This window comes from Coptis chinensis, chromosome 8, assembly GCF_015680905.1.
Source record: "Coptis chinensis isolate HL-2020 chromosome 8, ASM1568090v1, whole genome shotgun sequence".
NCBI lineage: Eukaryota > Viridiplantae > Streptophyta > Magnoliopsida > Ranunculales > Ranunculaceae > Coptis > Coptis chinensis.
The window spans coordinates 25,535,901-25,607,989 of NC_141463.1; the positions used below are offsets into that span (position 1 = coordinate 25,535,901).

Genomic DNA, 72,089 nt, shown 5'->3' on the forward strand with positions numbered 1-72,089 from the left:
GATTCGAAATCAGCCACTAATTTTGTCGACAATGCAATTCTGAATCAACCACTCCAACTCTTTGAATCATGAAATGAAGCTATAGACAATTGTAGAGCGAAGAGTATCAAAGCAAGAATGCAAATTGAGTATACTAAAGACAAAATCACGGTTGTATAAGAAACTAAAAATCAGTGTTTTCTATATTGATATAAAGTTGAATCGCGAATAAATATAATTCAAAGTAGTTTAACGAAATCTGGTCCAAATATGTTATTTCTATTGTTTCGAGCTATAGACAATTGTAGAAAGCGAAGAGTATCAAAGCAAGAATGCAAATTGAGTATACTACAGACAAAATCATAGTTGTATAAGAAACTAAAAATTAGTTTTGTCCATATTGATATAAAGTTGAATCGCGAATAATTATAATTAAAAGTAGTTTTACCAAATTTGGTTCAAATATGTTATTTCTATTGTTTATCGACAAAAGCGAAACAATTTTGAACAGTTCAACCATAAAACTCAAATCAATTATATCGAAGGATAGACTTAATTGACCAAAGTCACCAACAATATAAGATCAGGCCTCATAGTCATAATTAAAATCCAATGATTGCCCAGGAAGAGAAATTGAGAAATGAGACCTAGATCGTGTAAGATATTTCAACAGATTAAGCGTGGCCTTTTCGGGTGGTCTTTTGGCTGGTTTTAAAATTCGACATCTAACGCCTTCACTTTTGAGTTCTCCGTGTGTGGCGAATTGGCGTGAACCTTAATACCACTTTTACATTATCAGCCCCTGTCTAAACTAATAATAAGCAGGAAGCTTATATAAGATAAAAATTAAAAAGGATACTTGTATTAATAGCAAATAGGTTATGTGTTACATAGTGTTAAAAATATATATCAAGTTCCAAGGAGAATTAAAAGGAAGCTTTGTTAGACTTCACTCTTTTATATTTAGTTCAAAAATCTAAAATGAGTGAGTCCATCTACCCACCATTGTGCAGTTCCTTTGGCCATGGCTTTGATGCATAAGCCCTCCCTCTTCAAGTAAGGCTAAGGAGTGCATGAGCTAATGTAGTAGTAGCATCACGATAATACTCAAATATAAGTCCATATTTGGCATGAGTAAAGCGAACCGAAAACAACATATCAAAATTTATAATATAATAAAGAGTTCATGATAGGGTGGGCAGTAAAACTTGAGCAATTTGAATAATATCATATCATTAACTTGGGAAGATAAGATATTAATTAATGAGTGGGTGGGGGCTGCTTATCCTACAATTATTCGAAAAAGAAAGAAAAATAAAACATGAAAACTGCCTACACGAAAATGTGAAAGGAATAATATTAAGATCAAACTATAAAGTCATACCTAAAGGCACAATCGCATACCTGTAGAAGGCTACGGACTTTCTGTACTAACCGTTGAATCTTGATTAAAATACTATGATCTTTTATATTAGCAAATGCATTTATACAATACCCATGGCAGAAATGGCTCCCTATGATTATGGATTGTAAATCAGTGCATGATAAAACAGGTAGTATTGAAGTTATGAACACGTGTTTCTACACTTCGCCAAATATCAAATAATATCAACAACATCATAATTGTCCCTAGAGGAAGAATATTATCACATTTCTTTAAAAAAAAAAAAACTATTCAAACAAATAGTGTATGGTTCCGACATGTTCAGGTTGACCAATACCATAATACTAAAATTTTAATTAAAAGGAAAAAAAAAATTCAGCAGACTATCTATAGTGATGATACAAACTTTACCACCTCTCCTTCAATTAGAGTTGCGATCCGCCATTACCATAACCTAATTCTTCATCTCAATAAAATTAAAGCTAAAATTTTGATAGTAAAATATTTGACTGGTTCTCGTCTATGATCTGTTAAAAATGTCCGATAGAAGGGACATGAAGAAAAATGACAAAAAAAATCTACAATATTAATCATCATGCCATGTATACCTAATTAGAATAGATAATACCGTCAATATGAAGATAAATATTAGCAGAGAATATTTACCCATTAAAACATCACATAACTATACAATAGCATTTAACAAAAATAAGCAATGAATATGATTGCTTTCTCAATGATGGGAGCATATTTGAACACCTTCACACAAAAAAGAAGGAGAACACAAATTATATCCACAAAAAAGCATTAGACATTTCATACCTGGACGTTTTCAATTTATTCAAGAATTCTTGCAACAAAAGATTTGTCATCCTGAGTTCAATGAAGAATAGCTTAATCAGTTATTCAATATAGATTTGATTGTGGTGTGGACTTTCAGGTGAAAACAAAACACATAAGAGGAGATTACTTACTTGTGAGAATACCTTCCAGCGATGGATTGAGATGAATTGCAAAAGAGAGAGGTGAGATTTGATTTAAAGAGATACTACCTGAGAAAAATAATGACTTCAGGATTCAGGCTTTAAGACGAATTTCAATGAGGAGATTGTGAAAGGAATAATATTAAGATCAAACTATAAAGTCATACCTAAAGGCACAATTGCATACCTGTAGAAGGCTACGGACTTTCTGTACTAACCGTTGAATCTTGATTAAAATACTATGATCTCCTTATATTGCGCCAAATGCATTTTATACAATACCCATGGCAGAAACTGCTCCCTATGATTATGGATTGTAAATCGATTGCACGCGATAAAAATAGGTAGTAATGAAGTTATGAACACGTGTTTCTACACTCGCAAATATCAAATAATATCAACAACATCATATTGTCCCTAGAGGAAGAATATTATCACATTTCTTTTAAAAAAACTATTATTGAGATAGTGTATGGTTCCGACATGTTGGTTGACCAATACCATAATACTAAAATTTTAATTAAAAGGAAAAAAAAAAATTCAGCGAGACTACCTATAGTGATGATACAAACTTTACCACCTCTCCTTGAGTAGAGTTGCCACCGCCATTACCATAACCTAATTCTTCCTCTCAATAAAATTAAAGCTAAAAATTTTGATAGTAAAATATTTGGTGGTTCTCGGTCTATGATCCTATTAAAAATGTCCGATAGAAGGGACATGAAGAAAAATGACAAAAAAATCTACAATATTAATCATCGCCATATATACCTAATTATAATAGATAATACCGGTCAATATGAAGATAAATATTAGCAGAGAATATTTACCCATTAAAACATCACATAACTATACAATAGCATTTAACAAAAATAAGCAATGAATATGATTGCTTTTCTCAATGATGGGAGCATATTTGAACACCTTCACAAAAAAGAAGGAGAACACGAATTATATCCACAAAAAGCATTAGACATTTCATACCTGGACGTTTTCAATTTATTCAAGAATTCTTGCAACAAAAGATTTGTCATCCTGAGTTCAATGAAGAATAGCTTAATCAGTAATTCAATATAGATTTGATTGTGGTGTGGACTTTCAGGTGAAAACAAAACACATAAGAGGAGATTACTTACTTGTGAGAATACCTTCCAGCGATGGATTGAGATGAATTGCAAAAGAGAGAGGTGAGATTTGATTTAAAGAGATACTACCTGAGAAAAATAATGACTTCGTGGTTCAGGGCTTTGAGGCTAATTTCAATGAGGAGATTGTAGAATACAACCTATTTCCAAAAAATAAATCAATTCAGATTGAATAGAGAATTTGATGAGAACAAAAAAAGCGAATGAAAGAAAGACACTTCCAATTTTCTGTCATTCTTAGTTCAGTATCCAATAAAACAATGAAAGTAAACGGACAATTATAGAGCACGACAGCAGAGAGAGAAATTACCTGCCTGAAAGAGGAGGGCTTCACAACTGAAATTATTTGTCATTACACATTATCGATCACCTTGAACACATTATCTTAAACAAAGTGTTTCTCCAACTTCAAACATATATTTTGATCAGCCTATAAAACTATACCGGGTAAATATGGCAAACTAATTAACAAATCTTTTAGTGACTGTAACATAGGAAGCCGACATTGCAAATCAGAAGCAAACAAATCTGAACTGACGAACAAATGCGTGTACATTACATTTATAAGCGACTAAGCAAATGGTTTTAATTATTTAACAAATATCTTGCGTTATCGGGTGTGCGTTAGTGAGAGAAGAACTTGCAGACATAGAGTAGGTATTGAAAACACGCGAAATAGTATAAAGACAACAAAATGGTCGACGCACATTGTCCACGCAACTAAAATGGTCTGTGTGAGCCAGATTTTGTGTTTAACCAAAATTTCAGCTCAAAACCAATTAATAAGAAAAATAGTTGACTATTTGGGCGTGATGTGTTAGGCACCCGATAACCACATATAAACATCGGGCTAAAATAAGAAAAGCGTGCCAACCGAAATATTAAGAAGATATACACATTTCAATATCTGGAACAACAAACTCCTCGATGGCATAAGAATTATGACATACCGGAGATATCAAGTAAGCCTCGGGTAGAATGGGGTCATCGACTTCTTTGGAGTTTCAGGCTTAGGCTATCGATCACTTGTTGATATGCATGGTATCTATGTAGGGAATCTTTTGGGCAGTAAAGGGAACTTCACGGGATCATATTTGGCTTCAATGACTTGTAAATATCGACTTGCTTATTCATAGATTGATTACTGTTAGTTGGTTAAGTTAAATTATGAGGGGAAAAAAGAGAAAGGAATGGATTCATAAGTGAATAAGTTTTGATGGATTGCAGGAAGCTAGGAAAGTTGCGGCCGAAGGTACTACTTTTCGTGTGCCCTAGAAGTGTCCTCGGAAAAGAAGAATTTAACACTGGACACTTCTAATATGATGTAACCTTAGCTATTGTACTGACAACACACATTTGGGCCTTAACTTGCTCAAGTATCTCGATAATCTTGAAGATGAACTAACGAAAAATGCAATTTAGTTAGTGAGTGAGAGAGATGATGCAAACAATTGGATTACTCTGCAAGAAGTTGCAAGAGAAAGAATTGGAGTTGGAGCATTCGAACTATAAGAAAAGAAATGGTTGAGAGAATGTATAAGCGGTGGTGACAATGGAAATTTGGATCCGTGTAGCTCAGAAAATTACAAACAAGCAAGAGTGAGTGTCAGAGTTATAACCTCAAGGGAGTCATTACAATTTACACACCGAGGAGCGGACCAACCGAAAAGGGTTGTGGGAGGTAGTGAGGTTGAATATGCAGCTTCCTCTCACATTGACCAAAATAAGTGCCCTATTCAGATTCCACGTAAGTTACACCCACGAGAAAAAAAAACTGAAAGTGTTCGGGTGTATCATTCTTTTTGATAGTTTGAATATTTTATCGAATACACCCTTTATTATCTCTTTCCATCGTTAGAAACCACACCCACGTAATAAATTATGACATACCCGATCCATTAAAAAATCGCCCAAAGCATGTCCAATGATAAAGGTGTTTTCAAAACCTGCATGAAAGAATTCTTTAAAACCCGCATTAAAGAATTTAGAAATTTTGAGAGAGATCTATTGCAAGGGCTGGTCCTTTTTGCAGAATTTAGAATTTAGAAAAACCTCTAAATTTGCAGAGAAATTTAGAAAATGGAAGAAGAAACGAAAATGATCGGTCCTTTTTTGCGCTCCAAGTCCGACCAGAGGTTGCTAGCCATGGTCATCTTCGGCATCAATTTGACGTGATCCAAGAAACAAAAAAAATTACACGAAATAATAGAGGAGATAAGAACAGTACCTGAGTGGAATACAGAGAGTGAAGTACTAACGGTGATTCGAGAAAGATAGAGGGCTGAAGGAGAGGAAGAGCGGGATACGAAGGGTTTTGAGACTTGATATAATTATGCCTAATTAATAAGGGAACTTTTCAATTATATAATTGGTGCTAATTTCTAATCTTGCGCACACTCACTATACCGCGTCCTGACTTTTGATTTATCCACCCTTGGATGGAATCCCAGCCGCGAGTCAGGAAAGCGAGCTATTTTGTTAAGTTGATATCCAACCAAATCTTAGAACAGTTGTAGTATAATATCTGGACCATTTTCCTGGACATATTAAATGCGCACAATTAAAATTGTAGTTAACGATATATGTGTTAAAAGCAGGAGAAATGATAGTTACTTTTCACATGTGAATCAATATGAGATAGTTCTTGTTCAGTTTTTTGTAGAATTGTTGTTGCTTCACGATCAAATGCTATAACTTTTGCGGTAGATGTTTCGTCTTTGATCTCCATTCTTAGATGGTACCTACGCAATATAAGTTAATTATAGCATATCAATAAAGAAGTTGTTAAGCCTTAAACTTACTTTTCTTCTAGTTCAACAAAGCCATGGTTTGCGCATTTGTAACTGCTTTTGGTGTTATCAACTCTTTTTCTGCATTGTGGGCATGCATTGTAAGACCATCCCTAGTCATGAAGTATTTTGGAAATAGTTGCTTCACATGTAAAATGTATTTGATGCAAGTAACATGGTTTGTTGTATAGGACATGGAATAGATAAGAGTTGAAACTATAAATGAATATAATTTGATTGATATATACCTTTGATGAAGGATCATTAACTGAAGCAATTATATCTGATAGCGTTTTTCTGTTCTGCGATGATATGTGTTTAGTGATTCTTGGCAATGTTTGAGGAGGCTCATGTATTGGACTGAAGAGAGACAGAATAGTCGATGGAATAATTGAGCACAAAAACAAATCAATCAACATTTCCATTGTTTATCATATATATAGGATTAATTTATGTTACACAAACTTTCTTATTGAAGATATGATGTAGGCATAAGTATAATAATATTTCTGTAAGGAATTAAAAGTACTTGTTAGTGTTTGGGAAAAAAAACTAACAGTAAGACTTTTGAATAGCTATAGCTTAAGGCCACGTGATTCCTTAGATTAAAAAATAGCATGTAAATGCAAATTGGAAATTTAGTTAAATGGACATTTGTAGTTGAAAGTGCATGTTTATGATATTTGTAACATGGGGAATTTTCAAATTCAGATATAGTCTTGTTGTAGTCGTTGATGACAAAACGAATTCAGCATATTCATCTATAATATGTTAAGCATTGGGTAACTTAAATGATAATTGAATACGATACAATATGATTAATGTTAAATTTCGAGTGAATAAACATACCATTATATTTAACGCTTGTAGAAGTGACAATTAGAGTTGCTGCATTATTCCAATTATTGTTGATTGTTTGATCATTGAGTTGCGTTGCTGAGGAGCTCCACAATGCTATTTTCATCACATATCCCCTACATAAAAATGTAATAATTAGGTAGCATATGGGTGAGCTGTTGAGCATATAGAAATTTGTTCATTTGGTTGGAATGAGATAACTGACTGTTTGTTTCGGAGCTCTATGTGTCTGATTACAGTCTCATGTCCATTTTTTTTGTAACATTTTTCAAATCACTCCATAGGTGTATGCGCTCAACTACATCTGTAAAGAGAAAATTGTGAAACATTAGAATCATTTTGGAAATAGTTTATAAAATATTTTATAGTTACTTACCAGGAAGATGTTTGTTGTCGATTTTCAATGGTATCTGATCAAAATCGACAAACAAAAATGTATGCTCTGGGAAGTTTGTAATTTCAGTTTTCACTGGTTTTATGCTGGTGAACCATTTGAACCTAATAATATATTCTGCAGATGTGACATTATATGCGTTCCCGCTTTTGAACAGAGAAAAGCGGTCCATGGAGTAAATTTCCTTTTCAACTATGCGATGCTTGAACTTGGTGATCAATGATTTATGAACTCTAGCATGTATTTGATGTCCCTAATAAAAGTGCAAATGATGTGATATATATAGAGTTCAATTAAGGGAAAAAACAGAAAAAATAGATAATTATACATACATGTTTGTCAATGAGCAACATGTCTAGACTTTTTACTTCATCTGAGGTGTAGTTAATAGCTTCCCATATTCTACTTACTCTAGCCATTATTTTTCAATCTTTATCGGTGAGTCAAATACGCTATATCGTGGTGGTGTTGAAGAAGCGCCATTTGTATAAGTTCCTACACAATGAAAAATAAGTCTGCATTAAAATACACATGTATGTTGTAGTTAGATTATTTTGGTGGAAAGTATAGCTATTTGGAAGCAATCAAAACTACTTATTGAAGTGTATACTTACTGAAGCAATCAAAATTAGTTACTGAAGTGGAAAGAGCAAAAGGGGCTTTACTATTGGGGGAAGGTTTTGTTTTATATATAAAGATATGCATTAAAATACACATGTATGTCGTAGTTAGATTATTTTGGTGGAAAGTATAGCTATTTGCAAGCAATCAAAACTACTTACTGAAGTTTATACTTACTGAAGCAATAAAAACTACTTACTGAAGTAGAAAGAGCAAAAGGGGCTTTACTATTGGGGGAAGGCTTTGTTTTATATATAGATTGGGTGCAGGCGGTGGAAAGAGACAGAGCATCCAAGTTAAGAAGCATGAGATGTTTATCTTAGATTAGTTGCAATGATTGTTTTATTTTTTTGATTGGTGAAGAAATTTACAGGTAGTAGAGAACAGGTATAACAAAGCTGGAGATTTTTTTTTTTGAATGGCCGGTGAAGAAAGTTATAGGTGGTAGAGAGCAAGAATAAGAAAACTGAGGCGGTCCAACCTAAGAAGCATGCTGAGCTGTTTATTAGCATGAGTTGGTGAGGTGCTAGAATGTTTAGGAAGTGACTTAGGATAATAATGAATTGAGAAAAGCAATATAAGGAAGAAAAATAGAAAGGAAAAATGATTCTAACATGTGCTAATTTTTCAACAGTGGTTTATCTAAGGAATCGGAAAAATGACCATATAAGTTCATAGATGAGATTTAAACATTCATTAATTTCAAAGTCTATGATGCTATAGTCCCTGTTTCTCTATAGCCGTGTTGTCTATCTCATTTTTGACAAAAATAACTTAGTGTTTGTTATAGCAGCTGTTAGAGTAACATATAAACTAAAAATAAAGTAATATACACAACACAATAATCAAATACCATCTGATATAAAAAGAAGTACCACAATCAACCAATTGTTTTGAAAAATTTGGCAAAGATTTCCCTGTTTATTGACATCCAAACTAAACATGTTCCTTTAGAAGCAAGTGAAGATAGAAAATCTACAAAGAACCCAATTGAACAATAGGCAAACACATGTCAGAAATTTAATTTTTACATTGACAGAAGAAACTTTAGGTTTTTCACAAAATGAAGAACATATATTAGGCACTGGAACCTCAAAAACAGAACAAAAAAAAAAACGATTACACATGAAAACATGAAGCTCTAAATTGTAGTTCCAGTTCTGTTTCCCAATAGTGACCTGTCTTCCAAACTCTTGATATCTAACACGGCAGATGTAGTGCACAATGCTTGGCCACTATATGAAGATAAGAGAGTCAATCATCAGTATACAAAAATAGAAAATGAAAATAATGGACGATAGTAGCATTAAGAAAACAAATAATATAGAGGAATGCGTAAACTGATAAATTAACAACACACCTTTGCATGTTATTACGAAGTATGTTAGTGTGACAATTGCTCCAATCATTAGTTGCAAGAGCGAAGTAGGTCAGTGTAGACAACATTTCTTGTGTGAACTACAGAGAAACCAAGCAAAACTCCTTTTTTGACCATAATCTTTGTCGTATTTTTCGATACTCCTCTAGACATGGCGACATATAGTTAACCGTGACTGAAGACATGATTCGGCAAATATATACCAACATGTGGTATTGTCTGCCCCTAGGACTTGTTGATTGTCAGAGCAAACCTTAAACGGATAGGAAACTGTTTTCTTGTAATGACAAAAGGGATTTTAATGTCTTCTGAAGATTTTAGAGGAATTCGAGGTAGGAAAGTTGGCTTGCCACAAAAACTACCAGTGACTATGTCTGTAAGGATTAGAGTTGGATAAAATCTACGACATAATAATTGGGTTCCATTGCATAATCCATTCTTTGGGTCAAGGTTTCTTAGTAACATGACTGGAGAGTCGAGTTTCAAGATTAGTTTATGAGGAGGTAATCCAGCTGGAGATTTGGAATTAAGGAACTCAATTGGATATAACTGGTGGATATCATTTTCAACAGAATCAACAGAGTAGCTAGTAAAATCATCTCCAGTAAATAATTTAATGACTTCTTCATTGATCTCGTTGACATGGTCATTTGTAGGTGTGAGTAATGCTCGTTGCATCATGTACGAAGCGTTATGTGCACAATCATGTGAGTTTGGGAATACTGCATGTATCAAATTGAACAAAGACCAATCATTTTGCCATGGAATAACCATGTCTTCTGGGAGTTTGATCATATCACTGACAATGCATGGCTCAGAGCCATCACGCCTTAGTAAGTCAGAAAATGAGGGATCAGTTTTGGCTCACATATTTTCTCGGAGATGAATGGTTTCTACAGTATCCCAAATGTAGGATCTTGTTAAGCATGCATCTATTATCTGAGCTCTACTTCCACGTACAACAACAGGTAGTGTCTGATGGAAGTCTCCACCTAATACAAACAACTTCCCACCAAACGATAAGACAATCCTAGTAATATCTCTTAGAGTGTAGTCTACGGCTTCAAATGCGTGTCGATGAGCCATTGTTGCTTCGTCCCATATGAATAGAGTTGAGCGATGGAGTAATTTAGCCAGCGGAGAATCCTTATTTATTGTGCAAGTAGATGTTAAATAGGTCGGTATAGGAATCTTGAACCTTAAATGTGTCGTGCGTCCACCTGGTATCATTATTGCAGCAATGCCTGACGTAGTTGTTGCAATTGCAATATGTCATTGGTTTCGAAGATAAGCTAGAATGGCACGATAAAGATAAGTTTTACCTGTACCTCCAGGACCATCAACAAAATAGACTTTGTTCTCATTTTGCATAACAAAGTTTGTTATTTTATTGAAAGCGTATCTTTGATCTTCATTCAATTTGTCAATTGAAGACAGATCATCGAGAGGTATCTGTATTGCTTGTTCTTTGGAGATCAAATCAATTTCATTTGAAACTTTGTTAGCTTGCTCAGAAATAGAAGGCAGATTGTAATCAGATAATTCTTTGTTATATATGTTCAGAGAGAGCAGAGCTTATGTCTTTAAGTAGGTGGTTGGTTGCTTCTTCTGTAGATGATGACAAAGTATAATCCTCTAGCATATAAGTGTAGAATTTATCCCACAAATTGCAAACATGAGGTGGATTACAATGTACTAGTATCATGACAAACAATTTTCGTAACGCATGAGGCATACACATGGCTACAACTTCTTTAAGAATTTCATGTATGTCATTGCCTCCTTCAAGTATTCCTAATTTTTCTACGGCTTCCTTAAATGTGGAGCATATATGTCCATCAACTGTCTGAAGGCTCTCATAGGATGTTGGTCCCCGAACATGATTCAACAATACCTTGAGGTAATACTTCTCGCTATCAGAAGGAGATACAATATGGATTCTGCCAATAACTCTATTGTGACCTCTTCTTGTTTGCCAAAATTTACCTAACTTGATCCATGTATAGTGTTCAGGAATCTCCCTATATAAGTACTGCCTTGCTTGCTGGTCGACACTGTTCAATTTGAAGAACTCAGTTAACATTGAACGCGATGTACTACTATCAGTTAATAGCTCATTAACATGCTGACCTGCACGAAATGTAACTTGATGCATATTTTTTAGGTGAATTTGCAAATCATAAACTGATGGGTACATTCTATTCAGCGGGAATTTGAAGATTCTCCAAACTGCCTCTTGAGGACAAATCCAACGTCCATCAACAAATTGATTGATCTCATCTTCATTAGCTGCTCCACTCAATGAAACCTGTAAAGAGACTCGGTCGACACCTTTGTAGACATACTTATATAAATACTTGACAGATTTGATGCTAGAACATATTTCTACATTGATATGACAATCATACTTCTTGAGGAGCCATGGGTTATAGGGAACAACAAATCCGTCGTTGACATGAAAATCGCCCTTGATGTTGTGAATCAAATATTGATTTATATTTCTTCTCATGTATATTGGGTAGGAGTCATCACCTTGAAGAGTAGAAGATGAGAATGGCTTGGGGAAACTCTTCTTACATTTGTTGTTTTTCATGCAGACACAGGTTGGGTTGAGAGCTCCACATGGCCCATGTATCATGTGGCGCAACACAATTTTATGCAGCTCTGGTTCTAGAAGGGGATCTAGAATCTCTACTCGAACTACTTGGTCATAATGTTCTGGACTCCGCAATTTATCACTGTGATCTAGTATTAACAGAAAATGAGCATGTGGTAGTCCCCGCTTTTGGAATTCAATTACATGAACATGAGCAAGCACTTTTCCTAAGACATGCTTCTTGAATAAGTCATTTTTTAACTCTTCACACTTTGAATGGAAAATTCTTGTAGTTAACTCAGGTCTGTCACTCACTCACTTGCAACTTGTCCAGGTAATAGTTCTTTTCTGATTTCAGGCCAGTTTGGATTGCATGTTATTGTTATAAATAAATCCAGCTTACCAAATTTTTGGGCAATAGCCATTGCATCTTGATATCTCTCATGCATGTCACGTGGGCTACCAGTGTAAGAGGCAGGCAAAACAATCCTCCTTCCAATGTTACCTGTAAGTAAGTCAAGATTGTAAAGATAAAAAATTGACAACCATGTAAATTGATATAGTGTGACAATAATAATGTAAGCATTGTTTGATTGTATATATACCTGTATCTGTTTGTCCTATATTGAATGAATCTTGTAAACCTTGATACAGGTCTGCTCGTATATCATCTTGGTGGTCTCTTAGGTACCTTAGCTGTTGGGTAGAAATTTTTACGTAGTTGTTGACAACATATTGCTGCAGCAGGCGTCTAGCACAAAGTAACAATGATTCATACGTGTCACGAATCTGTGAAAAATGTTAATTTTGGAATAGGTTATTTAGAAAACAGGAGACTATTGATATTATTTAAAAAAGAAGAAAGAGTTATTACCTGAAGCATGTAGGAATAAAAAGCTCGACAACTTACTCGGCGCAGATTTCCACCAAAAACATTTAAGTCCCAGCCAAATGTTTCGTAAGGGAATATCAAAGGGTATTGTAAGGGGTCATAGAAGCCAGCAGTGTCTGGAACATGCAATGAGCGGCCATGTCCTGTCTCAATGATAATATCTCGCTCATTTATATCAAAAGGGTCCTCTGCTCCAACCAAAATTGCTGCAACATGTGATGTTGTTGGCTGGCTATATTGGTGCAGGTCATTCGGATGGTCCTTTATATGCAACCTAACATTATGGAGGTCATCACGTTGAGCTATCTGCCGTAAGATACCAACAAAAGGATTGCATGAATCCAATGTTCTTTTTAAGATGGCTAGAACTTGTCGGTTTAATGAATTATTTTCAGCTAGCCAGTTATCTAGCTCGTGGTCGGTGTCATAGACATACATCTGAAGGTATCTTGGCCTCTTGCCAGCTTTTGGTAGGAGGTCTCCAATTCTATGATATATGGATCCTTGAGCACGATAAGTGTACACTCCATTTCGACCACTAGCCAAGTTTTCATCTATATGCACACCAATAGAAGTGAAAGAATGTACATGGTTATATGAGTGAATGTTTTCTATAAAATGAACTCCTTCAATTGAGCTTGTTGTGAACAGATTCAACAAATCCTGAGGAATAGGTGGTACTGGCAGTGAAACTTGACCATTCAGATGGCATAGTTCTTCAGTTTCATGAGCAAACAATCTGGCATAATGACGGCAAGATCTTGCATTTGGTAGCTCAAAGGGCTGCAATATAGATGAATCAATATAATTTCTTACATAGTTGTGATAAGCACGATGTCGATTAGATGTGGCAGTCCCGCGATGTAAAACTTGTTCAGGAATTTCTGTTTTTACCATAAAAAAGGGATTAGTCTGTAAGACATAATGTTGTAGTGGAAGATCAATGTCAATACAAAATTTTTAAGTATAGCATAATAATTAGTATGATAGGAAAAAAACAGTGAGAAACAATCAAATGAAATGAAATGGCAATAGAAATGGGAAGTCTATAGTACAACTACTACAACTTACAATTAAAAAAAAAAAAAAAAAAAAATGTTACAGAATGTATATACCTCTTTGCCTATGCACATAATTAAAATTGTATACCTTGTCCATGCCGATTCAATGTTGTTGGGGAGTCTATAACACCATTTAAAAGAGCATCAGGAGATTCGGTTTGTGGCATAGCTATATTAAGAGGGTCATGATCAATGACATTGTCTTGGAAGTTTAGATTAGTACTTGTGCCTATTAACATGAGGAAAAATGAAATATCTATACATGCAAAAATGGAAATCGTCGCCATACATATTAAAGTGGTATACCTTGTGTATCGTGAGAGAACGTTGATGGGGAGTCTATAGTAGAATTAATAAGGCTATTGTGAGGTTCGTTATCACTGCAAATCTCGTCATGAATATCATGTATGACATTGAGATCTTCTTCAACATTTAATTCCATGTGAGCCTCTTAAAGGAGATATGAATGATCAGAGGTAAGGTAAAGAAATATCTAGTGAATTACCGAACATAAAAGAAATAGAAACATGAGAATACCAGATGAGCTAGCAAGAGTAACTTGTAAGGTGTTGGTGTTGGCGTTAGTGTTGGTGTTGATATCTAGAGAGGCTCCAGTACTATGACCAGTGAGTTTTAATACTTCTGATTGCAAGTGCTGCTGTATAACTGTAAGGAAGGGGTCTTCAATTGTATCGTTAGTGGTATGTGTGGTAGTATCCCTTGCTGGTTCAGTCTGTTCAACTACATAAGTAATAATTATATAAAAAAATGTTAACATAACTAATGATTATATCAGCATTGAAAACCTTAGTAGGAAGAAAGTAATTTATTTTTTTTAGAGAACCTGTTCTTGTAACGTTGGATGAAAAAGGACAGTCAATTATGAGTACTGTTGGTGAAGCGATGGCAGCAGTTGGTGGGTCAGTGGTGTCAACTACATTACATATAAGTAATAATTATATCAGAATTGTCAACAATTGGTATACCAGCTCTGGAAACTTTAGTAGGAAAACACACCTGTTATCGTATTGAATGGAAGAGGACAGTCTGATGAAGCAATGACACGCTCGAATTCTGAAAGAGCTATTTCATGTTGAATAGAGGCCTGAGACTGTTCCGTAAGTGCATTGGTCCCTCGTGATTGATTAACAGCTCTGCGTTCTCGTGCTTGATTCCTTTTGTGTTGCCTATATAATGTTCTCTGTTCATCAGTCAGTCTCTGCCAACGTTCTATACGTTGACAGCGATCACGTTCCCTAGATACCAAGCGTTGTTCATCAGACATATTCAGTCGACACTGTCGCATTCGAAGACGGTCATATTCTCGATGTGCAATTCTCTGTTCAGTAGTCATATTGTCAATGTGACTTCGATAACGATGACGACGTTGTTGTTGTTGTTGCGTGAGTTCAGACATGTTGCAGGAGATGGAACGAATGATAGAGCAATTGAAGAAGGAACTGAATGAAATTTGAAGCTCAAACAATTAAAGGTAGCCGTTGTTATGTGAGTTCAGACATGTTGCAGGAGATGGAACGAATGATAGAGCAGTTGAAGAAGGAACTGAATGAAATTTGAAGCTCAAACAATTAAAAGTAGCTTGACCATCAATGAAATCTGAATCTGCAACAACAAAATCAATTGAGTGCGAATGATAGAGCAGTTGAAGAAGGAACTAAATGAAATTTGAAGCTCAAACAATTAAAGGTAGCTTGAGCATCAAGCAACAACAAAATCAATTAACGAAAACAAATTGACTACCAATTCAGCACCAACTGGGAATGGCTAACACTGAAGTAGACTTACTTACTTTAGTTGAAGGTGGAAAAACAGATGAACTGAAAGTTTGTTACAGGTAATTCAAGACCAAAGTGAAATACTTTAGCTGAAAGTGGAAAAACAGACGAACCGAAAGTTTATTTCAGGTAATTCAGCACCAAAGCGAAAAAACAAATGAACTGAACAGGTAATACAGGTAATTCAACAAACAGCTGACCCAAAAGTTGATTACAGTTAAACTGCAACAAAAGCTTCAATCTGTAGATATTCGAAAAAGAGCAGTTGAACTGCAAGGAAGAGACGGAAGTGGGGCAGAAAAGGTTAGGTGTTTGAGGCGATGAAAGCTGAACTGCAAGGAAGAGACGGAAGTGGGGAAGTGATAGAATCAACTGGTAGACAAAAGGAGGGATGGTTAGAACCAGAAGTAGGGATGGTTATAAATGAGAGATAGCTAACTATTCGGCTAATTCGTTACACGTGTAAGAAAAGCAGGGCTGGTCAGAACCGAGAGACAACTTATTCGGCTAACTCAACCACGCCACTTATATATATATATATATATATATATATATATATATATATATATATATATATATATATATATATATATATATATATATATATATACTACTACTACTACTACTACTAAAAAAAGGGCTTATAAGCTTAGCTAAAAGGTGAGATGTTAGAGTTTTTACCTCGGTTTTCTAGGAAAAAACAACCGAGGTAAAATCCACTGAGATAATAGAGTTCTATAAAACCGAGATAATAAGCTACTAAATTATCTCAGAAGTCTGACATCTTATTTAAATATATTATCTCGGTTTTCTAAATAAAATCGATATTATATAGAATAAAATCGAGATAAATTGTTGATTGAAACCAATTAGTATAGAAGAAAACTGAGATATTTTTTTTTATTGAAACTGAGATAATATCAAAAAATAACCATGATAAATTCTTTTGGAAAGCGAGATTGTTGGACAACCTTTTATCTCACCCTTTGTCATTTTTTGCTGGTATTGCTCATGACAATTAACCAGCAAATAAAAATATGTCCCAAACCACCACATTCCCTTTGCATATTCATAAACATCAACACCAATTAACAAAAGCAACCTAACATAAGTAAATTTTTTGGAGAACTTATTTCATTAAGATAAGAAAGAACAATGTCAAACATGATCTTAACTTTCAAAGAGTACTAGTGATCAATCATTTATTTATAGAAACTCAAATATTGTATCAACTACTATTCTTCGAACTATAATAAAACATTTTTTAACCTTTCTTTATATATTCAGCAAAGGAGACAGATGGTTCCTGCTGAATTTCGTCCTTAGATGGTTCTTGCTGAATTTCCTACTAAATTTTGTTTTGAGAATCCACAACTCCCAAACCTAAGGTATTCACGTCGGTCGTATGAAGCTTCAGCAATGCCTCCTCATCATTACTTCTGCAAGAATAATGAAGAAATGGCAGATCACTTGTTAGCTAAAGAATTAAACCATAGGCAAGTGATCAATTTGCATTTCATTATACATGCTGACATAATTCCCCATACTGTTGGCAAATTCGACAAACCCAAATCCTTTCCTACCCGAATTCTCACGGATGTAGTCTCTCCATCTTGAGAAAATGTCACTTTGAGATCTTCAAGACTAACACTTGGATCTAATCCTCCAACATAAATCTACAATAAAAGAAAAAATTTCGACACCAAATTGCATAAGTAATCAATGACAAAATCTTTGATGGGTATGAACATATGACTCATTTGTTGTGTTGATAAAGTATTCATCATGACTTTGGACTTTTGGGCAGAGGCTCCACTTGATGCATACCCACCTACGATCACAAAGCTAATTTAAGAAACTGAAAAATATACTTCATATAAAATCAGAAACAAAAATATGTTCACATGCTTCATATTCAAACACCATTTTCATGTGATTACTGCATTCTAATTGCTAACGACAACGTCAACCATCCAGTGATTAATCAATAATTAGTGGTTAGGAAGTAAGAAATAAATAGTTAACAGATACTTGTAATGCAACTCAGTACAGTGTTCCAGGTGTTTAAAGCTTGTTTACAGGAGAAAACTTACTCTAAGCATGAAATACAAACATATCGTGTGAGACCAAGTAGTTCAAAGAAGATAAGACCAAAATTTGCAGTAACACTTGCCTTATAGGCTAACTAACCCTGTCTCGCCTCTTGATTCTTTCAAGGGCACCAAGCTTACTATAAGTTTCTTCATCTCCATCCTTATTGTTTTCTTCCACCTTGTTCACCAAATTCGCCAAACACCGCAGCGGGAACATCTTTGTGCGCAATTTCAATTTTGTCATCGTCCCGCCATCACTACCTTCAAGCAAATCAATGCCTTCAACATTGTGCGTAACTTTCCTTCCACCATCCGGTGTTCATATCACCCGTTTGAGATTCCACTCCAAAGACTCACAAACCCTAGTTTTCTACCGCCATCTTTGGATCTTTGTGTTATTGGATTCGGAGCAAATTGCCTTTCTAGAGCTGCCATTTCGCCGGGAACCCAAAGACGGCAGAGTGTCCACAATTTCTTCAGGTTCAATTTACGGTCTTTTTGCATCGGATACTCGGAGAATAAAATGTGTCTGCAAGAAGATGAAAACAGTGAGGAAAATAAGGTTAGTCAAGAATTAGCATACTGACAAGGAAGATGCCTTTACACTGATTTTAAAACCTATGTAGTCAGAATCGAACATAATGGTTGATCTGATCCACCCTAAATATATAACTTTAGCAATTCAGGAGAAAGGTGTCATGAGAAAGATTGTCATAACATCCATTTCTACTCACTACGCTACCGGGAAATGTATTTTAGTGATGGGATAAAAAAGAAAGGGATTAAGATGGATGGGAGTTGGGACCATCCAATAGTGTTCATTATCATCCGTGGTGGATAATCTGATCCTATTCTTTTACGATGAGATCGAATCTATTATGCCACGACGCTAACAAGGATATGCTTACCAATTAAATCATCGTAGCAAATTTCTATTTCGTTTACGTTACAGATCCAAATGGAGTATAAACAAACCTGGCTGTAGCTAGTAGACACACTGCGCTTCATCCGGAGCATCTCCCTAAATATGTCCTTGTTACCATGCTGCACCTCAAAGTCGTGCCACTTAGTCCAAAAATTAGCATCAGACCTTGGATCAGCATATTGAGATGAGAAATTATATATTGCTCGAGCTCGATCAATCTCTCCCAAGCTCTTCTCCAGTTCAGCATACTTCATGCACATAACTTTAACATCTTTATCCGGTAGCCCAGATTCAATTGCTTGCTGTAAGAAATACAAAAAACACTATTAGTCGCAGTTAGCAAGATGAAAAATGTCATAGCAAAAGACTGACACCCACACCATAATGCACCAGCGACATGCAAGAAAGAAGCAAACATGATTTCGTATAAAGAAACAGATCAGCATATCTGAGAGCTTCGGCCATGGGCCAAAGCCCAATGCAATATGAAAAGTTGAAAATTACCACGGGGGTTTGTTGGGGGGGAAGTTGTTTTGAATCTTGGGCAATTGGCGAAATCCCAACACAGCAATATGATATGAATGAGGAAAGGCAATGCTTTACAAATTTCATGAATATTTATCAGGTTTGTTTTATGGAACTAGGAAATTTGTGTCACAAAGTACCTACATGACAAGGCCAAAAAAAAAATTGAAAATTTGGTTTACATTTTTAGACATCCAGAATATTAGCAAAATATTCAAAGAAGATACATGAAGATGTTTGCATCAACTAAATAAGGTAGAAGTGAATAGATGCTACCTCATAGATCTCTCTTGTTTTGGGGACACCAAAGATCTCAGCAGCACAAGCAATGTAAATTTCATACATGCTCATCTTCTCATTATCGGGAACAGTCTTTGCAGCCTGATCATAAACCTTCATTGCACGCTTCGCAAGACCATAATCCTCCTCCAACTTTGCATATTGCAAATAAAGTACCTTGAGATTTTCAGCAGGAGTCTGAGTGGTATATCAGATAAAAGAAATAATGAGTCTCAGCATTGAAAGACATTCAATTTAAATAGCAGACAAAGTATATACACTAGAAACAAAGTGGATTACAAGAAAAGTTATCAACTAATCACGTAAGTCAATACAAAAAATACGTGAAGCTTGCAAAATAAATAGATTGTTACCTGCCTGATGGTCTTTCTTTACTGAGATGCCAGAGATGACGGGTTTTCCAGTCACCACCTCATCCATCTGCGAGAGATTGATTCTTTGATCATCAGCTTCACTCCGTCTTGCAAACGGTGAAGTTGCGACCTATCTGTGGAGTTGAAATGGGTAGTGGAAATCATTTCTGAGTTGGTGCGAGAGGTAAAGAGAGAGCAATATACACGAAGAGATAGTGAAGAGGCGAGATAGTTGGGATTAGAACGGCAGTTGCCATCGTGAGTTCGTGCTAGTCATGAGAGATGCAGAGTACTGTAGAGTGGGACTTCTATTTTTTTGGGACTTTTATTTTTTTGGGATTTCTGTTTTCTTTGCCAAATTTATTTCGAGATATTTGGTATAATAACAATTATATTATTTGAGTGCCGAGATATTTGGTTTAATATCAATTATATCAGTTCAATGTGAGATAAATTAAATTTCCTATTATATCAGTTCTACAATGGTGAGATAAATGAAATTTCCTATTATATCAGTTCCACAATGGTGTGATAAATGAAATTTCCTATTATATCAGTTCCATACCACCAGTGGTAAAATCCATATATTTTATCTCAGTTAAGTAAGAGGCGAGATAACAGATTTATACTCAGAGTTAGTACCTAAGTTATGGGACATATTATCTCATTTACAGGACATATTATCTCTCTTATCAGCAGAACCGAGATAAGGCTAATTTTATAACCGAGATAAAAACCTTTTTTTTTTAGTAGTGATATATATATATATATATATATATTTGGATGTAACAAAAACAAATAGATGCTTGATTTTAACATTTGAAGTAATAAACAATTTGAGAATTTGATGAAATTTTACTAGTACGGTAGCACTCCATTAGTCAAATCTAGTACATAATAAGAAATTGGTAAATTCCTAATTCGGCCATGATAATGTCATTTTGTTCTTAATCCGTCCATTGTCAGCAACTCAGTGCAAAAAATTGCTGACATTATCCCACTAGTTGCTGAAAAAATGCGTCGAGTTGTAATTTGTTGCCGAATTGCGAACACATTGACATTATCATAGTCAAATCAGGAATTTACCCTTCACCCATAAGAAATTAACTTCCAATTCTTCTTTGAGAGTCAGATAGATGTATGAAAGAAAGAGACTCATTTGTTTGTTTTCAGTAATAATGAAGCGAGAAAGGAATCTAGTTATTGGGGGACGTTTTTTACTTTTATGTAGAGTTTAGCATAGAAACTTATTTTAACTCAAGTTGGTATGGCTCTAGCTCTTATTGAAGGGGTTAATGGGGCTTGTAACGGCTTGATTCTCACAAATTTTGATTGGATAGTTATAGGGAAGTTTGATATTGAACCAACACAGATGCCATACATACTATGCTGTTGGGAGTCTTGGTTTATCTTGTCTCATACAAACTAACAAACAAACAAAATTGAAGTGTTTCTTTCATAGTCGCACATCACATCAGTCAATACATTGTATTTTTTTTCCCATTTATTACACAATATATTAGGATTGTGACGGTATCACACAATTTATCTGATAATGTAATGTTCGAATTTTGTAATCGTTTTTTGTTTTTTGATTGCAATTTAGGTAAAAAAAAAAAAAGAGATAACATTTGGTAGTTAAAGCATGTATAAATTGTTGGTGCTCTAACTAATGTATTTATTGTCTAATAATTTGTTTTTATTTAGGTGTCTCGCAATCGAAAGTTTAAGATCTTCCAATAGATGATATATATATATATATATATATATATATATATATATATATATATATATATATATATATATATATACTTCAAGAGACCGTTTCCACCATTATAAACTCGAAACATGTTTGATAAGAAGGTTCGATGTTGTCTATTTTATAACTTTTTACCATTGATTTGATTTAGTAAATTGGTATGAATCAGCCAAACTCCTCTTGGATGCTTAGCTTGAAATAAAATATTATACTTGTTGAAAAAAACAGGGGATCAAATTAGATGTAATAATCTATTCGGTTTCGGTTTGTTAAAGAAAGAAGTGAAAGTTTGATCTAATAAATTATTATAAAATAATAATGATAAAATAAATAAAATAGAAAACATATAACGTTGAATCAATAAGAAAAAACCCTAAGAAATATAGCAACCCTTGAAATCCAAATCCATAATCATGATGAATAATGCAAATGATAACCAACAAGAAAAATGAGATCCATAATCAAAATGTTGTTGCTCAACCTCTCCCAACACCAATTCCGGGGTGGATGTTTTCTCGCCAATATGCAAGAAGACAGTCTATATATAGTGCAAACAGACTTAAGCTAACAACAGTTCAATGCATGGCAAGTTCATGAACTGATCATAGAGAAGTCCAATGTTCAAGCTACCTGAGATCATATAAGGCACTGGGATGAACAACACTGTATAACATGGCTCTCCGGTGATCGTAGGAGGCACTGGGATGAACAACACAAGACGATAAATTAGACTCTCTCTCTCTCTCTCTCTCTATCTATCTATCTATCTATCTATCTATCTATCTATCTATCTATCTATATATATATATATTCATTCTCTAAAAAGTAGCTATTTAAGTTAACTTAAAATAAGTACGTAAGTAAAACTTCACTTACAAAATGAATTCAAACCTAATTTTTTTCATAATTATGAAACACTCACCATAAAAATCATCTCCACAAAATTTCAGCTTATTTGGAAACCTCTAACATAAATAAAAATTGTTGTCATCTTTAAAAATAAATCTAACGGTCTAGAAATATCGAGTTTTTGCAATAATGTTTTGTCAATGTTGGAGGTTTCCAAATGAGCTGAAAGTTTATGGAGATGATCTTTATAGTGGGTATATATCCATAAAACATTGGGGTTCATCGAATTCATTTTATAGGTGAAGTTTTACCTACGTACTTATTTTAAGTTAACTTAAGTAGCTACTTTTAGAGAATGACTGAATATAAATAAAAGTTCAGTTTATATCAAGTGTTCTTGCTGCTGATTGACCACTTCCGCATTAATCAGGTGTTTTACCTGATCTCTCTTTTTCTTTGGTATTAGAGCCATGATATCTTAAATTGAGGTTAGTGCATTAACGGTAAGAAAATGTTTTACAATTATATTTAATTGTTTTATTTCCTAAGAAATGATGTAAGTAAAGGATATCCCCAGTATGATTAAGGAATAAGACATGTGGGTTACACTTGAAGACTACTTGCTAAAAGCTCGGTTTTTCGACAACAAGAATGTCCGTCGATTTCTTAAAAATAATGTTGACTCTTATTTACCAGTATTATGAATAGTATCTTGTTAAAGATGATATTAGGATTACTTAATTTCATTCTTTATGATACAGGACTATTGGCATAAGCAATAGATCATTGTTAATTCTTTACGTTTATGATGGTAACTCTGGGACGTCACCCAAGTCACGTAGGGTATATGCAGTGCTGTTTAGCAGGATATGCGTTTTAGGCCGTTTGCTCCCCGTAAAGTGTTGACATACGTGGTTTTACTATTATAAACTCTGAAGACTTGATTTTGATTTTACTGTTTATAATACTTGGTGAAGAAGACGATATATCAGTGATTACATCATGAATAATTTTAATACTATTTGGTATGATTTGAATTCATTATAGTCTACCTATTTTTGCACTAACACCTCAACACCCATGGTACAATCATCAAATGATGATATGAGTTCAATTAAGAACACATAATTAATCGAGTATGATCTCGACACGCAAGATAAAATGAACAAATGGACAATTCATAATATGGATCCCAAAACCATATATAGATATGGTAACTAGATTGAGAAATTGACCAGTAAAATTACTGTAAAGACTATGGAACAAACTATTAGTTTACATTCCATGAGTAATAACTTGAATTTATTAAATCCACGTGATTTACATTCTTATATGAAAAATTATAAATTTATTCATGTAGGATTGATACAGGTTGCATTTAGACCTTTGACCCTTTTGGGTATGAATGCTTGTATTCAAGCAACTCTAACAGATGCCAGATGTCTGGATTATTTACCATCTCTTATGGGAGTAGTAAAGACTAGTCTTTATCATGGGCCAGTCTATTTTGATGTCTATCCTAATTTAAGTTTGTCTTTATCGGATATAAATCTTTATTATTCTTTATCATTACAAATTCAGGCTAAAGGTTAAAACTTTTTATCTGGATCTGAAGTGATTGGAATTACTTACAGAATTCACTATAAGGTGTTACAAAATTTAACTCCTAATGCATGAAATAAATCTACGCCAGGTAAAACTGTGTTAATTGATTCAAATCTTTTAACTTCTAGTGTAGCAACACCTAGGATGATTCCTTGGAGTGAAATTCAATTTCCTTATTCATGAACTTGTAGAAATGCTGTTCAACCACAGCCAATCATTAATAATGATTTAGATCAAATAATTCAATCAACAGAAGGTGAAGTTATATTAAACATTAAGAAACCTTTTGTTAGAAGTTTGTCCTCGAGGTCTTCTTATAAGATCTCTATACCATAATCTTCTAGGCATTCAATATCTGAAACTGAATCTTTACCTCAGTACAATCAATCTATAGAAGAGATTTGTATCTCTAATAAACAAATGCCACATGGTATTTATAGACAGAACGATAGGGAATCTCCCACAGCATCAGAAATGGAATTTGTTTTATAATGGTTATACATCAACTGAAACAAATCAATTTTATAAATTAAAATATGATGAGTTGAGTAAATATTTTACTCCTACTGAGTTGAAACCTCTTGTGAAACATTATCAAGAGTATTTTAGATCTTACTAGGATTATGGTATTACTCTGGCTAAATGGTTTTGTCTAGAGTAACAAAATAATCACATTCTTAAATCTAGAGTTAAACGAGCTACTCTACAACAGGATGTTAAGGATTATTTAAGAACCAAAGGTATGTTATCTGATAATGATGTGTTAATTGATAGGGTAAAACCTAGTTTACCTATTCAACAGGTTAAACAAGTTAATAATCATTTACCAGATACGATTATTAAGTTACCAAATCAATCGGAGGTAAAAATAGATTTACCTAATGAATCAGTAAAATCTAAGGTTAGCAATGATTTTGAACCTGTAGATAATTATATTGGTGTGTTAGAGTTTCATCAAAAGAATTGGACTACTTCTGATGACAAGGAAATAACAGCTGTTCATCCTCCAACAACACCTTTAAAGCTGAAGGATAGTTTGGAAACTGTGGCTTATATCAAACCACATGATTACCTTAACAGATCTGTCCGTACAAATGATGTTAATAAACTTTGTAAAAAAAAAAATTATACTAATCTATGTTTGCAAACTATATGAGTTCAATTAATTAGAATTGAGAATAATGCAGAAAATATCCTTAAGCATGTTCCAAAGATAGAACCTAATAAAAATAAGGATAAATAATCTATAAAGAATATTTCTTTAAAGCAACATATTTCATCTGGTCATATTAGGCCATCTATCCAATCTCCCTTAGATGTTCCAAATTTTAAGATAGGACAATCGTCATCCAAGAATGACTTCATTGAAAAATTATATGGTCAATTAAGTAAATTAAATCTTAATATCTTATCTCAAGATTCAGATTCGAATGATGAGATAAACCCCAATGAAATTTTGGATATAGAAGAAAATTTTGGGTCTTCTACTATTAATAAAATATCTTATGATAAAAATAATCAGAGGATGAATTATGCAGGATATAGTAGGCAATATTACCCTCGTCTTACTCCACAAGATCTTCTTTATGAAGAGGATCTTTTTAATGATCAAGCTTCATTTCATCCTAAAACCATTTATACATGGAATATTGATGGTAAATCAGAATACTAGATTTATCACGCTATATAGGAAATGCTCATGTATGCTAGTATCTGCAAAGCTAATGGTAACACAGATGCGAATGTCTGTAAATTCATATGCTAGGGTTTTGTTGGAACCTTGAAAGGTTGGTGGGATAATGTCCTCACTAATGAGCAGAGATATAAAATTTTTAGCTCAGTTAAAACTAAGATAAATTTTGAGGCAAATATTGAAGTATCTACATCATATGCTATTTATATTTTATGTTTGACTATTGTCCATCATTTTATGGGACCATAAGGAATGAATGCTGAGAAGAATAAAGAACTTCTCCAAAATCTTAGATGTCCATCTTTATCTCATTTCAGATGGTATAAAGATGTGTTCTTAGCCAAAGTGCTTCAATTATATGATGCTAATAATGAGCATTGAAAATCTAAATTTATTGATGGTCTCCCTAACTTTTTTGCAGAAAAGGTTAGGAAAAAGCTTAGAGACTTAAATGGAGGATCTACCATTTCTTATAATTCTCATATCTATGGTAGTCTTATTAATCATGTCATTCAGGAAGGTCTTAGCCTTTTAACCTTTGTAATGATTTAAAGCTATAACACAGCTTAAGAAGCAGAATCTTTCTAGTAAAAAAGAGTTAGGATTTACCATTCTTTATAATTCTCATACCTATGGTAGTCTTATTAATCATGTCATTCAGGAAGGTCTTAGCCTTTTAGCCTTTGTAATGATTTAAAGCTATAACATCAGCTTAAGAAGCAGAATCTTTCTGGTAAAAAAGAGTTAGGATTTACCATTCCTTATAATTCTCATACCTATGGTAGTCTTATTAATCATGTCATTTACGAAGGTCTTAGCCTTTTAGCCTTTGTAATGATTTAAAGCTACAACATCAGCTTAAGAAGTAGAATCTTTCTGGTAAAAAAGAGTTAGAATAATTTTTTGAGCAATTTGCTTATGGTCTCCCTCATGAGAAAAAGAAAAATATTTCTTCTCATAAAACACATAAACCTTACAAGAGAAAATACTCTAGTAAGAATAGAAAGAAGTTCAATAAAAATTGCAAATCTAATAAAGAGTTTTATAATAATCCACATCAGAAAAGTAATGTTACTTGTTTAAAATGTGGAAAACTTGGTCATTATGCCAACAGGTGCCAGACCAAACAGAAGCTTAATAATTTAGAGATTGATGAAAATCTTAAGTTACAATTAGGTAAAGTATTACTTAATACTAGTTCTTCTGAATTTGTTAATAGTGAACGAACCCTGTAGGTGGATGAGTTTGTGGATTAGTACTCCACGTATAATTTGGGTGCTGCCTCCATGGTGCATTTGGTACATTGAAAACACATACTTCTTCTAGTTAAGGTGATTATATGTTGTTGATCAAGCAAAAGACAATGGTTTAAGCTGAGACAGAAAGTGCACAGTGATATGGGCGACCCTTAGTAACACATAAGTAATCCTCAAACCACCCTTAGAAGAATGGAGATTGCGTACTTCTACGGGTTGGTCTAGGTGGAATCCATTTCCCGTTTAGTTTTTTTGGAAAATTCACATAACTATTGATGTATAAAGAATCTTTCATAATGAGAACGGAGAAAAACAACTATTTTGAAAAAGAAATATAAAAGAAAGAAAGAAAAAAATTGTATAGTCGCTCCATAGGATCACACTTACTCAAACGACGAGTAAAAAATGTTTTACAAAAAATATGCAAGATATACGTGGACTAAGATTCCGGCAGTTATAACCACACACTCCAAGATGAGGGCCTGGTTACCTTAAGGATGCACTCCCATAGAATGCATCGAGAAAACATAATATGAATATTTTATAGTAAGATATTCAAGACTATATGTAGGGTCATTTAAAGTAAGATTCCCCAAGACTATGCATAAGATAGATGACATGTTGTTAGCTATATACTAATAGTCTAAATAGTTGGGGATCTTTATAGAAAAAACATATGAAAACATATACCCCCAAACAGAATGAAATGATTCATTTGGAGTGTAAGATGATGAATGATAAGAGAAAGCTTATGTAATATATCATGGAATTTATACAATAACCCGTCATGTTTGAATTGTCCAAAAGAGTATGAGTGTGGTAGTAGTTGTCATTCATGAAGCTCAGATGATTCGAAATAGGACACACTAGGGTTCTCAACTACTGGAATGATAGAGTCTTGAGTTTGTATGTTTGGCAAAGTTTCTTTATCGGTAAGGTTGAGAAAATTATGAAGGACTTCAGAGGCAATTGGTTCAAGTGTGAATTGGAGGTTTCTTTGAAATGGTTTAGTGGTGCAGTCCTCAGAAATTAGTGGATTTTTTTATGAATGGAGGTTGGCTTTCAAGAGGTGTTAAATTAGGTTGGTGATATGATGGTTGGGTGGTGGTTCTTCACATGATCTCGAGGAGTTAGAGAATTTTTCATCTAGTTTTGGCGTTTCCACAAGATTGTGGTTCATATATGCAATAGTAAGGATGTCACAAATTTGTTCCATCGATAAGTCTTTAACGACCAAACTAAATTGAAATTTTCATTCCACCATAGATTTTATATCATCTTTTTTGAGCACTTCATTTTCTTTGTCCTCTCTACCTAGATCTTCATAAAATTTCTCAATGTCGTTGTCTGATAAGAGCCCAAAACTATAGTTTTAATCCCTTAATAACATTACATATAGACGAATTATGTTTATAATAAATAAGAGTTAGTACTGTTTACGTACTTTTGTATATTTCAGGTTTTGGAATCAATTATGTAAAGAAATATGTCACTTTTGCAAGAGAAAGAAGCAAAAGTTGGTTGCTAAAAATTTCTATGGTTAAAGCTCAAGTTTCAAGAAGAAAAAACCTTTTTAAAGCCCAGTCAAAGCTGAAAAGTCAAAGTTAACGCGGGCAGAAATAAAGCATAAAAGTCAACAGAACTTTCGTAGGTTATATCTTTGGACTCATACCTCGGAATTAGGCCTATTATATGTCAAAACGACCGGCTCGGAAAGAGCTTTCTAATGGTCTAGGCATTGATCCAATCAGAGGAGTAAAAGTAGATGAAAATGCTGTTGTAGTAATTTCTAGCAGTGGACTTAAGTAATTAGGTTTTAGGCTTGATTTAGTAGCCCAAAATATGGCTTCAAAGCCCATGCATGAAATTGTAAACCTAACCCTCTCCTATATAAAGAGGACTAAGGCAAAACTCTAACTCTCTCACCCATTAGTTAATTGGCCTCTTGTCTCTTAGTTTTTCTTTTTAGTAAACCTAGTTTATGTTTATTTAGCCTAGCCACCATTAATTCAATTCAAGTTATCTTTAATAAAGTAGTTCTTCATTATGTCTTCTTCTTTCTATTATTTATTCCATGATAGTCCCATGATTCATAGCTAAACCTCCATTAGAGGGGTTTAATTGAAGCTTTGATGAAGACTTGATATGTTAGTGTAGAATAATTACTTTTAAGAGTTTCAATCTAGAGGGTAGTTCATTTACTATGAGAATGGGTTTAAATTTCCTCTCATGCTAATTATTAGTTGGTTAGGGTGTGTTTGTTAAGTGGCAAATGGGGGTGGTTAATTATATTTTCCCACTAGAAGTACTATTTGCCAGTGTTTGGATGTATTTAAGGGCCCTGGCAAATACTATTTAGAATTAGCCAGTAAATCAAATTTTCCCACTAGAAGTGGGAAAATAGAAAACACCTCCCCCCAAAGTTGAATTAGTCACCCGGTATTTTTCCACTATGGTAGGGAAAATAGAAACAACTCTCCCTCTCGATCTCTCTTCTCTCTTTCTCACTGCCGCCTCTCATCAACTCGCTCTTTTCTTAGGTATTCTCTCTTGCTCTCATCTCTTATCTCTCTTCTCTCATCTCTCTTTCTCTCAATCTCTCTTTCTCTCTCAAACTCTAGGTCTTTCTTTCTCTCAATCTCTCTGTCTCACATTTTTTCACTATTTTTTTTTTGTTTCTATCTTTCTCAGATTTAATATTCGTTCTCCTCCACCTCCGACTCCGAAATGCATGCGTCGGAGTAAGTTTTGGTTTTAATTTAGTTTTTTGGGTTTTAATTTTGTTTGCTTTCATTTTGGTTTTGATTTTAAAGCCCCCACTAATGTTTGAGAGATTGAATCTCGAATGGGTTGTTGTTGAGGCCTTTTTTATTATAGTGTAGTTCACGACTGTTAAACCGATGATTAGTGGTTGTTTTTTGTTCTTGTTTGATTTTTGGATTTTTTTTTATCAGTGATTTTTGGACTTCGTTTAGTCATTTCTTCAATGTATATGGAGTCGACTCATTTTTCACTTTGGTCTGAGAGAGCAGACTCCTTTTTCACGAACTAGAGCTACTTTAAAGATTGATGCAAGTAGAACAATCTCCAGGAGAACCATGGCATATCACCGAATGAGAAGTGATAGTCTGTGCGAAAATACTCAGTGATTCCATATCAATTAACAGAGAGATAATTAATTATAACCACATATCCAACCTAATTTAATTTAGCAAATACATATCTAAATTTGTTAAAAGACATCCTCTTAGATCCTGCATTGTTTGGTTGCGAGCCTCCTCCTCATACTAGACTGAACCCATTTCTGAAATGGCTACACTGTCTTCACTTGTAAGTTCTTCAATATGGAGTTTCATCATTCTATTGTTTCTAGACCTGCTTAACTGAATTTGTGTTAATTCATAAATATGTTATTTTTATTGTATATTAATGATGACATTTAAATTAGTAAACATTTTTACTTTACATGTATATTATGGGTCATGGTGCTAGTAGGCGATATTCAATGTTTCAAACTTTGCTTATTTCTTCAAGAACTCACACTTATTATATGATAGAGTCATTTCAAAATAGCCTATTTTTCTTCTATCCAAAAATCCACCTTACCATATAATGGGAAAGCTAAATGAACATGGATGTAGGTGTTGAAAGTTAGCTAGAATAGAAAGTTGTGCTCTGGCACAAGATTATTTCAGCATTTTGTTGGTTTCCTTGAGATCTTTACTCATGTTGATCAGTAAAGTATCATCACTTTTTTCAGCTCTGTTTCTGTATTCATTAAAAGTTTCGACTTCAAAGTAAACTCGAATCTGGTTAAAAGCGTTTCTTCAACATTACGGTTAAATGATTAAAAGTTTTTACTCCAAGTGTACGCGGTGATATTTGCATTTATAAATGCCAAATGTATACCGCTTTTGTATGTATACACATTTCACCATACATGTGTGCTTATATATTTTTATTGGCGACACTTATCCAGACCTTCAAGATTACCATCTGACCGATAGACAAATTGGTAAATTTCGTGTTGCACATTTGCACAGAAAAAGAATAATTTGTTCTAGTGGAATGACATTTGAGACTCAGAATTGGTTCAATTTGTTTTATGAGTAATAACCTCGTTAGTTCTCTTTTATGATTCAGGAGATTACTGTTACTTGCATTCGTCCCCTATAATATTTCCTCTGCATTGTTCATGCATGTATGTTTGTATCAATTTGTTTGTTTCGTTAATTGAGTACATGAATTTGTATACTTCATTATTATTTTTTTTCTTTTTGAGATATTGTAGAATGATTACCGAACGTCAATGTAGGTTAGTGGCATTTCTACTTATAGTTATAAGTGCATATATGATGATGACATGGTGGTATAGGAGAATGTATATGGGGAGGTATAGGCCTAGGCGTAGGGCTCCCCCTGCTCTTATTAGAGGTCCTCGTAGGAATTGGGATCAAGTATGGAGAACTGTATTGGGTATGATGTATGCAAGCATTGACAGATTCTGCCACGAGCAATTAAGGATGAGACGATCAATGTTTCGTCGCTTGTGCACTCGTTTGCATGGTCATGGTCTACGTGAAAGCAGACATGTTACATTGGAAGAGCAAGTTGCCCTATTTCTCAACACTGTTGGGCATTGACATGCGAAATCGGAATGAAATATTTCAATTCTTCCGTTCAGGAGAAACAGTTCACCGTTATTTTCATCTTGTGTTGGATGCAATCCTTTGTTTATTCAAAGAGTTAGTAACAAATGCTACCGCTGATAACTCTCCTCGCGAGTGTACCAACACATATCATTGGCATTGTTATTTCAAGGTCAGTCAACTTTTTAGAAAATGGATAGGATCATTATGATTTCAATGTTTAATAGTTCAATAAATATTTATGAAGTTTTTTATGTTAGGATGTTGTGGGTGCGTTTGATGGTACACACTTTCCAATCAATTTACCACTAGCACAACAGGCTAGGTATCGTAACAGGAAAGGTGTCGTGAACCAAAATGTGTTAGTAGCTTGCACATTTGACATGAGGTTCACATACGTGCTAGCAGGGTGGGAGGATCGGCACATGATGGACAGTTGTTGAGGAGTGTTGTGGCTCGTCCAGGGCATAAGCTTACTATTCCAAATGGCAAGTACTATCTTGCGGATGCTGGATTTGCTTTAGTGCTAGGGTTCCTCAAGCCTTACCGTGGTGTACGGTACCATCTTAGAGAGATAGGTGAAGTTCAACCTTAAAATCATAAAGAAGAATATAACTTTTGTCATTCATCTTTGCGTACTGTTGTTGAAAGGACAATCGGTCTCTTGAAGAAGCGATTTGCCTATCTAAGGCATGTAATTTTCCACGATGTCAAAACGCACACAAAGGTTATCCTTGCATGTTGTGCATTGCACAACTTCTTGCAAGAAGAAGATCCTGATAATACATTAAGTGACGAGGAGCTCACTAATGATGAGGAAGAGGCTGACAACTCTCTGAATGCTTCAAATATGAATATTGATATGCAACCAAGCATTGGGTGGACTAATTTTAGGGATAAGTTGTCAATTGCAATGTGGGAAGATAACGAGTGATGTAATAGATATTATGATTATATGAGTGATGTTTTTGTAGTAGACTTATGATTTTATTAGTGTTTTTGTAATAGACACTATTATGTTTCAACTACTTATAATGTTTTATTCGTATGCAATCTTTCTTATTTGTTACCTTGATATGTTACTATGCTATGTTCTTTGTTGGTCATTGCTTCAAACTAGGTATGGCTGGAAAACAGAAAGAAGTTGTGAAAACAAGATTGCCCCAAATTAGATAGTATCCCAACATGGAAGACATCTTGGTAGAGGTGTTGTTAGAGGAGTTAGCTACTGGGGGCAAGAGGGCAGATAATGGGTGGAGGAAAGAGAGCTTGAAGCGTACTGCTGATGAGATCAATACGCGACTTGGAATGAATTGTGTTTCAGACAATGTCAGGTTGAGATTGAAAACAATGAGACTTGCTTGGCAAGTTGCGAAACATGTAGTTGAGGCTAGTGGGTTTGGTTTGTCTTTCAACAAAGAGACTAAGAGAATTAATGCAGATGAGAATGCATGGGAGAGTTATGTAAAGGTAATAAAATAATCTCATTTTTTTTATAGGATTTGGTTTTGGATGTCATATTAATTGGTATATTGTGGGATTTAGGCTCATCCGTTGGCAAAAACTCTCAGGCAGAAATCGTTTCCTTACTATGACGAATGTTGTCTCATTTTTGGGAATGATTATGCAACTGGAGAAGGGGGCAATAGTGGGTTCGATGATGACATGGTGGATGGAGGTAAGTTGATTAGATCTAAATAGAGTTGAATTTTGTGTGTCTAACTAGTTTTGAAATTAACTTTTTGTTTCAACTTTTTGTTTAGATGATTCTAGGCAAACCCAAGGAGATGGGGGTGACGATTCTGATGCTGGTGAGTCCTCAGCTTTTGGTGCTCCCTCAGATATTGGTGGGGATACTTTTCAAACCGAGAGTGGTCCTAGAAGTACTACACCTATTGCTAAGAAGACTAGGAAGTCTCAATTTTTTGAGGATATACCCGAACCCCCTTCATTTAAGGTGTTAACTGAAGCGGTGGCGAAAATTGCCGAGGCCCTCAAACCAGAACCACGAGAAGAAAAAGTATATCAAATAGATTTGTTGAAGGATGCTTTGCAATCTCTTTCTGAAATGAATCCTGAGCTTTTCTTAAGGTCGCTTGACTTGCTGGTCGAGAATGATAGGCTTATTAAGGTCTTCTTGGGCCTTAAAGAGGATATTAAGGCTTCATGGTTGTTTAGGAGGCTAGAACAAGTAGGCCGTTGATGCCACATTATTTTTTGGGTTATTTATATGTTTGAACTATATGTTTTTGTGGCATTGTTGTTAAGTGGTGGACCGATATATTATTGTTAAGTGATATTGTTGTTACTTTTGGATATTTTATTGTGTGTGTTTGTTGAGTCTTTGTGTGCGTGTAGTGGGCTGGTGTAGGTGGTGTGTGGTGGAGTTGTGGTGGAGTGGTGGTGTAGGTGGAGCGTGCAAGGGAAATACTCCAAAACACATTTACATTTAAGTTGAGTTGTATTGTCTTTAATTTTATTTAATTTGTATTTAATTATATTTTTTGTTATACTTCATTGAGTTTGAAAACAAAAAAAACTATCTCCAAAAAGTTGAAATATCATTTGCCATTGGAGAAAAACCATTGTAAACAAACACTGGCAAAACTGGCAAATCTTATATTTTTCCACTATAAATTTTTGCAAACAAACATTGGCAAACTGAAATTTTCCCACTAGAGATTTGCCTGACAAATCTATAGTGGGAAAATACTGGCAAATCTTATATTTTCCCACTAAAAATTTGCCAGTTAACAAACACACCCTTAGAGATGCCATGAATAATTAGGGATAAAAAGACCTGACCTTTATGTTGAACCTTGTGCGAAAATAGAAAGATTAGGGTTGCAGTAAAAATCTATACTAGCATGTTAAGGATTAATCAATGTGGATATCAAATCTCCCTAATTCCTTATCATATTCAATCTTATTATTAAATTGTCATAGTTTAAAATTACAATATATTAAATCATAGTTTTTGACATATTAGCTATATTAGAATTATTACTCTCATCATGTTTGTGGAATTGTTAATCACTAGTAGAATTATTTACGTTCTAAGTAATTAGGAATGGAACGAATTCTGACTCCAGTTTATTATATGATAATCGAGAGTAGAAATTTGATCTAAACCTAGAATAATTTAGTTTTCTTATTCCTAGCAAAATCACTATTTGTTAGGGTAGAAACGTGTTTTTTTAGAACTATCATTGTCCAAGTTTGTTGAGTTAATTTCTAACACAGGCTTTTGAGTTTCTTCTGCCGGGGTTTTCTCATTTATGGGTGATGATGCATTAAGGCATATAAGAGAAACTGTGACTTCAGGCATATAGTCATCGTCATAATAGCTGGAATTCTCACGATAGTCAGGTGGAGGTTGATGGGGATTTGATTGGCCATGAATATCGGGATCAAAGAAGGTATCATTTGAATTGGATTAGAGAAAACACAAGGTTTGTGTCATTTCTTGATTTTTTTTTTGATTATTCAGCCATAATTTGGTAGAGTTGGTCTATAATAGATGGTGGAGTGGAGTATGAATTTGGTATGGATTGAGATATGTATGGTGATGGACCATTAATGAAACTGTAATCTAACTGACCATATGGAGATATGAATGGTGGTTGACTATTTGTGGTGGAATTCCATAAATTTTCATCATAACTAGAAAACTCTTGCGTGTATTTGGTACTAGGAAAGTTTGAAAATTGAGGTTCGTAATCGTAAGGATTTCTCGTAGTAGACTTGAATTCGGTATATGATGGACAATGAGATAACCAGTGATCCAATGACTACCGTAAAAAGAACAAGGATGCAATGCATATTGATAAAACATGAATGCTCAAACAAGGATGAGAAATTCATTTTTTTGAATTTGGAGTTTTGAAAATGTTTGCTTGGTTTATAGATTAAAATGCCATGCATAACATCTTTAATCTTATGGCAGACATTCAATTCTTCACCAAGGCCTGCGAGCATTGCACACCCGTCATGAAGTCATCCTTACAAGTCTGTTGGAATTACAGGAAGTTCAGGCAATGCACGAAGTGGCACAGGAAGAATTCTTGCAAAACCACTCACAATTTTTGGAAAATCATACTCTCATAATGAAGAATCACATCAATTTTTCCACACACTAGGGTGAACTACAACAATAGCTCACCCAGCAGATTGATCAACTCAACAGTCTTGTAAATGATCTGCTTCCACTTAACCATCTTCATCGTCAACAAAGCCCTGGATTGTGTTCCACCTTTAAAAAGTAGGTTTTTAGTTATGTTTATCTCTTAGTCAAACTCTTTTTCCTTTTTGTGTTGTTATGTAGTGGTTAAGGATAATGGACCATTAGGTTGTAATAATTCTTATTGTTATCAATAAACCATCATTTCATGAGAAATTTTAAACTATTATTTTAAATTTGTTTGCAGGAGGGCCTTATTTTCTTCCATACTCTTCCATCCATCCCGACAGACTTTCTTCCACTTTTTCAGCACGCGTGGAGACCATATTTGATTCCCTTGCGGTGGGACCTTATCGTTGTTTCACGCAAGGTGATTATTTATTTTTGGACTTCTCACTACACTGATTGATAGTCTGTCAGGATTCCTTGCTATAAATCACATCTCTCTCTACTCCATCAAGGATCATTTTCATCAAGCATGGTGACATGTTGAGAAAGTAGGGTTGGGGTTTGTTGTTCATCTTAGATCATTTGTTAGGAGTAACGGGTTTGATGGTTGGAAAACCTCTTTCTAAACTTTCTACTCTTTCTTTAACTTGTTCTTGATGTTTAAATGGTGGAAAACACTAGTTAAATGGATGGGGTTTAAAACATGAAAATGAAAACAAGATTTAAAATATGAATGAAAGGCAATGAACTAATGAGATTTGTAGAGAACAAGTTGTACTCATTGATTGAATACAACTTGCTTGGGTTGATTGGATGAACACAATGAAGAAAATAACGTGAAGAACATGAAGAACTTGATAAAAACTTGGAATGAAGAAGAACTTGTAGAGAATGAGAACTTTGATTAGAGTTTGCAAAACATAAAGAGCTTGAATGAAACCTTGATTAAAGAACCTTGAATAACAATAATGGAAAATAAAATAAAGCAAATAAAAAGACTTAAAATAAAAGACTTGAAATTAAAATTGACTTTCCTCTACTCCTACAAACCAAATGGTTTGGACCCTAAAAACATTGGATGTCTAATTCTTTACATCTCTTTGGTTTATATAAGACACCAATTACATATTTACCCCTTCTTCTAGAAACACCTTGACGGTAAGATTAAGCTTTGTGGGCTTTTGACTTTAGCCCATATATTTGAATTCTTGATTTGGCTTTAAGTCCTTGAATCTATAACTTTTAGCTTTGAGTCCTTGAGTCTTCAACTTTTAGCTTTGAGTCATTGAGAGTTGACGTAGACAGTTAACTTGGACCGTTGACTTTGACTTTTTGACACTTTTTCTCCTAAGCTAGAATCTTCCCAAGCAACATCAATAACAATCCTTTTTGCGCTGAAATGCATGTTTTAGAAATATACGTCCTAAATGGCCTATATCCTGCAAAAGGTAGCGAAAGCTATAAGTTGTTTGTTCATTAAGCATAAGAAGGGCATATTTGAAGCATTGCAAAATTAATAAAATGCACATTTGGGGACTGATCACATGGTAAAGAGGTAGAAATAGTGGTGTTGGATTTGTTGTTCAACTTAGATCCTTTTGTTTGGAGGAATGGTTTTGATGGTTGGAAAAATCTCTCTCTAAACTCTCTAAACTTTCTTATGGTGGAAAACACTAGTTATCTTATGAGAAAGGATTAAAACATGAAAACTTGGATTAATGGACTCAAGAACATGTATGTAAATGATGTGGTTGCTTAATAACTAAATGAATAAGTTGTATTCATTGATTGAATACAACTTGCTAAGTTGCTTTGAATGAAAGAAGAACTTAAAGTATAAAGTAGAGAAAACAAATAAGGACTTAGATTGAAATACTTGTAGTGAAAGAAGGCTTGATAAAACATAAAGAACTTGAATGACATGAAGAACTTGATTAAAACTTGGAATGAAAACTTGAAGACAACAATGGAAAATGCAAATAAAGTAAATAAAAAGACTTGAAATTAAAATGGCTTAAATGCAAATCAGGTTACTCTACTCCTAACAAATCAAATGGTTTGGACCCTAAAACATTGGATAACTAATTCTCTACATCTCTTTGGTTTATATAGGACACTAATTACATCTTTACCCTTTCTTCTAGAAACAACCTTTAAGCTTTGTGGGTTTTTGACCTAAGCCCGTACAATTGAATTCTTGATTTTGGCTTTAAGTCCCTGAGTCCATAGCTTTGAGTCCTTGAGAGTTGACATGACAGTTGACTTTGACTTTCCAGCACTTTTGCTCCTAAGTTAGAATCTTCCCAAGTAGCGTCAATAGCAATCTTTTTTGTGCTAAAATGCACGTATTAGGAATATACGTCCTATATGGCCTGAATCCTGCAAATAGTAGCAAAAGTTATAAGTTGTCTGTTCATTAAGCATAAGAAGGGCATAATTGAAGCATTGTAAAGGTAATAAAATGTACATTTGGGGGCTGATCAACTACCCCCAAACAATATTTTGGTTGTCCTCAAACAAAAGATGAGAGAGAAAAACTAAGATCACAAATGTGTAATTTGTTATACTAGTCTCGTTTTGCGGAGTGCGATTGCATTGACCATATGCAACAAGGTCTTAAACCACTAGGACTTTCCTAGTGGACGAGCTTAAGCCTCGTGAGAGTTTTCTAGAGAAGGTACTCACAAACTTCCTCTATTTAGTACAAAAGGTTTCATTTTCTTATTTCTTCTAAGAGGTTTATACATCTCATTAGCGGGGGAATAAAGAAAAGCTCCTTTGAACTCAGAATAATATATATTCAGTAATTTAATCATCTAAAGATAAATGTGCAAAACATGAGCAGTGAAATGCAAAAGCAGAGTCGTTTCTGAAAGTTTTGGAGAGCGTCCTTAAGCTGGGTTCTCACAGGGGTGTGTTGCAATCATAACTCTCTGATAGATTCACTCAAGTTTCATTTTCTCAAGTGCAAAAGGCACTTATATTCCTCACATACACGAATGACATCGAAAGAAATCGGGGTCGATTGATCACAATATCCACTTACTATCACACCATCCTATTCCTAGTTGAGCTAGAAGTCTTTTATTAGGAATTACGGGGCTAAGGTAGTGGTTTAGAAATAAAGGGAAGGGAAAACAAACTCTGATAGGTTGAGAAATTGGGTCTTCAGGATATCTGTAAATAGAGAAGAGCCTCGTTTTGTTCTTTTGCTTCCGAATTTGTGATTTATTCTTTAGCCCTTAGGCTTTATGACTCTATATGATTTTGATTTTTGAGAGTTCAAACTTTCTTTTGTTTCTTTTTGAAATCGACTCCTTTTGATTTTGAACTTTTGGGAGATTTTGATTTTTTTGAATTTTTCTTTTCTTTTCTTTCTTTTCTTTTTAAAGATTCTAACTATTCTATTTTTTTACAAGGCCTTCTCTTCTCTTTTTACAGTTCATCCAATTCACAACTCGTCAGCTGGGTAAGCTTTTTATTGTATGTGCAGTAACGGTTCAGGGATTGATGTCTAAGAAATAAAAAGGCTTTTAGAAATTAGTGAAGGCTCAAGGGGGGTAACTAGAGGAAAAACTATCTTTTTGGGTTTTTAACGTTTATTTGTCTATATCGATCCAAAGAGGGCCTAAATTCTCTCCTAGGATATGGCGTGGTGATCAAGCAAGTGGACGTGTTATCTCTCTATCTGGACATCCTTGTGTCATCACTCAGTAATCATTCAAATGAGGCTTTTGGCTCGATTCTCACAGGATATGGAACTTAACTGTTATAACCTTGGTCTCAGAAACTCACTGCTATATACAATCAAATGCAGATGCATGTCATTCATGAAAAGGTGCAGAAACTATTGTACGTATATTAGTATGAGTTTGAAGAACGAATCTTTACTCTATTGCTATAATGAGACTTCTAAACCATTTGTTCATCATGGAAAAAGGAAAACAAGATGTTTAGTACTAAACAGAAAAATGTTTTTGGTCTTTTCGAAATATTTTAAGAAAGAAAGAAATATACTAAATCTATCTAATATAAGAAATGCTATATAATAAATGCCTAGTTTTTACAGATCGTTATTATACCAAACATGAATATGTTTTGTCCTCAAAGTATGAAAAAAAGGAAAGAGATTACAATAGGAACATGAGCAAAAATGGCAATAACATGTACTCTGTTCTTCGTTATGAAAATATACCACCCCCAAACAAGTTTGGAGCGTGGTTTGATAGATGTAGAACAAGAAATATATGGTTTATTGTACTAGGGATTTACATAATTATTCTACTATAAATTTTTTAGGGTTTTTTTTTAATCATGTTTTTATCAAAAGATATCTCTAACCATATAGAGGGTTTTTACAAGAAGATAAAATCATACGTTTATCCAGTATCATTTTGGTTACTCTGGGGCGTATGATTTTAAATTTTATATCCTCAAGTTTTTGAAAAACTATGGAGAGATGTTTAAAGATATTCGTACTCAAAAGCAGTGATTTCTAAGCTAAGTTTGAAAACAATCCATAACAGGTGATCTTAGGCAACTTTAGTGAACCCATTCCAGTCAAATTGTGGCTTCAGTTATGTGTGTTGAGGGATTTACTGTGCAAGACGTAAGATGTCTCATACGAATATCATGGTGATATGGGTGACCCTTAGTAACACATAACGGATCCTCAAATCTCCCTTAGAAGAATGGATATTGCTTACTTTTAAGGGTTGGTCTATGTGGAATCCATTGCCCGTGTTTTTAGAAAATCATATAACTAGTGTTGTAACGAGAACCTCTATTATAACCACAGAAAAAACAAGAACTTTTATGAAAGGGTTAGAGAAAGGTTTTTCTTTTTGGCTTTTTGGGTTTTTGTTCCTAAAATACTTTAAAAATAAAAGAAAAAAAGAAAAAAAGAAAAACTACTAAGAAAAATCACTATGCGGAGAGTGATCTTTCCAATAGAAGGAAAAGAATTTTGAATTTAAGTGACTTAAATTGCGAACAATCCTATGGTTTGGCCTCCCTAGACTTTCCACATCTTGTTTTGCAAGTAGAGAAATCTAGTGAAGAGGACTAGCTTTATTCTAGATAATCTAGTCTCCCCTCTCCTACTCTCTAGTTAGCCCTCATTAAAACCATTCCAACTAGATTGTAAGACAAAACTGGAAACAACTAGAAATTTCCCACAGAAGGAAAAAAAAAATCGAAATAAAAGGGCTCCAATTGCCAACCATCCCTTGGCCTGGCATGCCTATGGAAGACGAGACATGCTAAACAACCATGAGAGACAACTGTAAAACACCTTCACTCAATCCCTATCGCCCTTTACTTTGTTTCATATCTCTTCTTTATAGAGGAAAGAGTACTCAGCCTCAAAGTGAGATTGAAAGAAAAATGATTATATAAAAATAGAAAATAGGAAAATAAAAATAAAGACTGGAATTGTAAATGATAGGAACAGAAAAGCTATTCTACAAAGAAGTGTAAAATAAAGAAAAAGAAAAGTGTATACTTGCTCCATAGGGGTACATTACTCAAACTACGAGTAAAAGTGCTAACAAGGAATTTGTAAGGTATACGTGGACTCAAGGCTCCAACACTTACAACCACACACTCCAAGTAAAGTGGTCCGGTTACCTTGGTGATGCACTCCCATGGAATGCATCGAGAAAATATAACATGAATCTTTTATAGTCAGATATTCAAGACTATATGTGGGGTCATTTTAAGTTAGATTCCCCAAGACTATGCATATGAGATGGATAATATGTTATTAACTATATACTAATAGCCTAAAAAATTGAGGATATATATAGAAAAACATAGTAGAGCATTTACCCCCAAACAGAATGATATGATGCATGCCGACTGTAAGATGCAGAATGATAAGAGAAAGCTTATGTAACGCATCATAGAATTTATGCAATTACCCATCATTGAATTGTCCAAGAGAGTGTGAGTGTGGTAGTAGTTGTTCGTTATGAGACTTAGCTTATGCGACATATGGCAAACTTGAATAAAGGGATCATTGTATGCTCTTAAGAACTCATATTCCACCTTAGATTCTATTTCCTCTTTTCCTGGCACTTCAATCAATGCGGGGCTCTTCTCAACTAAAATGATAATCTCGGGAGTTTGTATGTTGGGCAAAATCTATTTACTGGGAATGTTTAGAAAATTATGAAGGATTTCAAAGGCAACTGGTTTAAGTGCGAGCTTGAGGTTTCTTTGAAATGGTTTAGTGGTGCAGTCCTCAGAATTTGGTGGATTTTTGATAAATGGAGATTGGCTTCCGAGAGGTGTTAACTCGAGGGAATGATGATCGGGTGGTGGTTTTTCATATGATCTCGATGACTCAAGGAATTATTCATCTAGTTTTGGCGTTTCCACAAGATTGTGGTTCATATTGGCAATATTAAAGATGTCACAAATTTGTTCCATCGATAAGTCTTTAATGACCAAACTAAAATTAGATCCACTGGTCACTATAGAATTTATATCCTCTTCTCCAGACACTTCATTTTCATTGTCATCGTTATCTAGAACTTCATAAATTTTCTCAATGTCATCGTCCAAGTTTGTCGAGTTACTTTCCAACACAGGTTCTAGAGTTTCTTCTACCGGAGTGGTCTCATCCATTGGTGTACTAAGACAAATGGGAGAAACTGTAACTTTAGGCATGTAATCATCATAAGAACTGGAATTCACACGATAGTCAGGTGGATGGTAATGGGGTTTTAATTGGTCATAAATGTCAAGATGGGCTTTAGTAATTGGTTTTGTTATAGCAACACCTTGTTCCTCTTGTTGGTTGGTTTTTGGACTGGTGGGAAGAACATTAGTCTCAGACGAGGTATTGATTAAAATGGATTGGAGAGAACAGAAGGTCGTTGCTATTTGTTGTATTTGAATTGTTTGCTCGACTATTGCTTGGTAAAGTTGGTCTCTGATAGATGGTGGAGTGGAGTATGAATTTGAAATGGATGGTGATATGAATGGTAATAGACTGTTAGTGAACCCATATTCTGACTGACTGGGAGGATATATGAATGATGGTTGACTATTTGTGGTGGAATTCCATGAATTGTCTGCATGATTAGAAAACTCTTGGGTGTATTGGGTACTAGGGAAATTTGAAAATTGAGGTTCATAATCGTAAGAATATTCTATAGGAAGCTCGAACTCGGTATATGATGTGCATTGAGACGCCCAATGATACGGACTACCACAACAAGAACAAGGTTCTGGGTTTGCATTGTAATTCCATGACGGTGGCAATGCATATTGATAAGCCATGGATGCTTAAACAAGAATGATGCAAAATCTGCAGAAATTCATTTCTGACTTTGAAGTTTTTGAAAAGTTTGCATGCAATGTTTGTTGATTAGAAACTATGCCCTGTTTGAATTTAATAATGGGTGCGAAATTGGGTTTTGGGAACTACACGCGTCAAGGGAGAAGATTGCTACTTCACCAGATGGTGTGCCACAAAGAATCTCACCCACGGTTCTGAGGGAAGGGAGTGAGGAAGGTGGTTGGTCCACTGGAATCTGGTAGTTCACTATTTTCTTTGTTTGTGCTAGATGTTTATCCTGATGGACGTGACTAGATTGGCTCTGCTTGATTGATTTTATCTTTTTAGTTTGGTCTATGTAACAAACATTTCACGCAACGTCCATTCTAAAGTGGGGCTTAATCCCACTTTTTGTTCTTTTAGGGCGCTGGTTTAGCCTTAGCGTTAATGTAAAGACGAGACTGAAACATAAATCACACAATCATCCAAGCATGCTTAGTAACACACAAGTATCCTTTTACACTTTGTAGTGAGGAGGTTTAGAAATTACCACCCACGGTGTGCGTACACGACCCTTGGGGTGAAGGCGACGTGGTGGGGTTGACGAAGTGTTTGGTGTCTTGCGTGTCAACCCACCATTCGAGCTTTTCCTTACAGTTACAAGTTTAATCTATCTAAAACCCACAAGTCGGGTCGAAATGTGGCAAAGCCAATAAGATACAATTGGTTGCTTTCGTGGGCCTAAAACAAATTTGCTTTCGTGGGCTTAAAACTATGAAAGCGGTAAACACAAAATTAAGTACGTTTAGCTAATTAACTAATGATTAATTAAACAAAATACGTAAAAACTTAGAAAGTATTCGTCCAAGATTGGAACTCCAATCCCTAAGTTGGGTTGTGATGCGCGAGCGTGGTGCTACTCTTTCTTGCCTCGCACATCCAACCAGTCCAAATTGGTGGAATCCTCAACTCTTGGTAAGTAAACTTAAACCAAAAGACTAAACTTCTAAAACTTAAACTATTTTGTATTTATCATAATTTTTATTTTATTATTATTTTTATACTTAAAAAATAAAAAATAAAAAACATAATAAAGATAATGTCAAAACATGATATTATCCTAAAAATCTAACATTTCTCAAGTAGTGAAAATAAATTAATTTTTTTTTATGTTTTTTTAACTTTTTTTTTTACTCAAAACTTTGTAAATCTATCTACTTTTTATCGACTAACAGTTGAATTAAAAAGACAAGGGGGAATTAAAGTAGACTTACACATGAAGATTCCGAGCCAACGGAATCTTCGTCGAAGAAAATCAAGGTGCGGCGCGGGTGAACGAGGCGCGGACGCGTGTCATATGCAGACACAAGTGAACGGTTCGTGGGTGTGTGTCTTACATGTGCGAACGAGGGAGCGCGTGTGACAGGTGCGGCACTGGTTCTTTTTTCTCCAGCAAGTTCAGGTGATTCGTTTCGTGTTATTCTCGGGTTCCGTTTGCGCAGAAGTGTGTTGGAAACATGTGAAGATGAAACATCAGTAACGAAATCAAGAAAAAAAACTAAAAAAAATTTGAAATTAAGATTGAGAAGAAAGGTTCAATGAGTGATTTTTTTCTCTATCTTTCTCTTCCAATTTGAATCCATAACGGCGGCGCCATTTGAAGATGATTGAATAGTGGTGTGGGTTGTGTTGTTCATCTTAGATCCTTTTGTTTGGAGGAATAGTTTTGATGGTTGGAAAAATCTCTCTCTAAACTCTCTAAACTTTCTTATGGTGGAAAACACTAGTTATCTTATGAGAAGGGATTAAAACATGAAAACTTTGGATTAATAGACTCAAGAACGTGTATGTAAATGATGTGGTTGCTTAATAACTAAATGAACATGTATGTAAATACGAACATTTGTTTTACGCCTAGTAGTGCACAACTCTTTAAGAAACTTAGCATGGTAAGGTAACTTTTTAATCGCTTCAAGAAAGAGTAGGTTTATCGTTAGATTTTTGAAAACCTCCATAATCTCATCGAAATTTGTATCCTTTGTTAACATGGCTAATCTCTGGGGAAACGGTGGTTTCTCTTTATATTTAGCATATAGATCAACAGGATGTTTAACCTTGCCTTTTTGTTTCTTAGGTTGTGGTTTAACTGGTACCTCTATAGGGGTAGGATCTTCAGTTTCTACTTCGGTATCTAGTATAATATCTGGTGTAGGGACTACTGGTGGGGTAACTACAGGCATAGTTATGGCGTTATCAACCACTCTGCTAGAACGGAGAGTATTGATGACATTTAGCTCACCTACGTTTCCATTTTTATTACTAGTATTACCGTTTACCTCAAAGGTTGTGTTTGTTGTTTTAGGATTAAGTATCGCTTGACCTGGAAACACACCTTTGGGTTGTACTTTCTCTTGGGCTAACTGTTGTAAGGAAAGTTGGATGGACTGTAAAATCTATTGTTGGGTTTGCATAAAGGCGTCATAATGATCCGGTTGTGGAGGAGTGTTTGTTACAGGTTGTGTGACAGGAACTATGTCACGTTGATTATTAACAGGTGGGTTGTAATAGTTATGATTAACCAGAACGATACCTCTATTAGCATTATAATTATTATTGTTATAATTATTATAATTCCCTTGTCCTTGTCCTTGTCGTGGTGGAGCTTGGTTGTAATTGTTTGCTAGCCTAACATTTTGATTATTATACCCTGGAGGTGTAACTTGTTGATTATTTCTCCAACTGAATTTGAGATGTTGTCTCCAAGGGGCATTAGGAATAGGATAGCTATTAATGGAGCAAACATTATCTGTTTGTGATGTTTGCTGCTCGTAGGCGAGAGGACAATAGGAGTTGGGATGCTAAGGACTCAAACAGAAATTACATAGATTAGAGTTGACATTCATAACTGGGATAGGCTTTTGTTGAACAGAAATAGCTTCTACATTTCTAGTGAGAGATTCGATTAAATATTTAAGTTTAGGATCGGGTTTAATCTCAAACATACCGGCAGCCTTAACTGTTGAAGAAGAACTAGCGGAGCGGGTGATATCATCACTACCCCCCCCCCCCAGTTATTATTACGCTTTGTTTGATCTTTTAAAAACCTATAAGCCTCTGAGGCTCTTTTACTGAGGAAACTACCCCCATTCATTATATCAAGGACCTCTTTATGGTGGTGTAAAAGTCCCTTGAAAAAGGCACGAACTAACATGTCTTTCGCAAGGTTATAATATGGACACTCTATAAGAAGGTTAGTGAAATGATTCCAAGCCTCTAAAAAGGATTCATGAGGATTCTGTCGGAAAAAATGAATCTTGGAAATCATGTCATCTGTCTTTAATGGTGGGTAAAAATGTTCCATAAACAATTGAACAAGTTTGGCCCAAGAGTCCACAGAATTAGGCGCTTGGGCAGTTAACCAAGACGCCTCCTTATCGGCTAGGGTAAAAGGAAACACCCTCAATTTAATTTGTTCCGCACCTATCGTAGGATGATGGAATGTGGTAAGAACTTGTTCAATCCTACGCATATGCTGATAAGATTTTTCATAGTCTAACCTATGAAAAATTGGTAACAAATTAAATATATTTGGGGGGATTCGGAAATCCCCCATTGGGTCTGCAAGAACGATGCAAGATTTTGGGCTATCGTTCAAGGCTTTGTGAAAGTCAGAGAGAGGAGACTCTCTTTCTTCAGCCATTATTTCAGGTGTAGTATGTGGTATACTAGATAGGTTTGTGTGTTGACGTTCACGATAGATTACGTTAATCATTTTTTCTCTACCTGACCTTAATCTCATGCAAGGCTAAGTCCATTATTAAAGAAATATGACAACAGTTGAAATAACCCTGATATGCTAGTGTAAATCCTCTAACAGGAGATGCGAGGAGTGGAAGAAAGAAGTACTTGAATGCCTCCTTGCTTCGCTTATGAATAACGTCTTGTTTATGCAAGCTTAGTGTATTTAACAAGTTAGAAACATTGAATAACTTGAAGAAATGGAAGTTTGTACTAACCTGTGGAAATCGGGGTGTTCAGAAGAGGGCGCTGGTCGTGCTCAGAAATGGCCTTGGTAGGGCGCGGGTAGCGCTCCTGTCTAACTCAAGTTTCAGGTGCTTCAGTGCTAGGCGCGCTTAGAATTTGCTATGGTAGGGCATGGGTCTCGCTCGTGCCGTAGACTATGTCCAGGCGCTTCAGTGCTAGGAAAGTGCGCTCAGAAGTAGCCTATATAGGGCGCGGGGTGCGCTAAGGCTATTTCTGAGAAATTTTTTTAGTTTTTGAACCAAACGATCACAGTTAGAACCAAACAAGGGTGGGTGGGTTTAATGGGACTTTTGTTGGATTATCACTACTAAAGAAAATGAAACTAAACACAACTAAGATTGCAGCGGTGTTATTTGATAAAATGTAAAACGATAGTTTTACCTATGAATAAGCGATGAAACTCAAACGTAAATAAAACTAAAACTATTTTCTTACTTATATATCAAAGATTCTACTCTCGTTATCAATGCAATATAGTTAGAGTAGAGAATTCGTTCCACTCCTAGTTTGTTTAGGTGTAACGCTTCTGATAAGTGCTCAAAAAGTGCTATTTAACCTTCGATTATGCCTCTTGTTTAGCCATCTTAGTGGACTAATAGTGTTTTTAAGTTGTGTTTTAAGATTCTACAGGTGAAAAAGAGAGTTTTATAGAATATTAGAGAAAATGGGGTAAAACGGAGCAATTTGGAGCATTAAGGATCACATGGGAGGCCCGTGGACAATCATGGAGAAGGCTAAGGAATTTGAGCTATTAAAGATGCGACTTGGACCTATTTTAAAGTCTATTTGGAAGCCCAAGGCCAAAGGATTCGTTGCTTGGACCAAAGCCCGCAAAAGAGGATAGAAGGATAGAGCAGAAGAGAGAAAATAGGCTTATGCGTCTGGGACGCATGGATCGAGCGTCCAGATGCATTGAATGGGTCTGAGACGCATGAATAGTGCGTCTAGACGCATGAATCGGCACTATAGCCAATTCCTTCTCAGTTTTGGAGATGAAGTTGGACTCTGAAAGAAGTTTATTTATATTAGGAAACAAATGACGGTTTGGAATGCTTCTAAAGCTCATTGTAACCCCTATAAATAGAGGACCTAAGTGCCTCATGGAAATTGACAATTTACTTATATTCTTGTCTCCATAACTTAAGGCAGAGAGAGATTAATAATAAAAGATCGGTTTTAACTAGCTAAGTCTTAATAAATTAGTCTTTCTAGTCTTATGTTCTTCGACTCTTCTTCTCCTCGTTCTTCCTTCTATATGGAAGGCTAATCTTCTCCTTCAAGGGAGGAGATGAAGCCAGTGCTTAAGGTTTAATGATTCTTCTAGTTCATGATGTTCTTCAATCAGGTTAGTTCTTTATGTTTTTAGTTATTAGTTCCATTGCCCACACAAGGGGGTGGAAGTATAGATTAAGGTTTTTATTTATTACAATTGAATATCATGCTAGTTTAGGGTTTTATTTATTGCAATTGAATATTTGCTAGTAACATGCTTTTATTTATTGCAATTGAATATAATGCTAAAATAGAGTTTTATTTATTGTAATTGAATATTATACTATTATTCTCTACTTTTCTTCTAATTGTGTAGTGTTTTAGAGTAAGGGAAGTATTCCTTGTGTTTGCCTTAGATGGTGATTCATTGAATAGCTGCCCAAGCTCACATAAAAAAAGGAAAGAAGATACTAGTAACATGAACATAGGAACAACCTTAAGTAGAAGTTAATTGTTTAACGATGTTTCACCCAAAAAGGCATCGGAACTCATTTCGACACCGGATTGTAGTCTACTTGGAGAACAACATGAAGCAAAAAGTCATTGAATCAAAAGCATTGGTGGATTTGAATCTCTTGAATCTATCTCTCTCATATTCTCTCCCTATTTCCAATTCTTAGCTTTAGTATAATTTAGTTAGTTTAGTTTAGTTTAGTATTAGAATCTAAAATCTCTACAATTATAGTTTTTAATCCCTCAAACCCCCTTTCTAGTCCTGTCCTTCATATAAACATACACTTAAAAGTGGAACGATACCCTACTCATCCTTTACTTATTGAGGGATAATTAGGTTTTGATACATTTCTTTTTGTTCAATGACCATATCTATCTACATCATCCATATCCCATACACCATCTACATACACAAAAAAGGAGCGAGTGTCAAATGGCGCCGCTGCCGGGGATATAATTAATTGTAGCCCTAGGAAGGAGTGTCAAATGGTGCCGCAGCCATTTTAAGTTGTTTATGTTTAACGTTTTCTTTCAAGATTAGAACTTTGGATATTGAGGTATAATTAGCCACATCATCCATCCTTTTGAGAAAGAGAGAAGCTTGAAGGACATCTCGAAGACAAGATCTACCATCCAGGTTAGTTGAATCTTCATTCTTCTTATTTCATTCTAAGTATAGTTACATTGGAGTTTAGTTTTATTGCTTTCTTAGTATAGTTGCATCATAGTTTAGTTTTATTGCTTTCTAGTATAATTGCATTTAGGACCTTTTCAACAATTGAAGTTGTAAGCCAACACAGCGAAATATCAAACTCTAGTGTTTCTTGTCTGAATCTTGACAAATGTACTATCGTCTGTGGGCCGTGGTACTTAAGCAATCCAAGTGATTCACCATAACCCTAGAAAAGAGAGCTTTAGACAACGGGCGAGATACTAGCTGCAAAGCCCAACCCAGTTGAAGGAAAGTAGTTTTGCATATTAGTATAATTTAGAATAGTTGCATTGCATTCAAGCATAGTAGGATAGTTTTCATCATCTTCGCATAGCAAGAATACTAGACATGATTGATACAATGGCCGCACGCAATGATGGAGGTGTTGTGGACACCAATAATCCTGAAGCTATCCCACCCATGCAAGCACAACAGAGGAAGAAGCTGAGTGATTTCTATTCACCAATCATTGGAGACCCACTAAGCAATATTGTTTTTCAAGAGACAGAATCTAAATAGTTTGAACTTAAAGCATCAGTAATCTCTATGCTTCCAAAGTTTAATGGTTCAGACAATGTTCAGCCATATGTTCACATGAACAAATTTCTATCATCCCCTAACTTTCAAGAACCGAATATCAAAGATGAGAGTATCAAGTTGATTCTTTTTCCGCTCTCACCTCACTGGTAAAGCCTCCGAATGGTTAACCGCACCTGACCGATCAATTCAATAGATAATTGGGAGAAGTTGAGAACAAAGTTTATGAACAAGTTCTACCCACCCGGAAGACAGATGCCATGCAGCAAGCCATTAACAATTTCAAAGGAAAAGTGGATGAAGAATATCATCAAAGTGGGAGAAATTCAATAATCTGCTAGTCTCATGTCCACACCATGGATATGACAAAGTTAATAATCGCTCATTTTTTCTATCAAGGACTCCTCGATGATGAACAAGCAGATGATACAGTCAATGCACAAAGGCAAATTTACATCAATGGATGGAGAGGAAGCTTACAACTTTCTCGAGAATTTAGCTGAAGAAACACAACAATGGACTACTAGTAACGAGGATGTCACTAGCATGGATGGGGAGCCAAAGCAATTTGGTTACCAAGCACATGAACAATCAGATCAAGAACTGAAGTCTACATTGGCCAGCCTGGCTACCAACATTGAAACTTTGAGTAAGAAATTTAATCAGTTCTCTATGAATCCCTCCAAGTTCAACAAGTCTCAAGCTAAATCTCTCCCAGTCATGCAAGCTAGCCAATCATGTGGAAGTCCTTGGGACACTTCTCATGCAACTCTAGAATGTCCTGGTTACTATCAACATGCATCAGTTGGAGAGTACAATATAAACTCATTTCAGAGGCCCAACCAAGGTGGTAATAACTTTCAAGGTAATTATTGGAGACAGAATGATGGACCCACAGGTTCTCAAGATCAAAGTTATATTTCACAGACAAGTCAAGCTTCACAGTTGGTTCCTCTACAACAATTATACTCTCAGCAGAATTCTAATATAAGTGGGGAGTTAGTGCCTGATCCTAGGAGAAATTATGCCACACCTGCCAACCTGGAGAATGCTATTACTTTGTTATCACAGAAAAATCAGAAGTTTGAAAGTGTTTTAGAGCTTCTTGCACAGTCTCAGCTCAATCTCCAACAATTTCAGGCAAGTCAATGTTCTAGAATGGAGTCTCTAGAGGCTAAGGTCGACCAACTCACCACTGCTTTGTCTGTAAAGACACAAGCCACTCAACCTAGCTTATTGGAACCAATATTGAGGAGTGAAGATGTATGCCACATTGGGACAACTTCTAGTACTGATCACCTCCATGATCATGTCAGCTTAGTTACTACTTTCAGATCAGGATTGAAGATAGACAACAAGGTTGACTTACCTTCTCATGATGACATTGCTATAGAGCAATCGGTCAAGATTTCAAATGAAGTTCGAAAAGAAGTGGGAGAAATCCTTTCAACTCCCATTTGTCAAGACAACCAAGACAAGATATGCAAGAATGCCAAAGAGAAAGAAGAGCAGACACATGCTGATGTGTTTGTACCAAAGGCACCTTTTCCTATATTTTTTGCTCAAAGCAAAAAGGACAAGCAATTTTTAGAGATGAAGGAGGCATTTGAGAAAGATAACATCAATATCCCCTTTCTCAAAGCGATCAAGCAGTTGCCATCATATGCCAAATTCTTGAAGGATGCATGCAACATAAAGAGAAGTACTCATGTTCCAAAGCGAGCGTTTCTAGCTGGACAAACAACATCTATTATCCATCAACAAGCTCCAGTCAAGCTCAAAGATCCAGGAAGTCCTACAATATCATGCAAGATAGGAGAAAAATTCACGGGTAATGCTTTTTTAGACCTTGGTGCTAGTGTTAATCTCTTTTGCCATATCATGTGTACCAAAGCGTTGGGCCGGAGAACCTAAAGCCTACAAAAGTCAAATTGAAGTTAGCTGACCGTTCTACCAAGATTCCTAGAGGCATAGTTGAGGATGTTCTTGTTCAAGTAGCCAGTTTCTACTATCCAGTGGATTTCATTGTGATAGACACCCAGGAAGCCTTTGATAAAATACCAATTATTCTAGGCCGACCTTTCCTCGCTACCGCAAAAGCTTTGATAAATTGTCACAACGGTGAAATGAAGATCAACTTTGGTAAGATGTCCATGGACATAAATATCTTTCACCTATCGCATAAGGATTATGATGACACTGAAGGTGGAGAGGTGTACTTCCTTGATAGCATGATACAAGAATCCTTCCCATTCGAAGATACAATTGAAAGTGCTCAATCTACAAAAAACTATGATGAACCTGAGAACCACACCACAGAGGCGTTGCTAGCCATGTTCTTGGAATCTCTACAGAAAATTTAGAAATTAAGTGAGCAGAATGGAAAATTGATAGAGAGAGTATCATATCTTGAGAAGATTAACTCTACATTTCAAAATGAACAACAGACTTCTACCCAAAAAAATCAGTTGCTAGAGAATCAGCTTAAAGAAGTTTTGGAAAAACAACAGAATCTAGAAACTGAAATGAGTCTTCAGAAGTAGAAAGTGAACCATATTGATAAGGAGAATTGCACTGTTGAAGGTTCTTCTACACCATCATTGTCTGAACGAGAGAAGTATATGAACCAGTCTACCGCCCACCTTGAGCACAGTTAGCCAGACATCCATTATTATTACTGTGGTGGTAAAAGGCACATCAGATATTATTGTCCTGTTAGAAAGAAAGATTTTCGTCAATCTTCTACACAGGGGAACCACAAGGCCTATCACACAATCATCAGACCTGAAATAGTTCAAGGTAGAGAAGCAACTTCACCAGTAATCTTTCCAGCATATCAAGGAGTATTTTTAACAACCCACAAGGTGAGACCTCCTCACTCCAAATTGATAATACATTATGTCTTGGGGATCTGACGTAAAAAGACCTAAAAATTCGGCATCAATGGTAATATCCTACCTTTTTCTCATCCATTTCATTTACGTTTTTATACATTAAGGTCAATGCATGCATAAGTAGGGGAGGGTGTACTTGAGAAATGAATTTAGAAAATTAGTTTTCAAAAATTAAATTTTTTTTTTTCTGTATCAGCAGCATGAGAAAAATGAATTTTAATGATGAGTCTGGGATATAGATTCTATACTGCTTAGTGTTGAGTTTGATAGATAGTTGATATTATTGATTTCATTACCGCTTAGACTATTTATTATGCTCGGACATAGTTCTTGTTGATATAATTCTTTATCAAGGGACCACCATAGTACTTGGTCAGTTTTGTGTACTTTTGCTAGAAGAGAGATTTAAACCCCTAGTAAACTGGAAGTAGAATTTTTAGACTTAGCCTATGAGACTTGAGCTTTGTACCCATTTTTTGGAGAGTTCTTATGAGAAAAATCCGAGTCTTAGTGACTCAACATCTTTCAGTTCTTTATGTCGTTATAATATAGTCTCATTATTCGTTGATTTGGTTAATCATGAAGTGACATCAACTGGGGAGATAGCCATTATGTCTTGTAGTCTATTCGAAACAGAGTATCATACTGATAAGTCAAGTAGTGAATCCATTCAGCCTTTATCCCACCTAGTAGGACCATCATATTAAACCCTTTTAAGCCTTACAATAAGCCATTTTCTTTTAAAACCCTTTATCCTTTACCCAACTCCAGACAAGGAGTATAGCCAAAATCTTTATCAGCCATACCCATATATTTCTGAGAATACGAGGGGCACAAGGAGGAAGAAAGACCACAAAAGAAAGATTACAAGGAAATATCAGAGAGATACAATGAAGACCATCATTCTGTTCAAAGTGAAAGAAGCTAGTGGAAAACAAGCATATCCAGTACTAATCAAGGATATACCACTGAGTTAAAAAAAAAAAAAAAAAAAAAGTTAAACAGAATGGATGGAAAAGCTAAGACAAAGGAAGAATTTTCTCTGCAATACAGAATTTGAAGAAATCTTCCAAAGAAAGAAGCAAAACCCTTAGTGTTTTTATAAACAACCTTAGAATCCTTTTTACCTTCCTTCATAAACCAATACCCAAGCCAAGTTACAATCCATGAGTTATCACTACAGTATGGTACAAAGTCTAGAATAGGTGAGAGGATGCTAAAGTGAAGGACCCGACACTTCATATGTGATTGACATTCTTTCCATGAGACTACTTTCATTCAGAAGTCTGTTTTTCAAGGTAGTGTGTGGGATGTTCGTATGCATTATTCTTTTCCACACATACATGAGGTAAAATAGTAGACCATCTTCTGAGAGATTCTTTGTTGAGAGTATGACCGGTGAGGATTGAAAGTTGAGATTTTCTATTTAAAGGTAAACTAGGGATTCCGTTTCTTGGATATGAGAGTATAGGAGATTGACTAAGTACAAACATAAGCCTTGATTGAGAATTTTGTCAATTTTTACTATCTCCCATCATAATCTATGAGTCTTTACAACAATGTAGTTAGCAATGGATACCGTCTGTTGGAGTAAGCACTAAGTGGGTAAGGAATTTCTCTCTCTGAAAAATACTATCATTCTTGAACATGCTATTGATTGATTTTGTGGGTATATCACCTGAAAACCCTCACGAGACTATAACTCGTCCTTTTTGGGGAACTTAAAGGTTTAAAGCCTTGTTGCATATGGTAAATTCAATCGCGATGCCTGCGAAAATGAGTTAGGATTTTATTTTTGTTATTAGGACATGATTTTGATCACTTATCTATTTTTTTTTTATCTTATTTGCTAAGAGACTAGCAAAAGGCTAGTTGGGAGTCCTAATTCGTGTGAGCTAACAAAGTCGTGAGAATAATGGAATTGAAATTAAGTACGATGGTAAATCAACTAATCAAGATGTGATAAATGAAACGGCGACAATTAAATACTAAATTGACAATAGGAGAAGGAATTAGGGGAATTTGATTCCACCTTGATTCGACTCAATTAACTAACGAAGAATTTGTCATAATCCAAATTGAAATGCTTTCGCATAACAATTGGGTCTATCTAATCCCTAATCATTCATGGTAATCTCTATCAACTAACAATCAGCATGTGAAGCAATCAAACCTATTCTCATAGAGAACTAATTACTTTCTAGAATGGAATAGATTACTACGATGATTTCTACACTAATAAAATCAAGTTTCATCAAGGCTTCCTCAAACCCCTCTAATGGAGGTTTTAGCCTTGAATCATTACACTATCATTTCTAACACAAGAACAATAAGAACAAGTCATTGATATAAGTAATTTAAACTTTATAAATCTAATTGAACAATAGTCTAGGATTCAAAATGAATTAAAACTGAATTTGAAACTAAGATTATGAATAACTAATTATCAATTTAAGACAAACTAAATGAAATGAACTAAGTAATAGATTCCAAAACTAAATTTACTGTTCTAACTATTTTATTGATAATTCACTAGATAAACAATAAGTTATTGATTCTACAAACTAATTTCTTGTTCTAAAAACTAAATCTATGAAAATTAACTAGATCCAAACTAAGTTATTGGATCCTTGCTAAGTGAAAACTAAAAAATTGCTTAAGAGCTAAGTCTTTGTCTCTCATATGGAGGAGACAAGATCCACAAATTCGTGCATGGGCTGAGGAGCCATGTTTTGGGCCGAAAAATCGAGCCCAAAACCTCATTACTTCAGTCCACAAAGGTGGTTTTCAGCTAGAAATAACTTCAACAGTCTTTTCGTCCACTTCTAATCCTCTGGTTGGGTCAAGGCTTAGACCATTAGAAAGCTCATTCCGAGCCGGTCATTTTGACATATGATAGGCCCAATTCCGAGGTCTGAGTCCAAAGATATGGCTTTCAGAAGTTCTGCTGACTTTTGTGTGCTATTTCTGCCCGCGTTGACTTTGACTTTTCAGCTTTGACCGGGCTTTAAAAAGGCTTTTTCTCCTTGAATCTTGGTATTTAATCATAGAACTTCTTAGCAACTAACCTTTGCTCCTTTATCTCGCAAAAGGGACGCATTTCTGCACATATTCAACTCTAATGCCTGAAATACATAAGAACACGATAACAGTACTAACTCTTACTTATTAATCACATAATTGGTGTAAAAGTAATATTATTAAGGGGTTAAAACTACAGTTTTGGGCTCTTATCAATATACCCCTGCTTTTGCCTTTTACTGATTTGCCATCCTCTATTACTTTTGAGATACCTCACACTTCACTTTTGCTTTTGCTTTTTGATTTCTTCTTGACCAACGTAGGTTTTTGAGAATACCGTATTTTGAGATAAGGGCCTCCATATCTGGTCTTCTGAGTTGAGGGCTTTGACCATTGACTTTGACCGTTGACTTTAACTTTTTCAACACTTTTTCATAGCAGCTTCTGGTCTTCATAATAAGCGTGATTAAGGCTCATTTAAGTACTAAGACGTAGCTTTTATGATTAGTGGTATGAAATTCAAATAGCATGAGTTGAATGCATCAATATAAAGGTAATAAAACAATAAAAAGCTATGAGTTGTCTTTTCATTAAGCGTAAGAAGTGTTGTAATGCATCAATATAAAGGTAATAAAACACACACTTGGGAGCTGACCACCACCCCCAAATAGCATCTTGCTTGTCCTCAAACAAAGATGAGAGAAAAAACTAAGATTACAAATGAGTGATTTATTATAAGTTATACTAATCTCGTTTCGCAGAGTGAGATTGCATTGACCATATGCAACAAGGCCTTAAATCACTAGGAATTCCCTAGTGGACGAGCTTAAACCTCGTGAGAGTTTTCTAGTGAAGGTACTCACAAACTTCTTCTATTTAATACAAATGGTCTTGTTTCCTTATTTATTCTCAAAAGTCCATACATCTCATTAGCGGGGGAATAAGGACAAACTCCTTTGAATTTAGAATGACATATGTATATTAATTTAATCATCTAGAGATAAATGTGCAAAACATGAGCAATGAAATGCAAAAGCAGAGTTGTTTCCGAGACTATTGGAGAGCGTCCTTAAGGTGGGTTCTCACAGGGGTGTGTTGCAATCACAACTCTCTGATATATTCACTCAAGGTTCATTCTCTCAAGTGCAGCGGGCACTTATATTCCTCGCATACTTAAATGACATCCAAAGAAGCTGAGGTCGATTGATCAGGCTTGCCACTAACTGTTCTGTTTTTGTACAAGGTCTTCTCTTCTTTTCTTCTGATATTCATCTAGTTCTCAACTAATCAGCTGGGTAAGCTTTTTATTGTGTGTTGTAACGGGTTAGAATCTGGTGAAGAATAAAAAGACTTTTTAGAAAAGGGTGAAGCTCTAAGAGGGTTAACTAGAAGAAAAACTATATTTTTGGGGTTTTAATGTTTATTTTCCTATATCGATCCAAAAAGGGCCTAAATTCTCTCATAGGATATGGCGTGGTGATCAAGCAAGTAGACGTGTGGTCTTTCTATCCGGACATCCTTTGTGTCATCACTTAATAATCATTCAGATGAGGCTTTTGGCTAGATTCTCACAGGATATGGAACTTAATTGTTCTAACCTTGGTCTCAGAAACTCACTGCTATATACAAACAAATGCTGATGCATGTCATTTATGAAAAGATGCAGAAACTATTGTACGTATATTAGTCTAAGTACGAAGAACGAATCTTTACTCTATTGCTATATTGAGACTTCTAAACTTTTTATTAATCATAGAAAAATGATACGAGACTTTTTAATATTAAACAGAAAAATATTTTTGGTCTTTTTCGAAAAAAGTTTTAGAAAGGAAGAAATATATTAGAAAATGCCAAGTTTTTGCAAAATGTTACTATACTACCTCCAAATAGAACTATGCTTTGTCCTTAAAGTATGAAGAGATGAAGAAAGAGATTACCATAGAAACATGAGCAAAAACGGCGATGCACCTATATTCTGTTCTTCATGATGAAAATACGCCACCCCCAAATAAGTTTGGGGCGCGGGTTGTGTAATATAGAACGAGAAATACATGGTTTATTATACTAGGGATATTTATTCTACTATGAAATCTTTGTGTTTTTGTATTTTCGAAAACATTTATGAAATGCATGAAAGAAAAATGGAAAATTTTGGCACGATGTATCGGTTTTACCTTTTACTCATATACCAAATTCCCATAAGAAAACAAAATAAAACAAGCAGATAATATTAAGCATATAATTAAACCTATACTAAACGTCATACATATAAGAAAGAAAGATAAAAATAAATATATCCAACTATATGGACACTAGGGAAATGCCTAATCAGAATCCGTGCGTGACTCGTTTCGACGTCTAGAAGATCCTTCTCCTTGATAACGTCGAGTCCTAGCACGTCTATCACTACATGGGAGCACGTCTCTAATGTGCTGTAGTGTTCTAGTGACACTGTGCTGAAAATGTCGCTGTTCCTGCTAGAAGGACCGCTGCTCTTCTCTGATGGTCCGCTGTTCCGCTATGACGTTTCCCTAAGTTTCCCTGAGCTGGTGGAGATACGAATGCAAAATCCTCTAGCCTCCATAGAGGAAGTTAATTCTGTCCATGGACTGAGTGAACTATCGAGTGGCATTTTTAATGAAGTAATCCACATTCTCAATCAGGCGTGCTTGCTCGGCGACTCTGGCGGCAGGTGGATACCAAAACTTCTGGATGCAATGGGCATAGATAGGACCTGTGGTAGCGTCCCTGACCTCTACTAGGGAGTTTGTGGCATCAAACCCCCAGTGCTGCATGATCCTAGTGATCAACACTGGTATAGGGGTGGTTGACTTCTTTGGTTTGCAGAGTTGCTCAAAGATAAAGGAGACGATGCAGAAACTATTCTTCTATTCTTGAAGAATCCATAAAATATGAAGCATCGCCTTACCTATATCAGAAGGCTTGGCTGAGCCTAGCAGGTTGTAGGCTGTCCATTGAGATACTGCCAGCTGGTTCCTTCGAAACGAACTCTGAAACGCGCAGTGAGACTTAGGGTTTATCACCCCCTCGAGAAGTGTCTCTACCATTATCACGTCGATGGTTTTACCGTCTGGGGACTATTCCATCTGAACATAAGCCTTTAGAGGAATCCCTATAACTCCACTCACCACCTCCTTGGTGAGCTCAAGAGAGTGGCCATCCTTGACAACCATGATGCAGTCATCCTCCCTTCTAAGCATACCATTATAGAATGAAAGAGTGGGAGAGGGAGAATAAGCTGCACTACCCAACAAAACCAAAGCTTCACATCCTCTTCTCCTAATCTCAGCCTTGAAGTGCACTTCAAACAGATTGGAATTGAAGATGGGTTCAAAAGTTTGCTCCGGCATGATTTTAAAAACTCGAGCCATTTGGAGTAGGAATTGATAAAATTGGGGTTTCTTGTTGGAAAGGGGGTTGAAAATGGGGTAGGCTGTAAAAATTTGGAGTGGTAGTAGCGAGTGTATAAGGGGCGGGTGCGAACTAGGGTGGGGAGGCTAGGGTTTGTGATTTGTGAGGAAGATGATGAGGTTGGGCGGACGCAAGTTATATATACGAGATGATGGCACATGTGAGGCACGTGCCTTTTTAAGTTATTTTGAAATTTTAGCCCAAGCCTAAATGAAATCAGATAATTCCAATCATGTCCTTAGTGCCTTGCCAACTTCAAGAGCCGATCTGCGCTTCGTTACTCGTCCGATCATGACCCGTGAGGTACCAAAAAGATCAGCATAAAAAATGTAACATAATGGTATAGGGTACACTTACATCCAACTATGGTTGAAAAACAGATGATGGAAAGAACTAAAAATGAACAGTATGGAAATATGTACAGATAACAAAAGGAAAATTTTAATTAATTTTTTTGGGTTTTGAATAAGTTTGATTGACCTTTTAAAAATATGGGTCATTTTAAGTTAGATCTCCAAGACTTAATTTTTTTTTGAAAACTTGAGTCAATCCCAACCAGATGGTTGGATTACTCTCCTCAGTTGTGCTCGGTAAGGAAGTGGCTGACACATGAAAACCTTAAAAATTGAATTTTCACTATGAGGTTGAAGACCGGGGCAAGTTGATGTTTGACAACTCAAGCACCAGCCTTCTCTCATAGCTCGTCTCTTACATGCGTATGAACTCTTACCTAAACCAGGAATGATTTTCGGTATATGTGTCCATATCTTCAGCTGCAATTCTCTAGGAAATGCTTCACATGATCATTAAAACTGATCCATCTAGTCTTGCTAGGTGGAGGATTTTTGTTTGCTACAGAAGACATTTTTGAAAAGTTTTTCAGAAGAGAGAGATTGAGAAGGGGAAAATAATTTTTTAAGAGAGAGAAAGATTTTAAGAAAAGAAAATTTTGATTTTTTTTTACAAATTTTGAGTCTTTTAACGTCAGATTCTCGAGACAACATAAAAAAGTGGAGGCAAAAGATAGAATTAAACAGAGAATAATATTAGTTTGGGTTACTATATTTGTTTAATACTCGTTTGGAGACGCCTCATTTTTTTTAGTTGATTTTCTTTCTAACCATATAGAGGTTTTTACAATAAGATAAATTTATACGTGAATCCGACATCGTTTTGGTTACTCCGGGGCATATAACTTTCATTTTTATATCCTCTAGTTTTGAAAACTATGGAGAGATGTTTTAAGAAACTCGTACTCAAAAGCTGTGATTCTAGATGCTACTACTTGAAAACAAACTTCAGCTACGCGAGTTGGGGGCTTTACTGCGCAAGATATAGAATGTCTTGACCCAGCGAATATCTCAATGATATAGGTGACCCTTAGTAAGCAAAGCAAATCTCAAACCGCCCCTAGATTGCGTTGTTTTAGGGGTTGGTATGTGTAAAATCCATTGCCCATTTTGAAAAATCACTTAACTATATATGTATCGAGAATCTATCATTAACAGAACAAAGAAAACAACTATTTTTGAAAAAGAAATGTAAAATAAAGAAAAGAAAAATTGTATACTCGCTCCACAGGTTAACACTTACTCAAACGATGAGTAAAAAGTGTTTTACAAAGAATATGCGAGATATACTGTGGACTAAGGCTCCGACACTTACAACCACACCCTCCAAGTGGAGAGGTCTGGTTACCTTATTGATGTATTCCCTTAAAGCAAAAGATGGAATGGAAAGGGAAAGGAATATATCATAAAAGAGGAATTAATCCTCATAGATGGGATGATTAAGAAAGAGTTTTTAGCGCTCCAGCTTCGTTCACGTCACTTGTTGCTTCAAAGGCTGTGTTTGTTGATTTAGGATTTGGAATAGCTTATCCTGGGAACACTCCTTTCTGGGTTTTTTCTTGGGCTAACAAGTTCAGAGATTGTTGCATGGATGCTAGGATTTGGGTTTGTTGTTGCATGACAGATAGCATTATCTCAGTGGGCTTATCTGTTTGGACACTAGTTGATGGTGTAATGGGAATTAGGTATCTTTTGTTGTTGATAGGTGGGTTTGGTAGGTTTGGTTAAACTAGGATGGAACCAATCCTCTATTTTGATTGTTATAGGTACCTTGTCTGAATGTATTTGTTGGTTTGTTGAAACCTGGAGGTGGTTGGTTTTGTGGAATGTTTATCCATACAAAGTTTGGATGTTGTCTCCATGGTGCATTTGGTATATTGAAAGCACATACTTATTCTGGCTAAAATGATGATAGGTTTGTGATTAAGGGACAGGTGGTATCTATATTATTTAAGCTTAGACAGAAATTGTATGGTAATGTATTTACGTTCATGACAGGATAAGGGGTTTGGTCTTTTTGTTTGGTTGTGAGGGCATCTATCTTTCTTGTAAGGGTTTCGATTAAGGTTTTAATTTTTGGATCTGATTTCACCTCAAAAATACCACTAGCCTTAGATGTACTGGGTTGGGCTGTTCTGGAATTGTTTATGTCGCCCCAATGGGTACTCTTTTTAGTTTGGTTTTCAAGAAAGGTTAAGGCTTCAGTTGCACCTCTATCCAAAAAATTACCATTACTCATGATGTCGAAGGTTACTTTGTGTTATGGGAGAAGACCTTTGAAGAAACATTGGACAAAACTAGATTTTTCTAGCTTATGGTGCGGACATGAATGAAGTAAGTCAGAGAATCTATCCCATGCTTCAGACAATGTCTCACTCGGACTCTGTCTGAAGAACTGTATCTTGCTTCTTATCTCTTTTGTTTTCTTTGGCGGAAAGTACTTCTTCATGAAGGAGAACATAACATTTTCCCATGTATCGAAAGAGTCGCCCTTCTGTGAAAGAAGGCAAGCGTGACTCTTATCAGCTAGAGTGAATGGAAACAATCGTAGCTTAACCTGCTCGGATGGTGAAAATTATTACATACTTCATGTATCCAGCGTAGATGCTCGTACAATAACTCGTGTTCTAACCCGTGGAAGATGGGTAGAAGATTGAACACGTTCAGTGGAATGCAAAAATCGATCGTGCGTGGTGTGAGTCATATACAAGCTGGAGGCCTGATGAAAGCACTTTTACGGGGTAAAGATTTGAAGTTTCTTTATCCATTTTGGTACTAACTCAGTGTCCTTACTCATGGTTCATCGTTTGTCTAGTTCGAGTAGGGATTCGTTCCAACCTAAGTTCTAGGATACATTACCAAGCTTTAGTTTTCTCTGTTAGGAAACTAATCAGTAATGCTTTTATGCGAAGTCTTGATTTGTTTTACTTCCTAACAGACACTTATCATGCAAGATACGAGAACGGAACAACTAAGATTTCTAACAAGATACTTAAGAGACAAAAGGGGTAGAGGATTATACTACTCATGCAAGGTCTCATTATATTCTCCTAGAATCAGATTACTACCATCTCTAAGCCGTTTTGGGTTCATTATTAATCCACAAACGGATTGAGTATCGATCCCTAGCGAGATGAACTCATCTCTAAGTCCATTTCCCTAGCATGAGGAGTTCAACTGATATTTCATCTCTGAAATACCATATCAACTCTTAGACTCATGAAACAGACTCCTGTCAATTAGAGGAACATGAGGTCAAATGTGCCTCACGCGTGCGGCTATCCTAGGCATGAATTGGGTGGCACATGCGAGTCATTCTCAACTTCCATGCCTCAAGTTTGGCTGGGCACTACCATTTTGGGGTAGGGTGCTACATGGGTCCTAAGTTCTAAACAATTAATCCTACTTCTAAGAACATATAAGATCCTCACATGAGCATCATTAACCTTCCACCTTGGAGGGTTTTGGCTCATGATCCCTAGATGATTGAAAGACTACAAGTTATATGTGCTAATGAGAGAGGGGAAGAAGAAAAGAATACTACACACAGTGATTTACCTAAGGAAATGTCGAAATTTTATTCAAGAACTAAAGAGTGTTCCACCATTAAAACTATTACAAGCTTTTTAACATAAAACAAAACTAAAAGTAAAATACAAGACAAGGAATGAAAAGGAATTAAGGGAGTAAATGCTAAAATCAGCCCCCCTTCAATACATATCATAGCTTTCTCCCTTCCATCCCACGTGAAACTACCTCCCTCATTAAAATCAATCCTATCTAAAACCAAATCAAGCCAAAATAATCACTATTACAAAAATCCAAATTCAAGTCTTCCTAATTAATGAGATGCAAGGTGTCATGTGGTGCCAATTATTTGTTTGACTTGTGAGCTTGACTTGGGACATGATGACTCATCCAATCTTGCGGGCCTGCAAAGTGGGTCCACGAGCTACGTCCAGTGGTGGGCAGGTCTTTCGGCATTTTTATAACTTCCTACTTTTGCGTAGAGTTCATCGCACTGATCATCTAAGCAGTTCACTCGCCGAATTTGGAGTCCTGGTTTAAAATATATGAGCTTCGAAAGCTTGATGCTTATGTGTAAGTAATCTCATTTCTAACTTGATTCTGTCCTGTTTGAGTCTTTGTACTTTAGTCCAGATTTGTTGGGTTTCACATGGTTTAATCAGAAAGTCTTATGTATACTTCCTATTCCGTGCTTAAATACTGGCTTTATCATCATTTTTACGTTGGTTGTGCCAACCTGCAAAAGCACGAAAATGCGATTATTTCCTGATTATTAAGCACATAATTAACCAAAATGTTACGTCTCTACGGGGTTTTATAATATAGTTTTGGGTACTTATCACACCACCCCCAAATAGCACTTTGCTTGTCCTCATGCAAAGGAGAGACATATATACAGATAAGTGACCAAAATTGTGCAGTCCTAACTAACTCTCGTTTCGCAGAGTGCAGTTGCATTAACCATGTGCAACAAGGCCTTAAACCACTAGGAATTCCCTAGTGGACGAGTTATAGCCTCGTGAGAGTTTTCTAGAGAAGATACTCACAAACTTCATCTATACTACAATGACTCAGTAACAAAAGCTTGTTTCCTAAATTAATCTCAGATATCTATACATCTCCTTAGTGGGGAACGAGGATTAATTCCTTTGTAACTCAAGTTAATACACATACAATAATTAAAACATCTACATATGAACATGCATATAATGAACCTTACATAGAACTGTACAAGTAGGGCCATTTTTGGATCCTTTGGAGAGCATCCCTAAATGGGTTCTCACAGGTATGTGTCGAAACACAAATTCGCTCATAATTTTTCCACTCAAGTTTCGCTAACTCTAGTGTGTAGTGGGCACATATTTCCTCACATACTCGATGACAATCAGAGGAGCTGAGGTCGATCAATCACATCTACTACTTATTATCACACCATCCTACTCCAAATTGAGCTAGAGGTCTTTATTAGGTATTGTGGGGGCTTAGGTGGTGTTGTAGAAGAAAATGTGAATGGAAAATAAAAAATGACAACTATAAGAGAATCAGGTTTTCATGATATTTACATTAGAGAAATCCTTGTTTTCTTTTCCTGCTTCTACCTGAGTTTTCCTACTTTGCTCTTAAGCTTTTGGACTCCTTTTTACCTGATTTTTTTTTTTTTTTTCAAAAGCTTAAGAAACATAATTCTATGTTTCTTTCCTGAAGCAAGTAACTAACTTTTATTTAGGATATGTCTTTCTCTTTACTTTTCTACATTTCATCTTATTTCTCATACTCATCATTTAGGTAGATTATTTTATTTGAGGTTAATAAATAGGTAAGGAATTTTTGGTGAAACGGAAAGGTTTAGTGGAATGACTAGCGGTAAAATTTGTAACAGGTAAGAATTTTTGGCTATGTCGATCCAAAGACGGCCTAAATTCTCGCCTAGGGTTCGGATGGTGATCAAGTAAGTAGACGCGTGATTTCTCTATTCGGAAGAACTACTCCTCTGTGTCATTACTCACATATCACACAAATCGAGGCTTTTTGGTTAGATTCTCACAGGATTGATAATTTAAGTAGACTAACCGTGGGTTCCAGAAACTTACTCCTATGTACAATCCATGATATTCAGTGCATGAATACTCATGAAAAGATATAAAAACTATTGCGTACGTATTATCTTAAGTTTCTTAAAAACAAATCCTAATTCGAATGCTAATGTGAGATTTCTAGACGATTTTCATCATCGAAAAGGAAACAAGACTTTCTCACTAAGTACATTTACTAACAAGAAAGTAGAAACTATATACAGCTTACAAGTTCCCTAATTTTTGCTACAGGTTTAAAGCACCCCCAAACAGAATGATGCTTAGTCCTCGAAGTATCAATAGATAAAGAAAGAAATTACCTAAGAACCGTGAGCAAAAGTAGAGTTGGACACATAATATATTATATAGAGATAAACAAAGAAAAACAATAGCACAATAAACACAACTATACACAGTGAGATATATATACAAAATGGCCTACTCAAATTTATCAACCAATAGGTCCTAATGTTCTGGCGTCATCCCACATGAAATGCATTTCCTGAGCATCACGCCAAAAGATAATGGTTTGCCAAATGGTGCTCCATTTTTGTTCTCCGGATTCGTTCAAATTTTCCAACATTTTTTCATCGTGCGGGTAACAACAATCAAGTTTCAGATACCGAGAAGGACGTCACCATTGCTGAAACCTTAATGACAGAATTATTCTGTTCACCGGGCACATAGAATATACTTTAACCCAGTCATGAAAAGTAGCCGAGAACTGTGGTAAATGTGTCATAATAATTCGGTAAGTGATTACAAGTAAAAGTAGATACTGATGTCGAACAGTTCGAGCTTTTTTTAGATTGGAGATAACACAGTTTAAGATATCAAAGAATGTATGACCTTGAGCAAGTGCATTGAATACTACACAGGCAACATCATTGGCAGTAGAAAAATGCGAATCTCCCATGATATTCAGAAGGATAAACAACATCGCATTCCCCACATTTATGGTCATGCTTGCTAAGGGAATGGTAATGTATGGCCATATGCCAGGTGCAGCTCCTTCTTCTTTAATTGCAAGACCATCACCGTATATTGTGTGAAAAGCAGGCCATGAAAAAGAACGGGTAGAGTTCTGGATGATGTATGGCCATGTTGCTGATGGCTCGTGATAGGGAAGATCCAAAGTAAGGGCAAGCGTTAGCTCAGAAAAGATATGGTGTGTGCCACCAACTTGGATTGTGAACCCATCTAAGAAGAAGCCATGAGCATGGTTGAATGCTGGTGTGCCTCCCATATTGGCATAGAAGTATGCAGCCAAACTTGGAGAATAAGTTTGGTCAGGTCGAAGAACAAGAGAAGACCACCCGATGTTAGTGATGTAGTCACGGAAGTAAAGGCCATTAGCATTGGAATCCATCATAGCCTGGAAGGATTGCTCAGGAATGATTTTCGGAGTTTCCATGCTTCATGAAGATGAGGATATATTGATAAGAGCCAAAAATTGTAGTTTTAACCCCTTAATAATACTACTTTTAGACCAATTATGCGAGTAATAAATAAGAGTTAATGCTAATTACATGCTTTTATGTATTTCAGGCATGGAACTCAATTATGTGCAGAAATGTGCCACTTTGGCGATATAAAGGAGCAAAGGGTTGGTTGCTAAGAAGTTCTGTGATAAAGGCCAAGGTTCAAGGAGACAAAGCCTTTATGAAGCTCGGTTAAAAGCTGAAAAGTCAGCACGGGCAGAAACAGTGCACAAGTCAGCAGAACTTCCGAAGACCATAGCTTTGGACTTAAGCCTCGGATTTGGGCCTACCTTACGTCAAAACGACCGGCTCGGAAAGAGCTTTCCAATGGTCCAAGCCTTGACCAAATCAAAGGAGCAAAAGTGGATGAAAAGACTACTGAAGTCAAAGCCAGCTGAAACGGGCTTTGTGGATTGAAGAAATTGGGCTTTGGGCTCGATTTTCTGGCCCAAAATATGGCTCCTTAACCCATGCACGAAATTGTGGATCTGGCCTCCTCCTTTACATAAAACAAGACTTAGCTCTTAAGAAAGATATAGTTAGATAGCTTAGATAGAAAAGTAGCCATTAAAATAGCTTGTAGATCTAGTTTTTGAATTGAATTAGTTAAATTAATTAGTTTCATACATTGTTTTAGATTAATTCTTTGAATCATAGTTCTTCATTGATTAGATAAATAAAATAGTTATTTCTTGTTCATTTCAATTTTGTCATTTAAAATTGTTAGATCTAAATTTAGTTGTTGTTATTCAATTCTTAGTTATTAATTTAGAATTCAATTATTGTTAGTTAAATTTAATAAAGTTATACTCTTTATATTACGTCTAGTTTTAATTCACATTGTAGTATAATTCCCACCATTGCTCTTATTAGACTTTGAATAGATTAGTCAATCTAGGAAACTTGAATGCTAAAGAACTAAGAGTGGAACGAACTTTTTACTCCACTCTATTTCGATAGAATTGAGAGTATAGAAATCTTTGTTAGCAACGCGTAATTAAGTTTAGTTTCATTTACGTTTTGAGCTTCATCGTTCATTTTGTAGGTAAATTATATAATTTTACATTTATCAAATGGCGCCACTACCATTTTAGTACTCTTTAGTATTGTTTTTTGTAGACTTGATAGTTTTTCAAAGTCCCATAACCCACCCACCCTTGTTTGGATTCTCACTGTGGTTGTCTGTTTCAGCTTTGCAAGTTTCCATGAAAAATTACTTCGAGCTTTCGCACAGGAAAGCCAAAGTGGAGTGCACCCTGCGCCCACACGCCTGGAATCCCACCCTTTGGCTGAGCGCCACCTGCGCCCTACCAAGGCCAACTTGGAGCGCCACCTGCACCCACACACCTGGAATCCTACCTTTTGCCTGAGCGTGACCTGCGCCCTGCCTAGGCATATTCAGAGTGCACCCGCGCCCTCTGCTTAACTGCCCGATTTCCACAGGTTTGTTTCAAACTTCCATTTCTTCAAGTTTTCAGTGTTCTAACTTGTTCTATACACTGAGCACGCATAGACAAGATGCTATTCATAAGCGAAGCAAGGAGGCTTTCAGGTACTCTTTTCTTCCACACCTCGCATCTTCTGTTAGAGGTTCATACTAGCATATCAGGATTGTTTGGAGTGTTGTTGTGTTTCATTAATATTGGTCTTAGCCTTGCATGAGATTAAGGTCGGGCCGAAGAAAAACACCTAACGTAATTAACCGACAATGGCAACAAACAAGTCTTTCTAGTATACCACTCACTACACCTCTAGCTAGCATACCACATACACCACCTGAAGTAATGGCTAAAGAAAGAGAGTCTCCTCTCTCTGACTTTTACAAAGCCTTGAACGATAGTCTTAAATCTTGTATCGTTCTATCAGACCCAGTGGGGGATTTCCGAATCCCCCCAAATATATTTAATTTGTTACCCGTTTTTCATGGGTTAGACCATGAAAAGCCCTATCAGCACATGCGTAGGATTGACCAAGTCCCTACTACATTCCACCATCCTACGGTAGGTGCTGAACAAATTAAACTAAGGGTATTTCTCTTTACCTTAGCCGATAAAGCAGCGTCTTGGTTAACTGCCCAAGTGCTTAATTCTGTGGACTCGTGGGCTAAACTTGTTCAACTATTCATGGAACATTTTTACCCACCACTGAAGACCGATGAAATGCTTTTCAAGATTCATTTCTTTTGACAAAATCCTTATGAATCATTTTCAGAGGCTTGGAATCGCTTCACCGATCTACTTATAGAGTGTCCACATCATAACCTCGTGAAAGACGCGTTAGTTCGTGCCTTTTTCAAGGGACTTCTACACCACCATAAAGAACTCCTTGACATAATGAATGGGGGTAGTTTCTAAAGTAAAGGAGCCTCAGAAGCTTATAAATTTTTAGAAGATCAGACTAAGCGTAATAATAACTGGGGCAGTAGTGAAAATATCTCCCGCAATGCTAGTTTTTCTACAATAGTAAAGGCCGCCGGTATGTTCGAGATGAAACCCGATCCGGAACTTAAAAATTTAATTGAATCTCTAACTAAAAAGGTAGAGGCTATTTCTGCTCAACAAACGCCTACCCATGTCATGAATGTTAAATCCAATCCATATAATTTATGTTTGAGTCCAGAGCATCCTGACTCCTATTGTCCTTTCGCTTATGAGCAACAACAATCACAACAAGATAACGTTTGTTCCATTAATAGCGAACCTAACACAGCTTGGCGACAAAACCCCAACTTCGGTTGGCGGAATAATCAACAACCTCCAAGGTTGTTTAACCCAAATGTTAGGCAAACAAACAATTATAACCAAGCTCAACCACGACAAGGTCAAGCACAAAGTCAGGGTAATTATAATAATTATAACAATAATAATTATAATGCTAATAGAGGTATCGTTCCGATAAATACTAACTACCAAAATCCATTCATTAATAATCAACGTGACATAGTTCCTGTCACACAAGCAGTAGCAAATACTACTCCACAACCGGATCATTTTGATACCTTTATGCAATCTTGATAATCGATAAAATTTATAGTCTTACCTACGAAATGAACGATGAACTCAAAACGTAAGTAAACTAAAACTATTTTACGTGTCTATATTTATCAAAGTTTCTACTCTCAATCCTATGAGATATAGAGTGGAGTAGGAAGTTCGTTCCACTCCTAGTGCTCTAGCATGGAATGTTTTCTAATCTAATTAGTCGGTCTTAAGTCTAATGAGAGCTTTACGAAGGAGAATTATACTACGATGCAATATGAAAAGCAATATGTTGAATGTCACTACGAAATATATGGAAATACTAATGTTCTTGAATCTAGAAAAAGAATTAGAGGGGAATTGAATCCACCTCGAATCCAACTTAATCACCTAGAATAGACTGTTGTAATCCAATTCTTACGTTCTTACGGTAAGAATTGCTCGCTCTAATCCCTAATTAACATGGCATTTCTACCAATTATAACTAGCATGTGAGGTCATCCACCCATTCTCATGGCTTTTAAACACGACCTTCTAGAATGGAATAGACTTCTACAACGCTTCTACACTATACAACTAAGTTTTTCATCAAGGCTTCATCAACCCCTCTAATGGAGGTTTTAGCCTTGATTTATCAAACCATCATTTCCCATTGAAATTGAATACAACATATTACAAAGATTCTAACTTTATGAAATTTAACTAAACAATAATCGAAATCTAATTAATAACTAAGAATTGAATGATAACAAGAATTGAAATTAGATCTAATAAATTGTAAATGACAAAAATCGAAATTGACAAGAATAACTATTTTCTTTATCTAATCAATAAAGAACAATGATTTAAAGTTTTAATCTAAAACAGGGAATGAAATTCTAAAACTGAGATCTACAACTAATTAATGGAGGCTACTAATCTAATTTCTAATCTAGGTCTAACTATCTACCATTAACAAAGAGCTAAGCTTTTGTTTTTATACATTCAGATCCAAAAATCGTGCATGGGCTTGGAGCCATGTTTTGGGCCAGAGAATCAGGCCCAAAACCCAATTCTTTCAGTCTAAAAAGTCCTCTTCAGCTGCAGTTGGCTTCAATAGACTTTTCGTCCACTTCTGCTCCTCTAATTGGGTCAAGGCTTGGACCATTGGAAAGCTCTTTCCGAGCCAGTCGTTTTGACATAAGGTAGGACCCATTCCGAGGTCTGAGTCCAAAGATACGGCCTTTGGAAGTTCTGCTGACTTGTGTACTGCTTCTGCCCGCGTGGACTTTTCAGCTTTTGACCGGGCTTTAGAAAGGCTTTATCTTCTTGAATCTTGGCCTTTAATCATAGAACTCCTTAGTAACTGACCTTTGCTCCTTTATCTCGCTAAAGTGGCACATTTCTGCACATAATGGACTTTGAAGCCTGAAATGCATAAAAACACGTAATCAGTGTTAACTCTTAATTATTACTCACATAATTGGTCTAAAAGTATGATTATTAAAGGGGTTAAAACTACAGTTTTGGGCTCTTATCAAACCACCCCAAACAGCATTTTGCTTGTCCTCAAGCAAAGATGAGAAATTAGAATAAGTGACCAAAATGGAGTTCTATCTACTCGTTTATTTGAGGACAGCGATTGCATTGACCATATGCAACAAGGCCTTAAACCACTAGGAATTCCCTAGTGGGCCGAGTTATAGTCTCGTGAGAGTTTTTTCGATGAAGGTACTCACAAACTTCATCTATACTACAACGACTAAGAAATAAAACTATTGTTTCCTTATTCATGCTCTAAATTAACTATACCTCTCACTAGCAATGCATATAGAGTAATCAAGTCTAAAAACCTAAGCTAATATATATGCATAATAATCAATCATATCTGAATAAACATATATACAATGAGTAATGCTATGAAATGCGAGAACAGTCCGTTTCAAAACTTTGGAATAACGTCCTTAAGTAGGTTCTCACATAAAAGTCAAGACAAAAATCACTCTGATTTTTCCACTCAAGTTTTGCTACTACTAGTG

At 35.6% G+C, this 72,089-nt stretch overlaps 3 protein-coding genes and 3 long non-coding RNA genes across 11 annotated transcripts; 2 read left to right on the plus strand and 4 right to left on the minus strand.

Annotated features, from left to right (window-relative positions):
- Window positions 1-1,453: 1,453 nt before the first annotated feature.
- LOC147480758 (uncharacterized) lies at window positions 1,454-2,610 on the minus strand. The gene is made up of 4 exons (XR_015205603.1): window positions 2,534-2,610; window positions 2,338-2,415; window positions 2,186-2,236; window positions 1,454-1,493 (listed from the first exon to the last, which is right to left on the minus strand). It is a non-coding gene; the product is annotated as an uncharacterized LOC147480758 (long non-coding RNA).
- A 6-nt stretch (window positions 2,611-2,616) lies between these two features.
- LOC147480759 (uncharacterized) lies at window positions 2,617-3,923 on the minus strand. Its single transcript, XR_015205604.1, has 4 exons — window positions 3,802-3,923; window positions 3,483-3,560; window positions 3,331-3,381; window positions 2,617-2,647 (listed from the first exon to the last, which is right to left on the minus strand). It is a non-coding gene; the product is annotated as an uncharacterized LOC147480759 (long non-coding RNA).
- A 5,240-nt stretch (window positions 3,924-9,163) lies between these two features.
- On the minus strand, window positions 9,164-16,278 carry LOC147480760 (uncharacterized). Of its 6 annotated transcripts, none has more exons than XR_015205778.1 (10): window positions 15,891-16,278; window positions 15,098-15,703; window positions 14,925-15,014; window positions 14,618-14,821; window positions 14,169-14,249; window positions 13,002-13,903; window positions 12,733-12,916; window positions 12,531-12,632; window positions 11,662-11,839; window positions 11,147-11,585 (listed from the first exon to the last, which is right to left on the minus strand). XR_015205778.1 is itself a non-coding variant. In XM_086580139.1 (10 exons), the coding sequence occupies exons 3-10, from the start codon at window positions 15,495-15,497 to the stop codon at window positions 11,518-11,520; spliced, it is 2,031 nt and encodes a 676-aa protein (XP_086436265.1). In that variant the 5' UTR covers window positions 15,498-15,703; window positions 15,891-15,965; window positions 16,077-16,278; the 3' UTR covers window positions 11,147-11,517. The 6 variants fall into 6 exon arrangements, 5 of the variants coding, with proteins under 5 accessions (XP_086436266.1, XP_086436265.1, XP_086436267.1 ...); XM_086580139.1 differs by lacking the exon at window positions 11,662-11,839 and having other exon boundaries at window positions 15,891-15,965; window positions 16,077-16,278; XM_086580140.1 differs by lacking the exons at window positions 11,147-11,585; window positions 11,662-11,839 and adding an exon at window positions 9,164-9,388.
- Window positions 16,279-19,080: 2,802 nt separating this feature from the next.
- LOC147480761 (uncharacterized) lies at window positions 19,081-20,335 on the minus strand. Its single transcript, XR_015207016.1, has 3 exons — window positions 20,073-20,335; window positions 19,696-19,896; window positions 19,081-19,196 (listed from the first exon to the last, which is right to left on the minus strand). It is a non-coding gene; the product is annotated as an uncharacterized LOC147480761 (long non-coding RNA).
- Window positions 20,336-31,613: 11,278 nt separating this feature from the next.
- LOC147480762 (uncharacterized) lies at window positions 31,614-32,817 on the plus strand. Its single transcript, XM_086578741.1, has 4 exons — window positions 31,614-31,865; window positions 32,144-32,208; window positions 32,292-32,441; window positions 32,535-32,817. The coding sequence occupies exons 1-4, from the start codon at window positions 31,614-31,616 to the stop codon at window positions 32,815-32,817; spliced, it is 750 nt and encodes a 249-aa protein (XP_086434867.1).
- A 251-nt stretch (window positions 32,818-33,068) lies between these two features.
- Window positions 33,069-34,086, plus strand: LOC147480763 (uncharacterized). The gene is made up of 3 exons (XM_086578742.1): window positions 33,069-33,353; window positions 33,429-33,561; window positions 33,647-34,086. Exons 1-3 carry the CDS (start codon window positions 33,069-33,071, stop codon window positions 34,084-34,086), a joined length of 858 nt encoding a protein of 285 aa, XP_086434868.1.
- Window positions 34,087-72,089: the final 38,003 nt, after the last annotated feature.

What these genes read in the sequence shown, in the direction of transcription:
- LOC147480760 (XM_086580139.1), bottom strand. Translation starts at nt 15,497, where the DNA reads ATGTCTGAACTCACGCAACAACAACAACAACGTCGTCATCGTTATCGA. An exon ending in ATTGAATCGGCATGGACAAG is followed by an intron (nt 13,904 to 14,168) that starts GTATACAATTTT and finishes TGGTAAAAACAG; the next exon opens with AAATTCCTGAACAAGTTTTA. An exon ending in TTTATTCCTACATGCTTCAG is followed by an intron (nt 12,917 to 13,001) that starts GTAATAACTCTT and finishes CATTTTTCACAG; the next exon opens with ATTCGTGACACGTATGAATC.
- LOC147480762 (XM_086578741.1), top strand. Translation starts at nt 31,614, where the DNA reads ATGTATATGGGGAGGTATAGGCCTAGGCGTAGGGCTCCCCCTGCTCTT. An exon ending in CCACTAGCACAACAGGCTAG is followed by an intron (nt 32,209 to 32,291) that starts GTATCGTAACAG and finishes ACGTGCTAGCAG; the next exon opens with GGTGGGAGGATCGGCACATG. An exon ending in AAGCCTTACCGTGGTGTACG is followed by an intron (nt 32,442 to 32,534) that starts GTACCATCTTAG and finishes TGTTGTTGAAAG; the next exon opens with GACAATCGGTCTCTTGAAGA.
- LOC147480763 (XM_086578742.1), top strand. Translation starts at nt 33,069, where the DNA reads ATGGAAGACATCTTGGTAGAGGTGTTGTTAGAGGAGTTAGCTACTGGG. An exon ending in CATGGGAGAGTTATGTAAAG is followed by an intron (nt 33,354 to 33,428) that starts GTAATAAAATAA and finishes TGTGGGATTTAG; the next exon opens with GCTCATCCGTTGGCAAAAAC. An exon ending in TGATGACATGGTGGATGGAG is followed by an intron (nt 33,562 to 33,646) that starts GTAAGTTGATTA and finishes CTTTTTGTTTAG; the next exon opens with ATGATTCTAGGCAAACCCAA.